Raw genomic sequence first — 71,674 nt, 5'->3', positions numbered from 1 at the left:
AAAAAGAAAAAAGAAAAAATAACAAAAATACAAAATAAAAATAGTTTAAAAACACATAAAATATCATTACTTATTTTTCATTAACTTATTTCCCAGACCTCCTCATACCTCCCTTTTTTGTATTCCAATTCAAATTGTTAATTCAGCAAATCCTTATCAATAAATTTAAACCTATTTCTAAACCTTTTTTCCATATTCTCTTAATGCATTACAGCTGGAAACCACTTAATTTCTATCCGACATCATTCTAACATTCATTAATTTTGCAATATTTCTGTAAATAGTCTTTAAATTTCTTCCAATCTTCTTCCGCCGACCCTTCTCCCTGGTCTCGGATTCTGCCAGTCATTTCTGCCAATCCCATATAGTCCATCACCTTCATCTGCCATTCTTCCAGAGTGGGTAGATCTTGTGTCTTCCAATACTTTGCAATGAGTATTCTTGCTGCTGTTGTAGCGTACATAAAAAAAGTTCTGTCCTTCTTTAGCACCAATTGGCCGACAATGCCCAGAAGAAAGGCCTCTGGTTTCTTCAGGAAGGTATATTTAAATACCTTTTTCATTTCGTTATAAATCATTTCCCAGAAAGCCCTAATCCTTGGGCACGTCCACCAAAGGTGAAAGAATGTACCTTCATTTTCTTTACATTTCCAGCATTTATTATCGGGCAAATGATAAATTTTTGCAAGCTTGACTGGGGTCATGTGCCACCTGTAAATCATTTTCATAATATTCTCTCTTAAGGCATTACATGCCATAAACTTAATACCTGTGGTCCATAACTGTTCCCAGTCAGCAAACATAATGTCATGTCCAACGTCTTGTGCCCATTTAATCATAGCAGATTTCACCGTTTCATCCTGAGTGTCCCATTTCAACAGCAAGTTATACATCTTTGACAAAGTCTTAGTTTTAGGTTCTAACAGCTCTGTTTCTAATTTTGATTTTTCCACCTGGAAGCCAATTTTTTTGTCCAAATTATATGCCTCCATTATCTGGTAATAATGAAGCCAATCTCGCACTTTGTTTTTTAGTTTCTCAAAACTCTGCAATTTCAGTCTATCTCCTTCTTGTTCCAAAATTTCCCAATACTTCGTCCATTTGGCCTCCATATTGAGCTTTTTCTGAGCTTTTGCTTCCATTGGTGACAACCACCTTGGGGTTTTATTTTCCAATAAATCCTTGTATCTTATCCAAACATTAAACAATGCTTTCCTGACGATATGATTTTTAAATGCTTTATGTGCTTTAACCTTGTCGTACCACAAATATGCATGCCATCCTAAAACATTGTTAAAACCTTCTAAATCCAATATGTCTTGCAGTGCTTTTTTTTTCTGAGGGAATGCAAGGGCACACATATCCCTAAACATTTTGTGAATCTTTGTATTTTTGTCCATTTACTGTATTTATTTTTCCAGATTTGAACGATAAAATGGTGATTTTCTTGAGTCAAAATGAGAGGATCCCTAAACATTTTTTTAAGAAAAAAAGCACTGGTTGTATGGATAATATTTCATCACTTGTGGCATGGATTTAAGCCTTCTAGACATTCAGATGGGACACACATGGACAAAAGTGTGCAGATTACAGAGGCATACATGCTAGCCCCATTCTCAATGTCGCTGGACCAACAGCCCTTTCTCATTTTGTTCTTCCTGCAAGATGGGTGTATGAGCAACTTCCCAGTGGTCCTGGGTCCCTTGCCTGATTGCAGAGGCCAGAATATGCATCCCATCTTTTCTACAGTCAGGATCCATAACATATTTGAACCCAGTTCTCCCAAGTTAAGGTCAGTATTTATCACAGAGCACTTCCAGGCAATTTTCTGGTGGGATACAATACCAGCAAATGCAGCTTTTGTGGCTTCAGTTGTACAACTGTTGCTCTTGTACAACAAACCCCTCCAAAAATCAGAGTGTTTGCAATATTTATTTATCTACCTTTATCTATTTATTAAATTTGTATACCACCCTCTATCTCGTGGTGGTTCACAGCATAAAAATACAAGATAAAAACACAAAACACATAATATAAACAAAACAGTAACACCCCCTCCGTCAAACACATTAGAAAGGATGTTAGTCAGCCAAAGGCCTGGTTGAAGAGGAACATTTTCGCCTGGTGCCTAAATGTGCCAGGTGTAGGATAACATTTACTTGATGCAGCATTGTGTAACTTCCCCTCAAACAAGTCAGAATGAATGCTTTATAAACAGGTATTAAGTATATGCAAGAAACAGTTTCTAAAGTAGGCCGCTCACAAAAGAAATGAATGTAACATGATACAGCAAGAAGCTTGGTAATCATATTTGGGGTTTTTTTGTGTGTGTGTGTGTGTGTGTAGCAACAACACTAAGCCAACGTAACAAGTTAACTTACTTCAGCAGAAGCTTAGATACAATCCACATGCAAAGCTTAGATAAGATCCACATATGAAGCATATAATTAATTAGGCCACAGCCAAAATAAGGCCATAGACTGAGGCAGGGGAGACACATCATCTGAGCTATGTGTCACCAGATAGTTAACAGGAATAATTTTCAAGGCACTGAAAAAACCAGTTACTGTGCAAAATGTGTCATGGACAGGGGCACTGAAGCAAAGCAGCATACACCAATGTACAGTGGTACCTCAGGTTAAGTACTTAATTCGTTCCAGAGGTCCATACTTGACCTGAAGCACCACTTTAGCTAACGGGGCCTCCTGCTGCTGCCGTGCCGCCGGAGCACGATTTCTGTTCTCACCCTGAAGCAAAGTTCTTAACCTGAAGCACTATTTCTGGGTTAGCGGAGTATGTAACCTGAAGCGTATGTAACCTGAAGCGTATGTAACCTGAGGTACCACTGTACTCTGAAATGTACCAAGCAGCTAACCAATGCCATAAGCCCATTTCCTTCTCCAGAGGTAAGAACAAGCAAAAGCAAGAGGGAAATGGCATTCTTGGAGGTTCAAGAGGTGTTGGTGTACAGGCTTAGATTATGAAAGCGATTCATCCAGAATATCTGTTGACGCAAATCTTATCTAGAATGAAGGGGAGTAGCTGGAGGACGGAGTCTTGAGCAACTCCATTCATTTCAGTGCGGCTTCTTCAGGAGTCTAGATTCTAATCTGCTTTGCAACGTGATCGCCTTGTACAGTTTGATCTGCTTAATATGTTGTTCTTCTAGCGACAGGCAAGTGGCCAGTTGTAGTGATGAAAAACAATTCAAATTAAATTTCCTCAGGAGGCAGCTGGTCAGCTAATTAAATGTGTGAATAACATAATAAAAGGCAAGCATGTCATAAAACAACTGAACAAATGGAAAAAAGCATGTGAAGACGTCAACACATGCCTGCTCCCCTGGACTTCACCATGTGTGGAAGCTTTATTCTGGCTTATTTTGGGGGTTTTCTGTTTTTGTGATTCCCCCCCCCCTCCTGTTTTTGTGATTTATCTTTCAGTTCGGTATTTTTACACTGGTTTTCAATCCATTTTCTTCTTTCTCGACCCCTGCTCCAAATACCCTTTACACATGAAAGCATTTTTTTTCATTCTTTTAATATTTAAAGTGTGAGATTTTTAATGGAATGGTTCTGTCTGCTGAACACTGCAAGCTGTTCTGGGGACTCAAGTCAAAAAGTAGCATATTGTTAATTAATTAAACAAAACACTGCAAGGAAAGCTTAATTTCAATGTTTTTAAAGGAAAGCAGCTGAGAACAAAAACCATCCCAAATCACACCTGAAATTGTGTCCTTAAAGAAGTTAACATTTGAAAATCTGTATCAAATTCAATGAGCTGTATTCAAAAGTAATACGTATACAGTACTCAGATGTAGTAGTCCTTTTTGAGTCAGAGTGAAATGTAGGAATCAATTCTGAGATTTTGATGTTTGGTTTTAATACCAGTATTTGACTTTTAAATGGATATTTGAATTTCAATACAAAAATTGTTACAATGAAAAAAAATGGGCAAATAATCTATGGCTACATACAAGTAATTAGGACATAATTTACTTCAGTGGAAGAGCCTTTCACTTCCCTCACTGATGAACCTCAAATCAATAATCCCATGGTACCATCATCAAAGCTGCCTTTAAAGTTGCAAATCTATTTTGTTAACAGAGAAATCTGAGGGCTCCCTTGGACAAAAAAGCAAGGACACCAGCCAGGAATACCAGAGCAAAACAGCAGCCATTAGGCTTGAAGGCTTGGTCTTTATTGAAGGCTATCGCGACAGAACTCCCACCTGCCACCAGGTGAAACAAAATGGAAGCCCCATACAAAAGAGAACCCAAACTTTTATTAGCTGCTAATCCCCATGTTGCGGGATGTGGGTGGCGCTGCTGGTTAAACCACAGAGCCTAGGACTTGCTGATCGGAAGGTCGGTGGTTCAAATCCCCGCGACGGGGTGAGCTCCTGTTGTTCGGTCCCTGCTCCTGCCAACCGAGCAGTTTGAAGGCACGTCAAAGTGCAAGTAGATAAATAGGTACCGCTCCGGCGGGAAGGTAAACGGCGTTTCTGTGTGCTGCTCTGGTTCACCAGAAATGGCTTAGTGATGCTGGCCACATGACCCGGAAGCTGTATGCCGGCTCCCTCGGCCAATAAAGCGAGATGAGCGCCGCAACCCCAGAGTCGGTCACGACTGGACCTAATGGTCAGGGGTCCCTTTACCTTTACCTTTAATCCCCATGTTACACCCCCCCAAACTACATCATGGTTTCATCATGGTTACATCATGAAAGGGGAGGTCTAGAGGCAGTAATCTGAGCATGCTGGACCCTGCCCCATGCCTCCCCTTGCCCTCTACCAAGCACCTATCAAGTGTAACAAAAGAGATATTTACATTTCCCTGTTTCCCTGCCAAGCTGTTGTTGTTTAGTCATTTAGTTGTGTCCCACTCTTCGTGACCCCATGAACCAACCACACCCTTTTGTCTTCATCTGGGTTTCTTATTTCTGGAATGGCTACCTGTCTGGCAATCAGGTATCAGGATGCCAGGGATAATCACTCAGGCAGAGGGGCTGCTGAGTAGCTGAGCTCACATGTCTATATGAATTTCTGAAGTTTTCCCAGTGAGCCAGTGCAGAGATACAGTTATCAGTGAATTATTACATTTGGTATTGTGCAGCAGAAGCCCTTTGAATAGATAGGAAGAAACTGTGATGAAGTGTTTTGTGGGGACAAATCACAAAAGTCACAAAAGTGTTTGTGCTGATTTTGGTAGTGGGCTGCATGTGCATGATATCTGCTGGAGGGGCAACACCCCCCCAACCTATACATAACATCCTGTAATAATTTCAGCACAAGAAATTGTGCATGACAACAACTCATTACTGCAAATTCAGCCAGAATTATGCTGACCAATTGAAGTGCTATTTCAAACCAAACAACTTACCTAGGCTCTGCATATAATGCAGCCAATTTCTGGAGACCACAGTGGGGAGAAAGTGCTCTAGTGTTTGGGTCCTGCTTCTGGGTTTTCCATAGGCATCTGGTTGGCTGCTGTGTTAGAACAGGATGCTGAATTAGATGGGCCATTGGCCTGATCCAGTAGGCTATTTTTATGGTATTGTTATAGTCAGTGTCAGCTCCAGGTTTGGGAGGATCCTTGTGCAACACCCCCTTCATGCCCCCCACCAGTGAGTCTACTTCCTCAGTGTGGCTGATCTAAGGAGCTCTTGCCTGTGGGCTCCCTAATGAGGTGCAGGTTCTCTGCACATTCCCACCTATGCTAACCCTCAATCCCAGCCCTGAATGGGTCAAAGAGAGTGTGCATTTGTGCACATTGCCTTTTGTTCACCAGAAGACCAAACTGAGGCACTCTCAGCATAAATACTGAATGTACAGCTGTGTACTGCAAGGGCCCACACTTATTTTTCTTTGGCATGTTGACCACCTTATATTTGTTACTTTCTATATATTGTGTATACACGCCGCCAGGCTGTACAACAGATCCTAACATGTACACACACCACTCTTCCCTCCATCTTTGCCCTGCCATTCAAGATTTCTCAGTTTAAGGCAGAGTCTGTTTTGTAATAAAGTGCTGTAGAAATATTAAGCCACACACCCCTTGCAGTTGCACACACTAATGAACATTAGCACATGTACCTTTGAGATGAAACGCTTAGCCTGCAGCCTAACTCAACTCAGCTCCTGCTACAACAGCCATGAGAAGTGTCTAAAATCCTCTGAGAAATATCTGGGTGTGTATTTTAAGCACAACAGCCTACCAGCCTGCTTCAGGGAGGCATGTGACTGGAAAAAACAGGTGATGCTTATCAGCACTGCCATCTCACACCTCTGCTGCTCCTTATGGGATCAAAGCTCTGAGAACTTCAGCAAGGAAGTTTTTAATGGGGCTACGGCTCATCCAGCCAGACCCCAATAGCTTCTAATATTACAGGCGTCCCCCCCACACACACACTATGCAAGGGTTACATTTGTGGGGCCCGTGTGCATAAATGAAATTGCATAAAGTGGGGAACACCCTCTAAACACCCTTTAAATGTCCTCTCTGCTGCTCTCTCTTCAAACTGTACCAAAAATACTGTGTCCAAAAATATCCACAACTAGACTTGATGCTCTGGGGCTGGCAAGAGACTGGAGGACGTGGAGGAAAGTGGCAGCGGCTGCGCTACCCCACACACCGGCTGTTAGGCGGGGACACTGCACCTACAGCCTCTTCAGGGCTCCCTCTGCCCTCACTGACGTCGTATTCGGGCTCCGGGGAGAGTCTCCTCACAAGCCACAAGGACTCTCCAGCTCTCTCTCACCATTTCCGGATTTGAATTGAATTCATGAATTATTCCCCAGCGCCACGCATATACGCTGTCGCGCACAAGTTGATTGCGCATGAGCTGGGGAACACCTGTAGTTAAAATGCTAACGCTTTTACTTATCCCCATATTCTGCTATATAAGAGGTTTGGGTGGCTTCCAGCATATATAAAAACATAATACAACCATAAACCTTAAAAAGCTTCCCTATACAGGGCTGCCTTCAGATGTTTCCTAAATGTGATATAATTACTCATTTCCCTAACATCTGATGGGAGGACAGTCCACAGGTTGGGAGCCACTACTAAGATATATGAATATATAGGTATTGTAGCTTTGGATAGGATAAGATGGGATAGTAAAGCAATCCAAGTAAATCAGGGTCACCTTAGAGTTCTGATGTCATAATGTTTGTTATAAATCTCTAAACATAGTATCATGGATACACATAACTGAGAAGCCTGTCTGAGCTTTTATTTTTTTCAGGAGGCATTTGAGGTTGGCTGTTTGCTTGTTATTGTTACCTCTGGAAAGTGCTGCTGTTGGTGGTGTTATGCCTCTTTATTACCTGCTCTTTCTGCTCTCTAAAGAAAAAAAAAGTTTCTCTGGATATATCGAGTTGGCCTCAAGTGACAAGGGAGACTGACACAAATACCGTTCTCTCGTACTGTACTTGCGATTTCTCTCCAGACAAGCAACATAATTGGTCTACTGTTTTTATCGATTGTTGCTCGGCAAGGCTGCCTTTCTTAGAAACAGACTTCAAGTAGACTTCAAACATGAACACCTTTATTTAAGTACAGTCCAGCTTATTCCTCACTCTCCAGGCCTGCAGTGGTTTCTGCCTTCCCTTCACCTCTACAGGCATTTCCAGGAGGGAGCAGGTGGCGCTGTGGTCTAAACCATTGAGCCTCTTCGGCTTGCTGATCGAAAGGTTGGCAGTTCGAATCACCGCAACAGGGTGAGCTCCCGTTGCTCTGTCCCAACTCCTGCTAACCTAACAGTTCGAAAGCACACCAGTGCAAGTAGATAAATAGGTACCGCTGCAGCAGGAAGGTGTTTCCGTGTGCTCTGGCTTCCGTCACAGTGTCCCGTTGCGCCAGTAGTGGTTTGGTCATGCTGGCCACATGACCCAGAAACCTGTTTGTGAACAAATGCTGGCTCCCTCGGTCTGAAAGCGAGATGAGCGCCACAACCCCAGAGTCACCTTTGACTGGACTTAAACGTCCAGGGGTCCTTTACTTTTTACCTTTTACAGGCACTTCCCTCCTCAAGTGATTTTCTTTGACCCCATAATTAACTATATATACACCTTTCATCAATAGAAGTGTGATACTGGCAAGTGAGGGTGGGGTGGGTAGAGCATGCTCCACCCCATCCCTCAGCTATCTAGAGAGAAAATGTCTTCCACTTATGTATATGAACATACCTGGTAGTACAAGGGTGGACCCTCTGTTTTTATCTCATGATGTTTGAGTACATCTATATTGTATTGTTTTAAATTTTGTAAGGTGTCTTGGGGGATTCTGCCCCAAAGGCAAGATACAAAATTTTAGATATAAATTAGTTAACATTAAAAATAAATAAATAAAGGGTATAAGCACCCTTGTTCAGAGCTTGTGTACCTCTGAAGCCCAGATGCTCAGCACAAACAACATGGGAGGGCTGTGGCCTTCATGCCCTGCTTATGGACATTTAGCTGCCACTGTTGGAAACAGAATACTGGGTTTTGATGAACCTTTGGTCTGACCCAATAGGCTTCCGATGTTCACATTTCCCAGGCAAGAACCTGGCACTGTGTGATGTTTTGTCCCAGCTCACGTATATGTGGCAGATTTTCCAGTTACTTCATTCGGTCTGTGGGTTAAAAGTAACATTACAGATGTGAGGAAGTGTAGCTTTAATACTGGGTTGCATCTTGTTGGTAGTTTGTGGGTTGTATCCTATTATTTGTTTTTAAGCTGTTACTGAACTGTACCATTAGGGAGGATTGGGTAAAAATATAATCCTGTTATTTATTTATTTTTTAGAGGGCTGTTTGCCCCAATTATGTATCAACGTTGATTATATGCCTTCAAATGGATTTGTGAAAAGCAACCAAATTAAGTTGTTGAATCATCTATGTCCACTAGGTCAGTTCAATGTCAAATGAGAAAATGAGAATACTGCTATATGAAGTGAATAAACTTCTATTTGGAACATAGGAATCTGCTTGTTACTGAGCCAAACCATTGTTCCATCTTGCTCAGTACTGTCTACTCAGTGACAGTGGTTCTCTGGGCTTTCAGATAGGAGATTCCAATCTCCTACCTGGTGACTTGAAACGTGGACCATTTGCATGCAGAGCATGTGCTATACTCCTGAGCTACAGCACTTATACCATTTGGCTATAGTCCTTAGACATATTCAAGTCAGGCTATATAGTCTATACAGTATCTATGTTGGGTTGCATTTGAGGAAAGGAAAGGGCACAGTAAGGCCTGTTCATGCCATCCTGAACACAAGGAACAACCAATAAGAATCTGTTACCACTGGATTTGGGTTTTAGGGGCTGTCACTGTTTTTGTTTATAAAGACAAACTTGATATTTGCAAGATGTTTTGGACTACAACTGCCATAAATCCCAGCGAGCACAGCTACCGCTTTTCTATGGCTCATCACAATTTTGTTCATAGAAATCCCAGTTAATAACCAGGGGAGAGACAGTGTGTGTGTGTGTGTGTGTTTAGTGCTTTCACCTGCCATGCTTTACCATCCTTTTCCCAGGGGCCTTCATAATGAAAGAGCTGCCAGAAAAACTGTGATGGGAATTTTGGCCTTTAGAATCAAGTTATAAAAGCTGAGCACTGATAGGCATTGCCATCGGCTTTGGGTCCACTTGGCATATTCTTAATTGTCTTATTGGTAAGTTTTATGCTTTCAGTTTTCTTTGGACATATTTTATTTTATTTTATTTATTTGTTTATTTGTTTATTTATTTATTTTAAGGGTTTTTAAACAAATTTTAACATATTCAAGAAACTCAAATTACATTTTGCATATTCAATATACCCCCCCACACACAACTTCCCACAACTTCACTTTCTGGTTTAGAGTGTATTATTTTTGTTCTGCATATAGTTTTGCATCCCTTCTATGATAAATTTATTTATTAATCTGTACTTAGTCTCTTAGTCCTTATTTGTTTTTACTATTTGTCCATTGTAAGTGTATTACACAAATCCTGCAAGTGAGTTCATTTCAATGTATTGTTTCTGTATATATATATCTTAAAAGGTTCCCAATCCTTTCTGAAGTCATTATTGTCTTTATCTTTAATTCTCTCAGTTAGCTTCGCCATATGTCTTTGAACATATTTTAAATCAGTTGCTACTTATTACTAGTGATGTTGTGATGCTTTATGAAATTGCACTACTGTATTTATTTTCTGTAAATGTCTTTGAACACGAATACAAAATGTGATATGTACAAATTGATCAATGACTAGCAATTCAGCGTGCTTTCCCTCATTTTTCTGGGCATCATTTGGCTGCTAAGCAATATTTTTAAAATATTTTAAAAATCAATAATAACATCATCTGCTATTCTTCCATAGTTCCATGCCTGGCTAAGTTACATGGCAGCTGAACATATTACAGCAGGGGTAGGCAACCTAAGGCCCGTGGGCTGGATGCGGCCCAATCGCCTTCTCAATCCAGCCCACGGACAGTCCGGAAATCAGCGTATTTTTACATGAGTAGAATGTGTCCTTTTATTTAAAATGCATCTCTGGGTTATTTTGGGGCCTGCCTGGTGTTTTTACCATAGCTGTCAACTTTCAGATTTGAAAATAAGGGATCAGCAGCCTCAAAAATAAGGGATCGGCAGCCTCACCTGTCCCGGGGACAGCCTACGGGATATCTAACAATCCAGGATAGCAGCGGGAAGCGGCACTGGAATAAGGGAATTTCCCGCAAAAAAAAGGGAAGGTTGACAGCTATGGTTTTTACACGAGTAGAATGTGTGCTTTTATTTAAAATACATCTCTGGGTTAATTGTGGGGCATAGGAATTCATTCATTCCCCCCCCCCAAAAAAAATAGTCCGGCCCACCACATGGTCTGAGGAATGGTGGACAGGCCCACGGCTGAAAAAGGTTGCTGACCCCTGCATTACAGTTTCCTCACTGTATTTTTAATCTTTCGTTGGAAGCTGCCCAGAGTGGCTGGGGAAACCCAGCCAGATGGGTGGGGTATAAATAATAAAAATATTATTAATATTATTAATATCATCACTGTATTGTCAGAGATATCTTTAGAGTTTAAGTTGTCACTATATCTTTAATAATTATTCCTAAAGTCAATTGTTTGGTATCCAGAAAGAAATCAAAGAGTTAAGCTGGCTGGTCATGACATTCACAAGCCCACGGAAAACAAGCAACTTGCTCCAATGTAGTGTTGGACTGAACTGAAGCCTTCTATTCCTCTGGGGAAGGGGTGGCTACTGGTTTGGGAGGCAAGGCCACACTGACCCATGGAGGGGCCCATGACAAAGTGGGTGTGGCCAAAGTGTGGAAGTGGGCATGGCTGGGTTTTTCACTGTATTAAGGGTACACTTTAGGGTTTAGTGGGGGAGTCACAAAAACCTTTTGGCATCACAGAACCACAGCAGTGGACCCCATGGGAGTGGTCAGATACGATATATACAACCCTGTGTAGAGGACCTGCATCATTATTTATTGCAGTGCCCATTATATATAGACCCAAGAGACCGATTTATAAAACCCGTTTACGAATGGAACACATTTGAATAGGGTGGAAAGGGTGAAATGGCTGCTGAGCGACACCGACGACTTTGTTACTTATAAAGTAGCACTCTATGCGCTGGCAGCTAAGAAGATCAGGAGGAAGGAACTAGACAAAACAGCGGTCAACTGCAATGGGGATTCGGATATTTAATTTGGCACATCTTACCTGAGATTCTTCTGCTATTCTGTTCCATTTAATGCAACAAATAATTTTAGTAGCCGTGAACCGTGGTTTTATTGTATATCTGTGCCGGATGATTTTTATGGTTATTGTTTTGTTTGTTTGTTTGATTGTTTGTTTTTGTTCTCCTTCTGAATGATGCCATGGCTAGTGCGATAAAAAGTTTAATTGGAATTGGAATAACGTTTATGTAGAGACGGGTGGTTCTTAAGGCGGTGCAGGCTCATGGACTACTGATTTAAGAGACTTCAGCGGGGTCCATTGGCTCCAGTGTCTCTGACTGATAAGTTCCACCTCAGGTCTGATCACGATGCTGGATGAGGGTCTGCACTCAGCATCTCTGTCTGCAATGCCATTGGCCCAACTGAACTGATTGGTCCCAGGTGGTTGCTCAGGGTGGTGACATACGTATACGCATTATATTTTACAACACTAATGTTTATTCCCATAAGTCAGATTAATGAACTCCATAAAATAGCCTCAATGACAGCAGCGGTATGCCATTTAACTTTTACAGAGGCAATAAAGACAACACCCTTAAACCTCATAGGCATCACCTTTCTCCAAGATTATTGGCACTACTTGCAAAGGCATTTTGCTGGGTGGTGATATAAGAGAGAGATTTTTAAAAGGCACTATCCTGTCAAAGTTAAGCAGTTTTTAAGACCAACAAATACTCAACACAGGGTACTTATAAGTGAACATGTATAAAACTGAGCTGCTTATTCAGAGGGATTCATTCCCCCGAAAAATGTGTTTAGAATTGTAGCTGAACTGCTCAACTGCTGTTAGACCGTGCCCTATATTTCTGTGCAAAGTCAGCTTCCATTTCAGTGGAGGGGTGGGAGGAGACAGGCAATTTTAGGAGAAACCACTTTAATGATAAGAACAGAAGATGCAACAAAGATCCTCCCAACAAAATATAGGCTAATCTAGTGTGTGCACTAAGGTCTCCTATTTCATAATTCTGTTGTACTCAAATTACATCAGGGCTGGAGCTAGAGCCAACGTAGATAAAAGCATAACTGTTAAGTCCATGGCTGAGAATCTAGGACATGGTTTAGTTACTCTCACAAGTCTCTTAAACAAGGTTAGCTTGTTTTTTTATTGTTCATCCCTTCAGCAGTCTGCTTACACTCATGACCCTTTATTTCTGAGTACCAAAACTAGTATTTTTATGCATGAAACAAGTACAATGAAACCTATTATTAGACCAATTTGGTTAGAATCCACCAGCTTTTGATCACTGAAGTTCATTAAGTAGAAAATAGAAGGCTTGGCCTAGGGTCTGTTTCTTTATGAATAAGAGTTCTGTGTATCTGAAGCTTGAACGCATTAATTAATAGCATTATATCCAATGAAATAAAGCATTGGGTCTTTTCTTTTCTTTTTACCCTGCCTGCTGTTGCCTGGTATGTTATTAATGTTTCTTTCTTGCTGATGACATACTATATCAGATTTTCTAAGTGGTCTACAAAGTGAGCTGTTTGGCATCTTATACTGTTTGGCTGAGGATGTAGAGATGCACATAATAAAACTATTGTACTGTACTCAACAATATTTACTGTAGTGTACTGTATCTTTACTCCAGGAATTCAGTTAAAGAGCCATTCATCTTTAAAATGTTATCAGTTTTGCTTATGTCCTCTAAGTCGATTTAACTCTGTAAGATATGCATCACAACTACATTTCAATTTTTTGCTAGCTATTCTTTTGTTATTGGTGGTGGCCTGTTTCTCCATTTTTGTGCCACTAGCATGTGAGCAGCAACCATTAAATTCCATATTAACACCTTATGCTTGATTTGTTTCCCCAAATTCCCTAATAAAATTGTCATAGAAACATAGGGTTGGGTGGGACCACGAGGGTCATCTAGTCCAACCCCCTGCAATGCAGGAATATTTTGCCCACTTTCCCCCACAATTTTTTTGATTAATGGATATGTCCACCACTTATGCTTCATGACTGCCCTTAGGATATATAGATTGCCATGTTGGTCCATGATGGGGGGGTTGGGGAGGCCAAATATTGCAGTATAGCAACACCTTTATTAGAACCCACCAAAAGGTCATGAGCAAGCTTTTGAGTTCTCCGGAACTCCACATCAGCCTGGATTTTAAACAAAACAAGGAGTAGGGGAGAAAAAGCTGGACACGATATTCTCGCTCCAAAATCTGCAGTTTGTGTAACAGTCTTAAAATGGAATTCAAGAAGAGCTGTGCAGAAATAATTAGATTAGGCGTACAAAGAGCATGACACATTCCAGGATGCACCCAAGGCTACTTGGGATAAGTAAGCAATAATGGCCACTTCCACATTTTTAAAAAAACAGAACACCACACCAAGTAGTTACCCAGTTTTGTCTCTAGATAACTACAAATCTATTAACAGTGCAATCCTAACCATGTCTATTCAAAAGTCATATTGAATTCAGTCAGGCTTACGCAAAGTAACTACCGGCATACCTGTAGGGACATCTCCATCCCCAACGTTCAGCCTGAACATTGAGGTCCAGCTCTGAGGGCCTTCTGGTAGTTCCTTCACGGCGAGAAGTGAAGTTACAGGGAACCAGGCAAAGGGCCCTTTTGGTAGTGGTACCCGCCCAGTCAAATGCCCTCCTGCCAGATGTCAAAGAGATAAACAACTATATGACTTTCCGAAGACATCTGAAGGCAGCCCTGTATCGAGAAGCTTTTAATGTTTGATGTTTTGCTGTGTTTTTATGATGTTAGAAGCCACCCAGAGTGACGGGGGCAACCCAGCCAGCTGGGCGGGATATAAGTATTAAAATCATTATTATTATTATTATCATCAACAACATCAAATCGAGTTAGGAATGCCGCTTCTTCTACTAGATGTTATTTTGCCTGTTACAAACTGCAACCTGCGACTTTTCCCTCCAACCCCGTCCCCAGTTTTGTTTTAATAACAAACATGTTGAAGAACTCAAAAGGTTTGCTTATTACTTTGTGATTTTTTGCTTCATTCTAATGAAGTGTTACCATATTGCGGCTTTTGGAAATTGTTGTGTTATTTATTCGTTTCTTCTGTTTCTACCCTGCCTTGTTGCCAAAACCTCTGGGTGGCTTACCACAGTATAACAAGCCAGAGAATTAAACACGAAAAGCTGAAGCATAAAAACAAAAACAATACAAGCATGTGTAATGTGCTTGTTTACATCACTGAGGTTGAAAAAGGCTTGTGTGGAATTACAGTCAAGGAATATGGAAACCAGGACTCTCCCATGCTTCCTGGGTCCCCTGAACCATCGCATTTTCATTGCTCAGATGTGTTTTGGCTAAGTTTTGTAACTTGGATCTGCTGACTCACAGTGCTGAGATCACAGGGAAATTTCACACGCAAAGACCAGGAAATAAGTCCCACATCCTTTCCAGTTACTTCCCTGCCTACTTTCTCTTACTGGAGGGAAGCAGGCTTCATCTTAGCCATACTCATACTGTCTACTCGTTTGAACAGAAGAGAGCTTGGAGCAGGGACCTGACCACTCAAATAATATAAAGCACTGAGTGCAGATGTTCCCATATATAGAATACTGTAATGAAATTAGTTTCTCTCCTGGCTTGAGGATGCTGTGCTTTTGACCCTTAAGATTGCCTGTTCCACTGATCCAGAGACAACCAGTTTATTTGTTGCTGTTGCTGTTTTAAACCTCTTCTTGGGCTTCTGCTTTTGCAATACTTCGCAGCGAGAAGCAGCACAAGTATCTTCAATCAGAGTTTGCTCACTTTTCATTTCTGTTTAACTCCCCACTTCCCCAAAGGCATGAGGTAACAACATTTTGAGGGGAACACAACATGTTTTCCAATTAAATAAATTAAATGGATCTCCTCCTTCAGCTTTGTTTGTTAAATCCAGCACAAGTAGAAAAGGTATTTAGGCTTTGTCCTTTCATGTTTATCTAGAGAAGAGTTCCCCAACTGACACACACAGCTCCTCTCTAAGATGTGCCCTTGATGTTTGAACCTGGTGTACAGACGCACTTGGCTGACATTTAAAGGCCATGCCTGAAGAAATTAGAAAAGGCAGGCCTCTGAGATATACAGAGCCCAAGCCATTAAGGGATTTATTCACCAATACAAGCACTCTGAATTGTTATCAGACAGTAAAGGAGCCAATACATATGCTTAAGCACTGGAGCAAGATGCTCTTCACAGCTCATCCCTCTCAGTAAACAAGCTTTCGCAGTATAACAATGAAGATTTCAGCAGCCTTCAAGGACTGCTCCATTTACAGCATCAGACCAACTCTGGAATGGGCAAAGCCACAATTAAGGAGAATGTTCCCTATAAATTGATGCAGAGTGCCTTTCCTTCTCCACTGAACTGAAGCTCAGTTAAGCAAAATCTGTCCTTGGTTTTCCACGCATCTGATAATATCCAATTCAGTGGGCAAGATTGGATTGATTCCTGGGGGAATTAATCGGTACACAGTATAATCAAAATACAGGTCAAATGCAAGTGTGGATGTGCCCATAGCACACAATTCCCACAACTTTGGCCCTGATATTAGAGAGCAGGACTTTCAGGCTAGAGAAGGTGGGAGCTTCCCAACATTGCTCTACATGCTGGGCCAAGCTTGACTCAAGCAGCCACCATGCCTAACAGGAGTCCCTGGCCTGTTCCTGAAAGGCACAGAAAGGGCTTCTCTACACTTACCTTTCCCTGCTCTTTCCAGGCACTGCCCCTGCTTTAAAACTCTGCGTCCGAGGATCCTTTTCACCCCTCCAAAGCTTTGCTTGTGAAAACCTGTTCTTTAAAGCTGAATCGGAGCAAACAGCAATCTCTGGAAAACCCAACTTCGCCACTGACATTTGAGCTGATTGAGTACTAAAGAGCAGGTTTTTGCAGGGAAAGAGGTTAAAGTGCCTGTAAAGAGTGGGGTAAAAGGTTGTTGTTGTTGTTTAGTCGTTTAGTGGAGTCCGACTCTTCGTGACCCCATGAACCAGAGCATGCCAGGCACTCCTGTCTTCCACTGCCTCCCGCAGTTTGGTTAAAGGGGTAAAAGGTAAGTATGGATAAATACTAGCACAACAATCACAGGTGGAGTTGGTGTGTGTTTGTGTGTGTCCTTAGGGGTTGCTTTTATCTCTCTTAAGGAAAAACACTCTCCACATATAACTGGGTCATAAACTAGAAGCTGAAGGCGGGTGGGAGAGATGGTCCTTTCGAGTTGTGCGATTCTATGCAATTAAAACAAGGCACTTCTCCGCAGCCGTAGCCGGGAGACGTAGAGCCGTCTCGACTTTCTCCCTCCCCGCAAATAAACCCGGGAAAGGAACAGACGAGCGCGACGAGGATTTAAGCGGCTGAGGGACAGACTACGCCCCCTCGCGAGGAGGGCGAGTTGCCAATCCCGGCGCATGCGCGGCGGCAGGGCTCTTGTGGAGCGGCGGCGGCGGGAGGGGGGGGTTGCCGCGGGAGAGGCGTCTTCGGGTGCGCGTGCGCGGTGGTGCCCCTTTGCTTTCGACTATATAGGCGGCGGCGGCCGGAGCTGGGTTGACACTGAGCGGAAAGAGCTGGAAGGCGAGGGTTGGAGGGACGCTAATTGACGGGTAAGGGACCGTGGGGGGGGGGACGGATAGGATGGCGGCGGGGGGCGCGTGAGGGAAGGAGGCCCGGTTTCCTTCGAAAGCGGCGCTTAGCCCTCGCTTGCTCGTGTCCGAGGCGGCGGCGGCCCAGCCGGCACTTCTTCGCTCCTGACCTTGTCCGGCCTCGGATGGACGGAGCTGTCCGGGGCGGGGAAGCGGGTGGCCGCTCGGGGCGCCCTTGGCCGCCGAGTCTGGGCGAGATGCGGAGGGGCTTCTCCTCCCCCTACAAAGCTGCCCCTGGGCGAAAGGGGCCGGGAGGGAGATCTTCGTCCCCAGGAGGGGAGAGGGAAAGCGGGGGGTGGTGGTCCTCCTCCTCTTCTTCCTCCTCACCCCGATCCCTCTGTGCCCCTCGCTTCGTTTCCACCGTGCGCCAAAGGGAGACACGGCCCTCCTTCACTAGCAAGCTTGCGATCGGCCACAGAGGAGTCTTCACTTCGGTCCCCCGCAAAAGAATCCGAGAGGAGGAGGAAGAAGTGGCCGGGTTGGGGCGATCTCGTTCAGCCCTCGGGGATGGAGCCTCCCTAGATCTGCCCGTGTCAGTTGTCTTAGGAGACTTGGATGGGGGTTTCCGACAAGTTCCGCGTCCTCTCCACAAACGTCCCTCACTCACACCAATAAATTTTCCTGGTTTTTAAACGCCTTGCAAACAGAAGTGTTGGCGGGGTGGGGCGAGGTCTTGCAGGTTGGCGAGTTTATTGTGGCATATTCTTAGGTGGGCTAAAGCTCGCTTCACTGAACCCATGAAATATTGCCTGTCCAAATACTGGCATCTAGCGTTATCTGTCATTTGGGGCAAGCACTCAAGGCTGGCTGTAGTCCACAATGTGCTATGCCGCAATAAGTCTTTGTAAGTTTTAACATGCTGCAAGACTCTTTGCGCGAAACGTTGCAACAGATCCGTAGGCTACCCTTCTGGAACTGGTGAGTCAAGATTCCTTGGACTGCCTATCCTCCCAGTTTTTCTTTCCTCCTTTTGTCAGTCAAGGGGTCATATGTGAAATTATCCACTGCTGAATTACTATGCCAGTGGTTCCGGTATTTTGGCCTGTAGCTCAATGCATGTGCAGCTATTTAATCTTTGGTGGCGCTATGTTTTTGTTTTCTGTTGTTTGCTTTTGCTTAAAGGTTGCTTCATGCATTGTAAACATCTTGAACTGGAGGGCTGTCTTTGTAGGACTGAACCTGCAACTGTGTGTGTAGATCGTAATATGTTAACAATCTTGTGTGCATCTAAAAGCTGCAAACACATCCAAAAGTCAGTAACCTATGTATGCTGGTCATCTATATGTTTGTCATATGTGAAGTGACCCCAGTAGTTCTTGAAGTCTTGTATACAGACTGTCTTTCTTGCATCTTTGTATGAGGTTAATCTACATTGTTTTGTTATTTTCAGCAAGACTTTTGAAAACTCTTGAAAAATGGAAGCTGTTGTTCGCCGCTGCCCATTCCTGTCAAGGGTATCCCAGGCTTTCCTGCAAAAGGCTGGCAAATCCCTTCTTTTCTATGCCCAAAACTGCCCTAAAATGATGGAAGTTGTGACTAAGCCTGCTTCACGTGCCCTGAGTACTTCATCTGCTCACTGTCAGCAAACTGAAGAAACCACTTCCACTAGTGAGAGTAAGGCTCAACTTTGCGATTTTGCTATTTAATACTGCATAACTTGAAACTTTCTTGAAATGTTGTCATTACTAAATTGAAATACAGCAGTGAGCATACTTCTGAAATCCAATGGAGTTGCAATACCATTGGCCTGATCTTATTCATCCACAAGAGTTTTTGCAAAATACTGATAGTTAAACCTCCTAGAATTGCCTGCTTGTTTGTTCAGCAATTTATTTTATTCTACAGTACTCTGAAACTTAGGGTGAGATCTAGTAATGGCAGCCTGTGAGTGCAACAGCCATACAATTGGGGAAGGTGGGGGGACATTCTTAATGTAGTGCAATGGCCAAATCCAGTGAGTGGGCAGCTTAGGGCAATAGAAATGTCAAACAGAATTAACCTGTGATATCCTGTTTTATACTGTTATACTACTTCTGCATGAGTAGCAAAGAGCTTGCACAACAGTGCCAACTCTCCTTGATATGGGATCTTGCCCATAGTGATTATAATAGAAGTGATGCATTACATTTTAAAATTAACTTTTTATTGGCAGTATGTTTGGAAATGGTTTATTATTTCAAGGCAATATGATGTTAGCCAAGTTCACTTTTGAGAAAGTGGTAGGCTGACTGAACTTTGAACGTCCTTTTCCCAGTTACAGAGGCCAAAGTATATTGTAACTCGCTCTCTGTACAATCTAAGAACAAGGGTGAAGAACAGTATAAAAATTATTGCATACGGTGGATGACACTGATGAAGCTTTTGCAGGGCAACCTTCCAGGGCCCACATGCCAGCAGTAGGGGGGGCAGAGACAGAACTGGGCAAAGCAACAAATGGAAATGTTACCTTTGAACAGTACCCTAGTTTCCACACACACACACACACACACACACACACACACACACACACTGTCTAGGCAAGCAAAAGGCATTATCAAAGTTCACATTCCAGCCATGCAGTAGTGTATGAAGTGGGACCAGTGAGGAGAATGGCTAGTGTGGCTGGTCACGGGGTGTGGTTTGCAAAGAGATTCAGGGGCCAGATAGGCTTGCGAGGCTGCATTTGCCCCTGAGCCTCAGGTTCCTCATTCCTGATTTAGGGCCATCTTAAATGGCAAATGGCCTGGCACCACAGTTTTGCCTTTTTTGAACTTTGCTTTTGTTGCTTAAAATATCTTTAATCACAGGCTTTTTACATGCTGTTGAAATATGTTTTCATCACTACATCAGGAAGTACTAACTAAAGGCAAGAGCCTGGCAGGAGAAACTACAGGAAGCAAGAACTTAGGAAATACTAACTCTACAAATCTATGTTTTTCATTAGAAGAAAATCCCACTTAATTAAATGAGGTGTACAACCCTTCAAAGTGTGCATAGGACTGCAGTCTAAGGCTTTTATCCTATATACTGTAACTTAGAAGTAAATCCCATGGATTCAGTTGGATTTCCTTTTAAGTAAATGTACATAAGAGTGTGCTGCTGGTTCTCTTGAACACTTGTCAGTTAAAACTATATGTTACACACTGTTATTGTGAGGCATAGCCCTGATTTTTAAAATGATTCTACAAAAGCAGACTTCTCATTAATAAAAGAAAACTGTTGTGTGTTCAAATATACTGTATGTCAAAACTAATAATGGGACTGATGTAACGATTCATCCATTTCTTCTTTGCACAATACTGGTCCGTTTTTAGTGTTCCCCTCTGAGTATAGTGTTCCCCTTTAGTTTTAGTGTTCCCCTTTAGTTTTCTGAGTATAGTTTGATATGTTGCTGGGCAGGGGGGAGAGTGTAGTATTTCCACTCTCTGAGTATTTTTTTAGTTTGGTTAGTTAAACAGCACTTCTGAATGAAAATGTTTTCAATCCTTACAGGATTATCTGGATAATATTTAAGGTATTACACATAAAATATATTTTAAGACACATACAACTAGCACCCCTATCAAAATGAGTACCTCAGATACCTTTGTTGCATACTAAACACTTTATTCTTTTATTCAAGAGGCCAAAAATTCACCAGATGTGGCCCAACGAAACATAAGCAGATCCCCACTTCCATTGAGCCACCCACCTGCCGCTAGCCAGAGTGCTAGCCAAGCCACTGTGACTAAATGCCCATTCTTGGCAGCTCAGATGAACGAAGGGAACAGCAGTGTTTTCCGCAAAGCTAGCCTGGAACTCCAGGAGGATGTGGAAGAAATGCAAGCAGTAAGAAAAGGTATCACCTCTTTGGAGGTTTAATGAAATTTGGTTCTAATTGTGCTAGGTAGATTTTAAAGAGAGGAGACAAAACTGAACAAAGTTTAGTCCAAGTTTCTCAAGCTGTTTAAATTGTGTAGCTCTTACAGAACCCACAAGTTGCACATCCATTGGCTTGGGTTTTTCTATCTGCTTTATTTACAGTTAGTTGTTGGTGTAATAATAATGATCATAGTTCTGAAACCTGTCTGAGCCAAAGATCTCTCTTTCTAATGGTGGTGTTTCCTGTAAGTACAGTTATGAAATAGAGGAAAACACTTTGGGACAGTTAATTCACATGCTGCTTTAAATGCACTGTAAAATAACAGACTTTCACTTGCCTCTGCTCTGAAAGCATGGCTACTTTTAGGGAAACACTAATTGATTCTCAGTGACTTGGACTTTGAATAGGCCACAATACAAGGAAGAAAGCAAGTGGACACCAGTGTAGTGCTAAGCAGTTGTTCATGTATAACTATAAACTTTCGTTGTCTAGTTAACCAGAGTAGATTCATGCAGCTGTGTTTTATTGGTTGGATTTTTTGGGGGAAATGTGGGATAGTCCTGAGTTTGAAAATAACTAACACACATAAAACTGGGAAGATACCTATCATGAAATGAATGGTAGAGGGCTGAGAAACAGTTATCCCCTATGTGAATCTCCAGCACTGCCATGACTTATTCTGAAGAAAAAAAGTACTCGTAATCAATAAATATACTACTTCATTCAGTTACAGTAACATTTTTTTAAAAAAACAACTGCATTGTTTATACATGAAATTTAATTTGAGCTGTCCAATCACTAATTTTCTTATGGCACCTTGCTATGTAGAATTTGCCAAAACACCAGAAAGTACTGTTGCGGTAAACACTAAGATGGATGGGGGAAATCCAAATGATGGCTTGTTGAAGAAATTCCAAGATATGATGTTGAAACAGAGACCAGAAAGGGTGTCTCATCTGCTTCAGGAGAACTTACCGAAATGTGAGGCACAGTCTTGTTTAACTTGATGGAAATCAAAAGCTTGTATAAACTTGGTTGGTTGTTCTAGCTGCTGACATCTGCTAATGCCTTCCTCTTCTAGCTGTTTCTACTTTCCAGTATGATCAGTTCTTTGAGAAAAAAATTGATGAGAAAAGAAAAGATCATACATACCGTGTATTCAAAACTGTGAACCGAAGAGCCCAGGTTTTTCCCATGGCAGATGACTATTCAGAATCCCATAGCAGCAAGAAAGAGGTGTCTGTCTGGTGCAGCAATGATTATCTTGGGATGAGTCGTCATCCTAGAGTTTGTGGAGCTGTCATGTAAGTGTTTTTTAATTGACAGTAAAATGTTGGCTAATTACATTGTGTCTTTTAGAGGCCTACCCATCACCATTGTTGGTTACAAGCAAATTATTAAGTTATAGGTCCTCTTTGGTTATTAGGGGACCTTTTGTCACTGTCTTTTCTTTGTAATGAGCCACCTACCTGTATCATATTTCCACATGACACCAAGCTGGTTTTAAAAGATTAAATGGAGTTCCACTGTATTTCTTAATACAGAATGCTTCTCCTCTAATTACCACAAGTAGTTTGCTTATAATGAAGAATGTTTTTAAAAAATCTCAAGCTGGTAACCTGAGATTCCCCCCAAAATTATCCTAGTTTGTGCTTGGCTTTATCACTCAGGCCAACTATTTAAAACTCCCCCACATGAATGGGAATGGAACTTATTTGCGAATGTGAGATTGCATCAAGTTGTGTTTAATGACCCTGTTGGAACCTTCCTCACAGGGAAACACTGAAACAGCATGGTGCGGGAGCAGGAGGCACCAGGAATATATCAGGAACCAGTAAATTCCATGTTGATCTTGAGAAAGAATTGGCTGATCTCCATGGAAAAGATGCTGCTCTGTTGTTCTCTTCTTGCTTTGTAGCAAATGATTCAACACTCTTCACACTAGCCAAAATGTTGCCAGGTAAATCTAACATGAATATGCTATTCTACTGTACCTTGAAGGAATTGCTAAACAATAAATATTCCGTGGTACATTCATTTCAAATACTGTAAAACACCAAATTGCACCAAGATTGCCCCAGATTAATTCAATACAAACACTTAAACTAGCTTGGAATTGAACGTGGCTAGCAGTTTTATCAATCCAGCCAGGTTAAGTGTATGTTAATGGTTTTTGCCACCTCATGGAAATTGTATCAAAAGCTTTGAACTGAAAAAAACTAAACTAGATGTGTGAAGACAAAATGCAAGTACAGTGCGAGCGCATAGCGTGTAGGGTTTTGTTCCAAGGATTCCTTGTATACATGAAAATTGCTTATACTGAAACCCTTGGAGCTGCCCCAGTGGCTAGCAGGTGAGGAGGAGAGAGAATCCCCCATACTCCCATAGCCTGTGCACTGGGCAGGCTTTGCCTCCCAAGTAAAAGCAGAAAACTTAGAAGTTCTTTTTACGCCAGGTAGCCCCAAGTGGACCCAGTGCAAAAAGACCTTGCTGGGCACATCCCGCCTGGCACACTGGTTCTGGGAGGCTAGGGATGCTCATGGGAGATCTTGCAGGAACTTGGATGGCCCCACAAGATCGCGTGCAAAAATCCCAAAGCTGGTGCACTGAGCACGCATTTCCCCCCCGCAGGCAAGACAGGGAGCTTAAAAGCTCTTTACGCACTGGGTAACCCCAAGCAGACCCAGCAAAAACGTAACTTTTAACCTCTCCACTAGGCTTGGATTTAACTTGCGCAGTTTCAGCCAGCTTGTTGAAACATGCTCAAGTTAAATGGGTATAAGATGCGGCTGTATGGTAGCTGAATTTGAAGGTACCACTTTTGTTTTTTGTTTCTTTACATATTTTTCCTATGTTCTGGGTATCTAATGACACTTCCTACATAATGTGTGGCCACAGCAGTACCAAGGCAACACTGGATCATTCCTGCCCTGCTCACTCACCAGATTTCCTGCTTAAAAGACTACCTTGTTCAATGATGTTGCTTTCCTTCCAGAATCATAGAATGGGGTTCTCCTGGATTTGAGCAATAGCTGCCAGGAAAATTCCAAGAACAGAACTTGAAAATTAAGGTGACTTGCAAAAGGCAGGACCAGCAGGGTATTATCTGGGTTCAAGGTTTGAACCCACCGCCTCCTTTCCCCAGATACAGTAGATTGTTTGACAGGTTCCCACAAGAATCTTATTGCTCTAGGTTTCTTTACATTCAGGTTGGGATAATCTGATCTCTCTCTAGCTGGATTAGTGAGTTGTCCTAATCCTATCCAGTTACAGATGATCAAGCTGCAATGTAGTATTTGATTGGCCTTCTCTCTCTCTCTCTTTCCCTCCTCAGGTTGTGAAATCTACTCGGATGCAGGAAACCACGCTTCTATGATTCAGGGGATTCGAAACAGCAGAGTGCCAAAGCACATTTTTCGCCATAACGATGTTGGCCATCTCCGAGAACTGTTGAAAAAATCAGATCCATCTACTCCCAAAATTGTTGCATTTGAAACTGTTCACTCAATGGATGGTATGCTTGCTGTATTATGCTCCAGGTCCTGAAAACTGGGAAGACATGGGTTCTGAAATGCAAGAACTTGATATATTACTATTATCTTGTTTTAGGTGCAGTCTGCCCATTGGAAGAGCTTTGTGATGTGGCTCATGAACACGGGGCAATCACCTTTGTAGATGAAGTACATGCCGTTGGGCTGTATGGAACTCACGGTGGAGGCATTGGAGACAGAGATGGGGTCATGAACAAAATGGATATCATCTCTGGAACACTGGGTATGTGCACACTGGTGCTGTTCATTCTAATTTTGAGTAAGAGTGACTAAGAATGAGTCATAAAACAGAATGATTATACCCTTGTAATTCCATTTGCAAGGATAATTTGTATTTGTGGTAGATCCTCCATTCCTGCATTAAATCAGTGTATGTGAAAATGTTAGTTGTTTTACAGAGTCCTCCTATCCTTACCTTGAACTTAACTCTGTAAAGTAGAACGTTCTTAATCCTGAAACCTGACATGGGAGTTGTGTAAGGAGATTTGGTAGGAACAGAAGTAGTAAATCTATGTCTTAGCAACAAGTTTTACCAGTTAAGGCTATTGCTTATTGCAATTTCAAAAGCTGCAATAAAAACAATGTACCAGTGGAAGCACTTTACATTCATAAATTTTAAGGAACTATGAACTGGCAGTTGGTGTTACATAACAACTGCAAAGTTGTACCCACCCCAGAGTGCTTGCTCTTATTATGCAAGTGAAATATATGAGTACCTCCCTTTGGAGGTATTGGTTTACACAAGGTATGCTTTCTCTGTAGATAGTAAGAAACTGTGAAAATGCTGTTAACACAAAGTAGCAAAACTAGTAGAGAGGACGGAATATTGTGCTAATCTTTCCTAATTTTTTGGTCCTAGAAGCCCTCTTGGTGGGCCAGTTAGAAAACTGCTCCTGCCCCTGAAACCTGGTTGACAGTTGTTTTTAAGCGTCACCATGTGATGTCAAAATGTACTGATTCCCCAAAGATGGCTTCATGTCTGCCTTTTCAGATGTGGTCAGGGGTTTTCTTTATGCACTTTCCCTGTATACATGTGTTTGTGTGTGCACACCTTTAAGCAGCTTATTTAAAACTGGGGTGGTAGTTCTGTATTGAACATACCACCTTTCTCTGTTGTATGAAGACTTAAAACAGCTCTCTTCTGTAGAAGAGGGATCAAAATACTGCATTGCTTGTTAAACATCTGCTTTTTACCAAAATTAGTGGTTTGGTATCAAAAGAACTGTACGCCAAGGATAAAATAACCTTTTGCTTGTTTTTCCTGCAGGCAAAGCTTTTGGCTGTGTAGGGGGTTACGTGGCCAGTACAAGTTCTCTGATAGACACTGTCCGTTCCTATGCTGCTGGCTTTATTTTTACAACGTCCCTGCCCCCCATGCTCTTAGCTGGCGCTCTCGAGTCTGTGAGAATCCTCAAAAGTGCAGAGGGGCAAGTCCTTCGCCGCCAACATCAACGCAATGTTAAACTCATGAGACAGATGCTGATGGATACTGGCTTCCCTGTAGTGCACTGTCCCAGTCACATCATTCCTATCAGGGTAACTATTTAAGGACTTAATCCAGTACATAAAAACCCCATTGTTCTTTTATGTCCCACAGAAATTTCATAATTAAGTCTGTATGCATTTACATTCTTCATCTTGTTGAACTCTGTATAACATGGCATCTTCCCCAATTCCCCAAGAGGCATCTTAATGGTTATGACTTCAGCAATTTCCCCCACACACTGTTTCAGTTTAAATTTATGCATAAAACACAGATTGAGAGAGTAGGAGATTGATGGCAACCTGCATTTCTTTGCTTTCCTGCCCAGGACCCACAGAATACAGCAATCTGACATTGATTAGGGAAGAGATTGGTATGAAGCCCACATAGTCTGTGGAAGGAACCCAGGATGGAGATACCCTGAGGTCTCCCTGGCAAGAGAAGTGGCACAGGAGTATATCACTGGCCTTCTTGGACCACACACATGTGCTTCGTTCTCCCTGCCTTTTCCGCTTCCACCCCACCCCAAAGCACTTGCCTCCTAGTTTTAGCTTGTATCTTACTGGTTAATAGTTCATGCAACTGGCAGTGTCTAAGTACAGGTCTTTGTAACTATAACTTTTGGAGTCTGGTCATGGGAACACCTAGTTGGTCCTTGGTGATGCAAATAATGTATTTTTACAGTCTTGGAAACGTGTCTAGAAATAATCTTTCTGCCTCAGGTTTCAGATGCTGCTAAAAATACTGAGATCTGTGACAAAATGATGAGCCAGCATAGCATCTACGTCCAAGCGATAAACTACCCCACTGTGCCACGTGGGGAAGAGCTGCTACGTATTGCCCCTACCCCACATCATACACCACAAATGATGAACTATTTTATTGGTGAGTGAACAAAGACATAAAAGCACAGCAACATTTCCTAACACTTTTCTGACTATAGTGCTAAAGAACTATTTGGGCACTTATTGCTTGCACAATTCCAATCGTGTGTGGCAGAGAGTAGGGCTGCCATATCCACAACACCCCTTATTCTCATTAAGGTTGAAGGCTGAAACTAGGAGCCCGCTCTACACTCAGACTCCCCCATGTGACTTTGAACCCTGATCATGCATGAGGAGTCTTTTAAGTGGCCCTGCTGTACCCCCGCATGTAACTGGAATCCCCTAAGTAATTAATGCTCAAATAGGGTTGCCCCTATAGAAAAAATGTGCTTTGTCCCTAAGGTTGAACTGTCATAAGCACGAGAAGCAGGGTGGGTGACTGCAAGTACCACTTCCTAAAATGTAAATAAACTTACATTGTACAATATATAAAACTGAATTTGAGACCAGTAAGGCTTTTTTGTGATCAAGTTAGATTGTTCTCCAAAAGTTTCTGTATCAAGGAAGCACTGTGCTGGCTTAGTTCCACTTGTTTGTACAGCTTGATATTTCTTTAATAATTATGTCAAATGATAAGGCTAAACATGGTACATCATCAGATCCTCACCCTAGCTGAGTCCTTGCCTATTAAATTGCATGAGTCTCCAACAGGCAAACTGCATCTGCGCTATGTGCAGCTTTCTTGCTTCTTTAAAGAAAGCCATGAGTACATGTAGACTCCATAGCACTATGCCAGTAACACAGTACTGGGTTAGTGCCAGTAAATCTGCTATCTCTGTCCTAACACACACAAGCTTACTGAATAGTTGTTGGCATCCATCTGTCTCAAGAGACAATGGAGTTCACCTCTGGGGGTGAAGTCAAACTGAAGTGACCTCTTCATGGTGCAAGCCTGGGCAGTGTGTATGGAGGTCCTGGACTTCCCAGATGACAAAACCCCCTCTTGGCCTCACTGATGTGATCCAAAGGAAAGTTGAGCAATACGTTTGGCACCAGCCGGGCTGCAGGAGTTGCTGGAAGGAACCGTACAAGGCTCCATCGAACCGTTTTAGAGACTCCACGTCAGATTTGTGTAGGGTTTTGGAGGCTTCCTCCAAAAGGGAATATTGTCTAGCAGGTAACGCAAGAATTGAGATTGTCTCTCCTAGTAAACCTGTAACAGGCAAAGGGCCATGAAACCTTTGAACATAACGGGGTCATTAGTGTTTTAAAATTCAAGGCTACTCTGTTAAAGAAAGCTAATAAGGATGAACCTTGTATTAGTTGTTCTGTGTCTTTATGCTACAGATTAGCCAGAGTGTTTGCTTTGTCTCTGCAATTACCAATAAGCCTGTTTCCTTCTTCCCTTGCAGAGAATCTGTTAGCTACTTGGAAGGAAGTTGGCCTGGAGCTGAAGCCACACTCCTCTGCTGAATGCAACTTCTGCAGGCGACCCCTTCACTTTGAAGTAATGAGTGAAAGGGAAAGATCCTACTTCAGTGGAATGAGCAAACTTGTGTCAGCGACTGCATAAAGCAAACTATAGTCCTATCTATGTCTAGTTGTCTAGTGTTCAAATGTTCACTGTAGCCTCTTTCCTGCATATGACATGCATTTTATTCCGTAGCTTAAGAACAGAATTCCTGAAAATAAATTTTCAGATGGTGTATACTAGTTCTGTATTTTATGGTAGTGTTTTCTTTTCCCATCCTCCAATTATAATCATTGCAGATATAACAGATAGCATGTTCAGATAGCAGTAGAAACAAGCTGGGGTCCTGTTAATGAATAACTCATCTAGTCTTTCAGTTGTGCTAACAAATTGCCTTAACAGACTAGGCTAGATGTTACTAAGCTGGCGAGGTTCTGAACCTGGGTATTCTTTCTGCTTGTGCCAGGCCCTCTAATACCAAGAAATCTAAAAGCCAATAGGAAAGAGATGTTATCCTTTATGTAGGTTTAAGAATTTTTGGGGTGTTGGGGAATCAGTAGGTTGCATACTTGTTCTCCAGTGCCATGCATCTACCTAAAATGAAAGACTTGAACCAGTAATTGCTCAGGAAGAAATGCAGATGGGGGGGAAGTACCGTAAATGCAGAAAGAAATAGCACACGTGTAATATCACTTGGGGTAGAGAGGAAATTTTATCACAGCTAGTGGAGTTTGTCCCCAGACTGTTTTCAAGTCCCAGAACTCCAAAAATGGATTTGGGGAAGGAATAATGTATAGACACCCAGGAGTAGAGGGGATATGATGAAGCCGCTTTCCATGCACAAAGCAAGGTTTTCCTGCAGCTTTTAGTAATTTTATATCTAGTACTTCAGCCTCCCCCAAACAGATGTTGTCTCAGCTGGGGAAAAAATGCTAGATTTTACATAGGTGTGCACATACCAGCATCTATATAAAAGTGAGGATTTTGGGGTTGTCAAATGCATGAATTGAGTGAACCATAAATTCTGTGAGGCCTTTCCTCAAAGTGTAAGAGAGACAGTGGGATAAGTTAGAGAAACTTAGATGATTGTGTGTTCTCTCTCTCTCTCTCTCTCTCTCTCTCACACACACACACACACACACACACACCATAGGTATGATTATTTACCAAAAAAAGTTTCCAAAGTAATCGGACCTTGAGAAAGGAGTAGGGGAGAAGTGCAACTCCACATACCATGTTCAGAATGACTGTTCACTTCCTGTTTCAAATAAAGGCAATGGTCTCTAGTGGACTGAGAGAAGCAAATAGCACTCTCAAATTACTGGAGGTAAGAGTTATGAACACACAAATCCCTTTCAAGCCAATAGAGACATAGCTAAGGATTTGGTATGTTTGAATAACTAAAAATTGCATAACAGTAGTTGAAAAGGAATTAGTAAAGGGTGTGTCAAATCTATTTAGTAGGAAAAAGCATTCCAGCCACACATTGTCTACTTGTATGCTGATAATTACGCATATATTTGACCCCGTGCTCAAGGGTTGGGGGTGGAATCAGTGGGGACATGCAGGTGGAGCTGGCACCCACAGCCCCCTCCTCTCTCTGCCCCCACCTTTATTCCCCCAGGTGTTCTTTTGAGAACCTGGATAAGATTATAGTCAGACTATAAACCCTATTATCCATTGCTTGGCTAATTTCCCAGCTCTATGACTGCTTCAACAGCTCAAGTTTTCAAACGTACTTACCATCAAGAGTCATTCATTATCTGCATTCCCAAATCAAATTCCTAAGTGGAGGGTGGATAGTGGTTAGCAACTATTAGGACTCATATTCCTCCCCGCCCCCCGCACATATTTGAATTCAAGTCAAAAAAGATGCTAGCAGCTGTTTTCTAAAACCTGGGCGGATTGGTCTGAATCCAATAAACCAGATGTTATTTTAACCTTTTGTGTTTTGCCTTGGAAAAAGGAAAATCCTGTGAGAAATTAAGCTTCTGTGTTCTGAGGGAAGATGATCACATTTCTAATGCCAACTTTCCAGTGAGCTCAGAACTAAGCATTGTTTGAGCTTTATAGTGATCCTGTGAGGCAGCTTGTCTGAGGGCCATTGTGCCCTCCAGTCACGAAATGTGAGTGATAAATAGCAGGCCAAAGGACACCTGTGCTCCTTTCTTGCATTCAGTTTTCTCTGTGCTTACGAAATACAATTTGGCAATATGTCTGACCCCAGATATCAATGGTGAAAGGCCAGCGACAGCCCTGCCATTAGTGAGGCAGCCCGTTTGGGGTGTCATGAAAGGCCTGCGCATTAGTAGTGATTTAATGTATTGCTTTATTCTTACTTCCTAGGCGAGATGCTTGTGGGATTTTTCTAATTCAAGCATCAAAGTAACTTGGTCAGCTTTGGGTACTATGCACCTTGCTTGGGGGAAAAGGGGCAACCATTTGCCGTCCCATCTCGGGCAGAAAAATGTCTCGGGCCAGCCCTGTTAAAGGCACTCCTGAATCCAGTTTGGAAACCATGCTGATTTCAAGCATGTGGTCTTGTCTATGGCATAGAGAGGACCCGCTTCAGCTGTGTTGCTCTGCAGCTCAGTACACTAAAGGCAAAAAAGACCACATCAACAAGGCCCCAGAGTAGGTTTGTGTGCAGTATCTTATATTTCAGAGTACTGCAAACACTGGTCCCTATTGGTTTATTGGAGGTGGTAGAGAAACAGAACAATGTTTTGGCCTGACCACTGAGGGTTCTGCATAGGACCCCTAAGAATACTATTCTGGCAAACGCTGAACTTAGGAAACCAGGTAATACCCACCCCGGGGGCACACGCCCGAGTGTATGTATTGACAGCATGAGCCATATTTTCCTGTTAACAAAAGGAACTACAGTCTCAACTAAACCTTCTGCCAGTGTCAAGCTTCGTGGGAAGAGGGGAATTGAGGGAGCGTGTTTTGCAGACCTGCAACTTCCTTTGTGGAAATATTTCTTCAGTCCTGCACTCTTTAAACTTCTCTTCTGATGAAAAAGAAAAGAGCATGTAAAACAGTTTAGATTTCTGTTCGCTATATAATCAGGCGGATGAAGGTAGAAATTAGAAGCCTGGTTTTTTGCCCTGCTGTTGCTTTCCTAACATGTGGTGCTCTGCATTGGAAATTGATAGGTTCCAGAACACAAATCACTTGTCGTTTCTCATTACTAGATAAGGCACTGAAACCTACATTATTGCAGATTACAATGGAATCTGCATCTCACAGCTGCAATAATAATAATAATAATAATAATAATAATAATAATAATAATAATATTTTTTGTTTGTGTGTTCTTGTTCAGAACAGTCAAACAAAGATGGGAAGGGTAGATGACAACTCTGACCCCATTGCCACTCTTGCCCTCCCTCATATTTCTGTCATAGTAGCACCAGAAGCTGCTTCTCTTCAGGAGAGGGCCTGGAATCTGGACAGCTGCCATGGTCTTCAACAGGGCTGGCCCAAGGCATCCTCCACATTTCAGATATCAAAGCCAACCAGACTGTCACATGAGTCTTACTTCAACACTGGCAATGGGCAGCATCCTCCACTGCCCAGCAGTCTCACTTAGGGGCAGATCATGTGGCACAGGGTTCCTCCACTCCTCAGCATCTGCTGCCATCTCACTCTGCCTAATAGTAGAGCCGGCCCTGCTCTTCATGGATTTCTCATTTTCTTTTTTCTTCTTTTTATAAAATATTTATTAAGCTTTTTTCAAAGAAAGACATAAATTTGCAAAATAGAAAAAATAAAAACAAAGAATTACAATGTTAAAGAAAAAACATAAAGAATATAAAAGAGCTGAAAAAATACAAATAGAAAATACATATAAAAAAGACAAAATAGCTGAAAAGAAAAAAGAATTTAAAAAGCAAATCCGGTTTTCAATATTTATAGACTCATTTGCTTATTTTCTTGACTTCCTCACACCTCCCCTTTTTGTATTCCCATTTATATAATCGATTCAGCAAATCCTTACCTTCTTTCATGGATTTCTCATTTTCTCCTCAGGCGGCACTGACTGCCCACATATCAAGTGATCCTCTCACTCCTAAACTGCTTTAAAAGCGTGAAGAGTCTCACTCCTTTCTGGTCTCTTCACCCACCCAACCCACATTTTCTCTCAAAAATATTTTGTTTTTCTCCTTCCACTCCGCTTCTGCTTCAGCATGGACAGAGGACAGAAACTGCCCACACTCCACCCCTAGATGACAACTGAGGAGAAAAGAAAGGGGAAGGAAGCACCTGCTCTCTCACACTCTGCTGCTGCTGCTACTAGGGGGCTGTTCCGGGGAGGGCTGCATGAGCCCAAAACTTTCTGTTATCCCTTGGTTGGGCAACACCACCAATAAAATAATAAAATCAGAAATGCATCACATTGGCCAGCCTAGCGTATTCTCCCGCGTACGATCTTGATTGATTCAGGGCTGACCCTATCATTAGATCAAATGGCACAGCCATCTCAGGCAGAAGATGCTGAGCAACTTAGAGCAGAATGGGATGTTATGTGCCAGCTAGTTTGCTGAACTCAGGTATGATGGAGGTGCTGCCCATAACCTGTGCCAGAGTAACATTCAGCTGCAGTCTTGTCGACTTCTATACATGGAATAAGGAGAGAATCTTGCCTTTTGCCTCAGGCAGCATAATGTCTTAGGCCAGCCTTCCTTGGGCTTCTTGTTACCATGCAATGATGTACATTTAGAAGTTGAAGGCTGCAAGAAGGGGCTACAGCCCTCCTCAGAATTGGTTGGGAGGTGGCTGAGCACCCCCAGGAATAATCAGGGAAGGAAGACTGTTGTTGAAATCAGGGTTTAAGTGATGCTCTGTAATGTTATTTTAGTTGTACTCCAATCAGTTACAAGGAACATGATGCCATTCTTTCCTTCTGCCAATCAGCCCTTTCAAATTGACTCAGAATATTAGTTAGCCATTTATTTGATTTATAACCCCTACTGTCCCAGGGACAAGTGACGTGTTTATAATTTTTTGAAGGTAGTGATGAAACCATCCCCATTTCAACCAGAGGGGTTCAACAATCCCTCTTCCCAGGCAGCTCTGGAAAATGTAGTTGTGTGAGGGGAATCGTGTGTGAGGTCTCCTAACAACTCTCAACACTCCGAACAAACTACAGCTCCCAGAATTCTTTGAGGGAAACCATGACTGTTCAAAGTGGTATCATAAGGCTTTAAATGTCTGGTGTAAATGTGGCCCTAAGTTAGTCATGCTTATTAACCATGTGGGTGCATTGAGGAAGACTGCAATGTAAGAAGTGAGCTTCTCTCTTCATTACAGATTTGAAATGTGCAAATGTTTGGAATATTGTTACACTGATGAGGCTGTATCTGCAAGTCACTTATCTGATATACAAAACACACACACACACAAATAAATAAATGAATAAAATAAACAACTGTGTTTACGCGAGAGCCTGGATGTTATGCATAGCTGCCTCGAGCTACAGATGTATTATTTTTGACAAAGGTATGATGAACTGGGAACAAAATTTGCAATCTGAAAGGGGGTCCCCAGGATCTGTGTCCCCCTCATAATTTGTCACTCCATTTCATAAATGAAAATACCCCTAGTGGTCATTGAGATAGCTTGATTCATCAAGAAACCACTCTTCTATTTTGCTGCTTCTTTTCTTCACAGCTTTTGCCAAAATAAAAAATACTTTTAAAGTTCACAAAACTTAAAAGCACAAGCATCATGCGTAACGCATACAATTTCTACAGAACGTTGTTAAAAAAACAAGAACCGACAATGTTATTCTCTCTTGCACATTGAGCAAATACTGTACCCCAACAAAATATATTAGAAAAAATGAACTGCAGTGTAACAACCACAGTAGCACACTTTTGCAGCCTTTCCCCCAACACATCAAGCCATTTCCACACATAAGGGCATCACTTTATTTGGCACACATGTTCCGTCATTTGACATACATTTCAGGTGAAGAGGACACTGCCCCAGCAACCTCAGTCTGCCCTTTGCCAATCTCACCTGCCAGTCTTCTTACTTAAAACCCATCCTTGGGGGGAGGGGGAGCACTGGCTGTGTGCTTTCTCATTCTCCTTAATCTCAGTCCTCCTGTCCTTGTAGAACTCAGCAAGGAAGATGAGAGAGAAAGGTAGAATTAGTTGGCTCTGCCTCTCAATGACTCTGGCTCCACCTACTGTTGGTTTCTCTGCCTTGCACCCTACTAGTCCCAATGGGCTGCAGCCGAACAAATACAGCTGTCTTTTGACTATAAGTCACCTGGCTGCAGTTGTTTCATCAGAGGGATGAGAAGGAAAGCAAGACTATTCAGAAAGTCATTTTTCTGTTCTTTATGCATTTGGACACCTCTTAAGACATCATAACCAGATTCTGTGTGATAGTTCCTGAGCTCAAGAAACAGGTTTTCATCTAATTTTGGGTACAATTGGACACTACAGTGGTACCTCAGGTTACGTACACTTCAGGTTACATGCGCTTCAGGTTACAGACTCCGCTAACCCAGAAATAGTACCTCAGGTTAAGAACTTTGCTTCAAGATGAGAACAGAAATCGCATGGTGGCAGCGCGGCGGCAGCAGGAGGCCCCACTAGCTAAAGTGGTGCTTCAGGTTAAGAACAGTTTCAGGTTTAAAATGGACCTCCAGAATGAATTACGTACGTAACCAGAGGTACCACTGTATTGTGAATCAAGATACTGGACTGAAACTTTCTAAACTGCACTGATTTTGTTGTTTCTTAGAATACCTAAGCAATGCTGGGCATAAGGCTGCTCATTGCTTATAAAACAATACTGGAGTAAGCTGTTCCACAAAGCACCTTGTTAGTTATTTCCCCCAAATTGTCTATTAATTCTCAACAAGGCAAATACTAAGTGCTTAAGGGAAGGGTTGCCCAAATTCCCGAGGCATAAGCGCTTTGGAGAAACTCCCTAAACTGAAGGTCTAAACCTCCCTGTGGGTCAGCCCTTGTGGGAAACTGATAACAAGGTACGCTGTCCTTGCATTCCTTTGCCTTTGTCTATTTCTTTGTCTCTACAAAGAAAAAAGAAATGTTTTCTTGCAAAACATAGGATTATTATTCATTTTAGTAAACTATGGAGAAGCATAATTGCCCTTTTACTCATGGCTGAGGAAATCTTAATAATTTGCATAGCAATTGTGTTGCCATGGCTACACCAGAGTTTCCTGCAGCCAGCCTGTGTAAAGTGGGGAAAGGCAGAGCACATTCCTAAGCTTCCGTTTCCACACTCCTGATATGCAGAGAGGCCTAAGGTTCATTACAGCCTTATTAAAGCAGAGTGGCACAGTGGCTGAAGTGCTGAGATGTGGATGCGGGGGGGGGGGGGGGACGGGGGACTAAGGCTCAAATTTCTGCTCAGCTGTTGAGGCAGAGCAGGTGGCTTGGGCAAGTTACTACCACTCAATATAAGCCACCTCACAGGGTCCATTGTGAGGATAAAATACTTCTCACAGCTTTCGTGAGAGAGAATGGAGTATAACTATACCAAGCAAATAACCAATGCTCCTAAATTGTGTTTTTGCGACAATTTATTTCTGATAAAATGATCTGGCCCACAAGAGCCTTAAACCGACAATGTGGACTATGGCATGTGCAAGCTTCTGCCATAATAAATTTGTTAGCCTTTAAGGTGCACCAAGACCTAGTTGTTGCTGTTATTTTTGCTACCACAGGCTAACATGTGGCTACCCTTCTGGAAACTGTCAAGGTAAAGGTAAAGGGATCCCTGACCGTTAGGTCCAGTCGTGGACGACTCTGGGGTTGCACGCTCATCTCGCTTTACTGGCCGAGGGAGCCGGCATACAGCTTCCGGGTCATGTGGCCAGCATGACTAAGCCGCTTCTGGTGAACTAGAGCAGTGCACGGAAACGCCGTTTACCTTCCCGTCGGAGCAGTACCTATTTATCTACTTGCACTTCATGCTTTCAAACTGCTAGGTTAACAGGAGCTGGGACCGAGCAACAGGAGCTCACCCCGTCGCGGGGATTCGAACCGTCGACCTTCTGATCGGCAAGCCCTAGGCTCTGTGGTTCAACCCACAGTGCCACCTGCATCCCTGCATGCCAAAGTTCACATTTACCGTAAGATGACTGTCCTGAAAAAAGGGCAACTGTCTTCAGAGCAGTCCTGTCAAAAGTAACTGACCCCGATATAAAATTACAGTATAACGAAATGTTCCATAATTTATAAAGGGCTGTGACATGACACGTCAGCAGGTGGCGCTGCAGAATCACAATATTTAGGACTCTCAAGTCAAGACCATTGATACTTTTCATTTTGAGCAGCTGAAACAAAAGTCCTTGCAGGAGCCTTTGAACTGCTCTAATATTAACCCAGTACTGTCCCTCTACTGTAACTGGTGTTTGCTTCCTGGGGGCTCAGGAAGGGAATCTTTCCCAGTGCTGCTTCTCTTCATTGGATGTGCTATGGGTTGAACCTAGGACCTTGTGAATGAAAAGCTTACACTCTGTCACTGAGCTATGATTCAACAATTGCTTTCATTCATGTTCTTTCTGATACTTCACATTGGTTCAGGTGTGCCTGGGTGTGCGTGGCTCCCCACCCCATTTTCTAGTATGGGGTTGTTCCATGGATTCAAACCCCTGGATTCAGGTAAAACACAGGTTGCTCCATCAAGCTAGAATTCCCCCTGCCTCTTCTGTTCTCCTGGTGTCTTAGGAGGGTGCCAAATGCCCTATGGTGGGTGCAACTGCTACCGGTTGCTGTGGCTGAGTGGCCAGTAAGCGGTTTGGCAGTGTCTGCAATGTGGGCCCGAGTCTCAGGGACTCCATCTCTTTTACCCCTGAGTTGACCTTTCCCTCCAGAGAAGCAAAAGGTGAGGGTTGCCCCCCTCTCAATTCCCCTGGTGGGGCTGAACACCCCATCTTCTGTTTCCCAGACCCGTACCATGCAATGAGTCATGGTGGGGTGTGTCAGGATACCCAGATTGTCACAACACTGTGGGCTGCTTCTGCATCCATGTGTCATGGCTGTAGTGTTGCTGCGCTGATTCCTGGTGAGTTGGCTATGGAGCAGTTTCTTAAATTCAGTTTTGAAGCTTTCAGTGCACAACTTTCCTGGCAGGCAGCCCCATTTATTTTAGGAAGCAACCACCTCCGGCAAAAGCCACTGAGGCACCTGCAATTGCCGCCTTATTTTTCCCTTGATCTTCTTCTGTGACTGCCTCCCTCCCTTTCCCCATGTCCCACCCTCGAGTTCACGAGCCTTTTCCTGCTTACTCAGAGGTGAGTCACAGGTGAAGACATCGCTGAGCTGCTCCCAGAAGCACCAACTTCTGACGACTCCCGGGCGTGAGCGGGCAGGGTTCGCGGCCAGGTGAGGCGGTGGGCGGGGCCGGTGCTGGGTGGGCGGGGCCAGCAGGTGAGGGGCGGTCCTGTGCCCTCGTCCCCCAGGTAAGCGGCGCCGGGGGATCCGGCGGGACTCAGGCAGCGGTCCAGCCCTGGATGCCTGGACGGGGAGAGATGAGGACGCGGCAAAGGTATGTTTGCGTCGCGGCGTCTGCTGGGTTGGGAAGCCTAAGCCGGTCCTTCCTATCTGTTGAGAGCGGAAACCTCCCCGCTCCCTTCCTCTCTCGAGTTTCTCAGTGACTCCTTTGTTTGCAAAGACTTCGGGCATTACAAATACCAGCGTCCTCTTGGGAGCTGAGTTCAAATCCAGGGGGTTGCTGTTCTACCTGTTGAAATGGGTCTCGGTGGGCTTCGAGCGTTGCTTCGTGGTGGGTCAACTTTTTGGAGACCTCTTCCTCTTCCTCCGCCTGCATTTCCACTTCCTTCCTGCCTTCTCCGGGGCTGCTTTTCCTAAGGAGCCCCTTCTCCCCGCGCCCCGGGTCTTTCCCTTCCTGGTGTGTAGATCCAGGTGTGTATGTCCGCTAGCGCCGCGCCCTTTGACATTTGCATCTCTTAGCCCGAGAGCAGCAACTCCCTTATCGCCTCTCAAGATCGCGGCGACTGAAAGGGGCTGGGGTGAGGGGCGGGAGAGAGAGACGGAGACACGAATGAAGCCCACCCCTCAGTTTGCTTCTGGAATCAACTGGCAAAATCAACCGGGGGGGGGGCATCGCAGCAACCTGTTGAGTCTCTGCCCTGCCCAGCAACTCCACCCTAGGTATTTATTTCATTATCTGTGCTTGATAGTTGGAGAGATTGCCATTCTATAGAGAAAAAATTCACCCCATCTCTTCTGAATATTGATGGTTCCCCTGACCACAGCACCTGAACCTTGGTGTGTGTGTGTTTAAGTCTTGTTTTAGTGAAGACACCCTAAAGCTGTTGGGTAGGCTTTGTATGCTAGATGAATTTCAAACATGTACTGGTTGCCTGTGCATCATGTACCCATTACCGAAATGACCAAGCCTACTCAATAATGTCCTGATTCAGTCAAGCAAAGATGGCCCTTGATGTCCCTTCCAACTCTGCAATTCAGTGATTCTAAGATGGGGTTTGCAGGTACCTTCTCTCATCTGGGCATTGGGCAGACCAGACCTCCTTAGCTTCAGCAAAATCGTGACCTCATGTGCCTTGAGCACAGATACCTTGGGGGAAACTTGGATATGTAATACCCATTTCCCTCTCCAGAGTTCCTTCTGTGCCAATCCTTACATGCTGTCCTTGTTCAAGTGTCCTCTCTTAAAATACTTCTGTGGAGATTGCCACATACGTGAGCAAATACTCAAGGAGGAGGGGTGGGGGAAAACCTCCCTAAAAGCCCGGCATTTCTTTTCCTTCATTATGCAACCCCCAGGACTGAAGATGATCTGCCAATCAGATTTTTATTTGCAGTTTACAAAGGGTTTGCAGCAGCTGTGTGGAGCTTGCTGTGTAGAAGATGCTGTTCATCAGCTGAACAATTTGTGGTGGCTTTTGCCATCACTGAGTGCAGGGCATGGAGTGGAACGGTTTGTCTGCCCCAAAACACCATGTACACAGAGAGTGCCCTTTTCAGTGAAGTGCCCAAAGCTGATCGACATGTGACATCCACAGGTATCTTGAGCTCATGCACCTGGCCTGGACGTCACCAGGAGCTGCCTGAAAAATGCTACTGCTCTAAGCACAAGGTTCTTATGTGCACTAAGGATTATGGACTGTGGAGTTCATGGAGTGTGCTGGACCAGCTTAGACAAAAGTTCCACTTGATCTCTCAGGCATGGTGATAGCTAAAGTCAGCTTCTGTTGGATATAAACTTGCTTGTTTGACTTCTCCCCATGATGATCAAAAACCCTTTCCTATCAACATAAGCAGACCTGCCAACATTCTCTCTAGCTCTTTGGGAAATGGGCTGAAACACAAGTTTTACTGGCTAAAAAAGCATTCACTCTAATCTTAGGTATTTAGTGCTAGTAGCATTGCCTGGTAGTATACTATAATCAACTGAAAATGGTGAATATAACTGTAATGGTTATGAATGTAGATGGTTATGAACAGAAATGGTCCTGCCAAATTGAGCCTTGTTTCCATTTTAGTGCATTATTGTCAACTGGCAGCAGCTCTCCAGGGTGTTAAAGCAGAAAGGTGGTTTTGTCCTCAACATTCACCCAAATTTCTAGCCAAACTACAGACAGACGCAGGCGCCGCATGTGAGCTTCATGGCTGAGCGGGGATTCAAACCCTAGTCGCCGAGGTCCTAGCCATGACACCACACTGGCCGCATTTGTGGCCATAGTCTAAGTATTAAACTACAAGTGATGGCAGCAGATCATGTACAGACCCCTTTTACTCTGATTCCCCTCCTCAATTTGGGGCAATTTAACCACAGCTGTAGAAGCGGCCCTGCAAACATGCCCCCTTTCTTCCTCTCCCCATATAAACTCTGTGATTGGGGGAAATCCATGTTTTAAACACATGAATCTATTGCTGCCATGTGTACTTTGAGCCTTAACTGCTCTTTTGATCCATAAATACTCCTTAGTGCAGGAATGCAAACATTCACAGGCATTTTACAATATACAGTATATATAACGTTATAGTCCTTTAACAACCTCGCTAAGCCAGGTTAATGCAAGCAATTTTATCATGAATGAGAACAGGCTTACAATCTGGGTGTGCATCTGTTACTTTTCTTGTATTGGTTTAAGAGAGGAAACAAGTTGACTGTTAGATTTGTCTCCCACAAATTGCTGTACCTGTTCTATTCTGTGAGTAATGAACACATCATTGTTTATGTTTTAAAAGAAGCCTGAAATGATAAAAATATTTACAACCCGAGTAAGAAATTAGTATTTTGGGATATGATCAAGGAAAAACCTGGTACCTTTTGAGCTCCTGCTGAAAAAATGTTTTGTGCAGTCTTCTGAAATGTAATCGGCCATCTGCCAGATGAGACCCAGACCTGGAAACTGCTAGATAACAGCGAGGCAGGCTGATTGAGCGGAGTGTTTCAACATTTGAGCTTATGAATCCAGCTGTTTAAATCATTGCAGGATTTGTTTAGCTATGAACATGAAATTATGATGTCAGTTTGCTAATCCAGAGTGAGTGCTCTTTCCTGATGCATAACCTAAATATATCTGCATGAATTCATTTTCTGGAGAAGTAGGCATGCTTAGGAGAGCTTGATATTTAAGGGAAGATCGGTTAGCAGTACCGCCTCAAGCTGGAGAATATTATTTGGAGATTAGTGTCAGCTGCTACCAAGGGCAAAACTAAACTGACTGTAGCAGCATTGTAGTCTTTGCTACATGGGTGGAAATCTACAGCAAATGAATGCTAGGCAGCTATTCCAGACTGAAACCAATTTGACCTGAAATCCAACTGAAATCTGCTGTTGTCATATCTGCTCAGAGTTGCCTCCCCGTTCTGTCCTTTGCCCGGATCCTTTAATGTTCAACGGATTCTATACCGCCTTTTATGGTTTGTTTACTTCCACGCATGTCAAAAGTGCCTTGCAGTGCAATTAGAGATGTCAAAACAGTTCAGAGAATGGGGTTCATTATCGTGGTCTCCTGTGGATGGCTGCCTCTGCAACGAAGCCAAAAGAGGAGGAAGAAAGAAAAGGAGCTGTTGTACAGTACAAGCGCAGCCCATTAATTCCTCCGTGATGGTGCTAGCCAACTGAAATGTGGCCATTTTTCTTAATAGGAAATTTTGAATTGGATGCAGGACACAAAGCTACCTCTTTTAGCTGCTCTTTATATGTGGGATGCTTCACTAGAACCTAGTTGTGATGGAAAAGTTCACTGCAACTAGGGAGTTCTGCATGCGTTCCTTCGCACGTATCCACATTTTCACCTACAGTTGTTAGCCAGCTCAAGTGTTTGGCAAAGCCTTGGGCTGCTTTTCCCCTATCAACTCACAACAGGTTCTCGGGGCTGGATAGGCCAGTCCTAAGCCTGTATACACAGCAGGAAGTTGTAATGAGTTCAGTGGGACGAAGTTTCTAGTAAGCATATGGTTAGGATTGCAACTTGACTCTATTGGGCAAGGACAAGGAGAAAAACAGGCTAGCTTGGGCTTGTTTATGGATTAGGGTGAAACTTTCCACTTTCTACTAATCTTGCCTTTCTAAGATAAATTAGAGCCAAACTAGACACGCCACATAGCTCGCCCTTTTACAGTTGGTTTTACAAAATAAATAGCAAGTGTGTTTCCTCTCATTGTGAATGGCAGGTGTAGTTTGTGTGTGTGTGTGTGAGAGAGAGAGAGAGAGAGAGAATCTATTGGATCCCATGAATCTTTGATGTGGATGGTTATCCCATTTCTGCAAGGAGGAGTTGCCAACATGTGACAAAACCTCAACAGGAAATGGTCTAACCCTGACAGCAGACTTATTTCGGCTCGCACTATATGCAGATCCTTTCTCCCACACCTTGAGGCAAAGACAAAATAGAGGATTCTACGCATTGGGCCAGTAACAAATGAGAGGGCCCTATGGTTGTCATGGATGCCATGAAGTCTCAAGTCTGCCCATCTAAGGTAGCCTTGGAGTGAATGTTGAAGACCCACAAGACAAATGTCTTACAGTTCTCCAATATCACAACTGTTACTTGCTAGTACTCTACCAGTTATGTTTAGTCAATGCTTGTTGATGTATATTTTGATACATCAGTGTCGGTGGCTGGTAGGCAGGAGGAAAGGCTTTGCAGAGAACCTTGTATATATAGTAAAGGATAAACGCATCTCTCTCTCTGTCTCTCCTTTGAAAATTGCACATAGAAAGCTTTGGGCTTCTGGTGTTGTTTACTTATTCTCTGGGCCATTTCAAAATAATTTTTTTACCAGGGTGTCCACTGTCCACCTACAATGAAGCCATGTTAGATTGATAGTCAACAGATGTAGGTTCACTCACACTCTGAGGCTGGCAATACAAGGAGTGGAAGCAAGCAGCAGAGCATCATTCAGGGTCTTTTTGAGCTTTTACTGCAGGAAGCAACTGAGCAAGGGGAAGGTTTCTGGGCACTGCACCAGTGGCAGCCTTAGAACGCACCTGTGCAGACAGCACCAGTTTCTCCGAGGCACAGAAGTCAGCCAGGAATAGTTGCATAGAGAAGAGCTCTCACTTTCAAGTCTCTTCCTACTCCCACCCCACTAAGAACAACTGTGGAGGATTTGGATGAGGGGAAGTGCAGCATGTTTCCAATGTCCCCACCAGTTCTCATAAAATCATAACACTTCTTGGTGTGCAGTAGCACCTGGGGCACCTAGCTAATGCCACAGAAACTGTGCCCACAAAGTCACACAGCAAGAAGGTCCAGCGCCGAGGGCCTTCTGGCAGATCCCTCCCTGCGAGAAGTGAGGTCACAGGGAACCAGGCAGAGGGCCTTCTTGGTAGTGGCGTCTGCCCTGTGGAACACCCTCCTATCAGTTGTCAGGGAAAGAAACAACTATCTGACTTTTAGAAGACATCTGAAGGCAGCCCTGTTTAGGGAAGCTGTACACTATTGTGTTTTTAATATTCGGTTGGGAGTCACCCAGAGTGGCTGGGGAAACCCAGCCAGATGGGTGGGGTGGAATTGATAAATTACCATTATTATTATTAATAATAACATTACTACTATTATTATTAGTGAATCCCACCCTTCCAATTAACATTTAAAGGTTCTCCCTAGACCTGAAATTTTAGCAGGTTTCTTATCTAGGGTACCTTTCTCATGTCTGCTGTTTTCAGACTAGTTTTCCTCATAACAAAAAAGGAGACTGATTACTCCTTTTTTTAACCATCCTCAAAACTGTAAACACCATCCTCGCAGGAAAACCATGGCAGTTATTCACCACCTTGGAAGGATTTATGATGCCTGAAAACTCCATCAAATTCTGCCAAAAAAAAGTACAGATGTGATGCTGATAATACCAAGGTTACAAGTTTGACTCCCCAATATGGGACAGCTCCCTCCCTCCCTCCCTCTGTGCATCTGAAGAAGGCCAGCTGAGAAAGGAACATGGGAAACAACCCTCAACCTGGGCAAACCTCAAGTTGTTTTACAATCTCTCCCTGCAATTGTGTGAAGGAGATTCCCCAGGCAGCTGCATTTCTAGACATTTATTAGCTAGCATTCTGTATCACAAAGGGAATCATCAGGCACACAAAGGTAGTGGAGATGTCCTTGGTTGCAATCTATTTGGAGGAAATTATTCCATTCTTCCATTCTGCTTTGCATGACTGTGCTCTCCAGGGTGGCCTCTTTTAAGAGTTACTGGCCACAAGAAAGCCCTGTAGTCCTTCCCTTTGGTCTTTTTATTTGTCAGGAATCTCTAATCTATGGGAGCTCTGCTCCTTTCCTTCCTGAAGAGAACACCAGTTGCTCCTATTTTGCTGTAGCAGGGCCTGCAAAACAGGGAAGGCTAGTCTTGATTTCCCCCCCATTTAAAAATATTTATTTTATTACTTATTCCATAAAATGTATACACCGCTTGACTGTTAAAAAGCAGCAACAACCTCAAAGTGGCTTACAAAAATATAAAACCAGAAAAGTTAGGAATTTTCCCCCAGGACATTAAAACATATAAGAAGTTAAAATACTAAAAGCAGATTAAAATTCACATCAGCATTTCTAAGCATCTGGGTAGGCCTGTCTAAACAGGAATGTTTTTCGCTGTACTCTTGATGCTCCATCATCAGGCTCTAATGATGGAGTTCTTGCTATGTTCTGTTCACTTCCCTTGTTTCCCAGCCTGTGTGTGTGTGTGTAAGACTCTTAACTGAGACATTATTCTGGTATACACTCATAGAATCACAGAATTGGAAAAGACCATGGGGGTCATCTAGTCCAACCCCCTCCAATGCAGAAATCTTTTGCCCAACGTGGGGGCTTGAACCTATGACCTTGAGATGAAGAGTCTAGCTAATGCCACATTCACAAGATCCAACCCTTGTACTCTGCACAATTAATTAAACTGGAAAAAAGAACTATCCCTGATATTGTATATTCTATCAAAAATTGAATTAAAATCTTGATGAACTTTGAGGTCAACCAAATTCCCAAATATTTAATTTTTTTAACTACTTTTATGCTTGTTTGTTGTTGCATCTTATCTACCATTTCTTTATCCATATTTTTAATTAACATTTTTGTCTTTTTTATATTTAATTTAAAACCTGCTACTTGTCCAAATTCTTCAATTTCCTCTAATCCTTTCTTAGCACTGACTAACGGTTCTTCTGTTGTTAGTACCAAGTCATCGGCAAAGGCTTTAACTTTATGTTCCTTTCTTCCGACTGCAATTTTTTTAACTTCTTCTGTTTTCCTTATCCTCATCAGGAGGACTTCGAGTACCGATATGAATAGTAGTGGTGACAATGGACACCCTTCAAGGTCATCAAGTTTTAGGAATAGCTTGTCATGGCTTTGTGTAGAACTATCACACCTGAAACCTGTATTCCAGCGGCAAAGGAAAATGGCTGTGGACAAGCTGACAAAGAGCCATCACTTTTTCTTATTTTCCAAAAGCTGGCTGTTTTTGCTTCTTTTGATCACCACATATTTTCTGATTTCCAGAGATGTCCCCCAACTCATCTAGAGCCCAGCTGGAAGAACTGCATATAATTGTTGCCTTTTGAAATTTGTTAGCCAATCGTTGCCAGAGACAATCAGCTTGATTTTCATTTTGCAGCTATATCCTAGAACCATTAGGCTAGAACCTCCTTTGGCTTTACTGAAACCATAGTTCAAGATGGTGGGTACCTGAATGAGGAGGAATTGCTCAGCTGCCAGCGCTGGGTATGGGACAAATGTTAACATTACAGTTTTCAAGTAGTAACCTGCATGTCAGTGCAAAAATCTATCAAGCGCCAGCTCCTCTCCGCTTGGTACATGTTAATGAAAAAGCTGTAGGGGGTATTCCTGCCGCTGAACAACACATTATATGCGTGCCAAGTTAATCAAAGGGAATTGCTTTTGTTCTGATGAAGCTATAAATAAATAACGAATGCACATCTGGCCAAATTTAAATTAGGAATAGTTTTGGATCAAATATAGTTGAGTGCATTTGCCTGGGACTCCTCTGGGATGTCAAGGATTCAGTTAAGGCTGTTTTTATCACGGAGAGCTGGTGAAACGTAAGAAATCACCTTATACTGTCAGACTGTTGGTCCATTCTAGAGTAAAGGCCAAAGCCCTGAGGTCCACTAATTGGGTGCAAAGCAGTGCATTGAGGAAGGAGAGGAGAATGGCATGACTTGCACTTTGAATTAAGGAGAAGAATGTTCCTGAGCATATGCTCAGGCACGAAATGTGGCCTTAAGAGCAGAGGCGAGCACACAAATTCACACAAAAATCCACTCCTACCCCTCCACCCCAGGTCTGATGTCAGCAACCTAATTGGGGAGTGGTGGGGGGGGGAGGAAGCCATTTTGTTCCTGCTGTTGTGAAACCATCCAGCAACAGCTACCACAAGATGTAGTGATGGCCACCAACTTGGTTTAAAACAAATTCATGGAGGATTAATCAACCACGCATTACAAGTTCCGGTGGTTAAATATTGGCTCCCATTATCACTGTCGATATCCCTCTGAATAATGGGGAATGAGAATGGGAGAGGGGCCTATTGCATTCAGGGCAGGCTTTTTGTATCTGGATGGGTTACTATGAGAACAGAAGGCTGGCCTAGATGGGCCTTTGGTCTGATCCAACAGAGTCCTCCTTACATTCTTACTTGCCAATCCTACTGCAAACCACCCAGTCAATCCCAATCTATGTTCTACCCACCACTGACCAGGGCTGCAACTGAACTTCTTTTCTAGCCTTCCTGCCTGAGACTTGTCAATGGAGTGAACCTGAGACATTCAGCATCCATGACATGTGCCTCTGGCCCTGAACTCCGGCTCCTTTGTAAAGCTAGGCGTACTGAACTCTGGCCCCTTTGTAAAGCTAGCTCCCTGATTCAAATTGCACTACTGCCGCTAATGATGTGCCAAACCTTGGGGAAAGCATGATCCACAATACAGGGATGCTGCAAACCTACCGTATTTTTCGCCCTATAGGACGCACTTTTTCCCCTCCAAAAATGAAGGGGGAATCTGGGTGCGTCCTATGGGGCGAGTGCAGGCTTTCGCTGAAGCTTGGAGAGCGAGAGGGGTCGGTGCGCACCGACCCATCTCATTCTCCAGGCTTCGGGAACACATCTGCAGCCTAGGTAGCCCTGTGGGAGGTCCCACAGGGATGTCTAGGTTGTGGATAGCAGCCTGCTTCCCAGAGCGTCGGGCGCTCTGCTTTCAGGGCGCCCGGTGCTTCGGGAACACATCCGCAGCGTGGGGAGCCCTGCAGGAGTTCCCCACAGGGCTCCCCATGCTGCGGATAGAAGCCTGCCGCCCGGCGGGCAAGGCGCCCTGAATCAGAGCGCCCCTCGCGCTGGGCAGACATCGGCCAGCCCCACAAGCTCGGGGGACAGCAGGGAGGCGCAGCGCCGCCATCCCACTGTTCCTCGACCTGGTTCGGTTTCTCCGACCTGCTTTTTGGGGGGGAAATAAAGGAAAATTTTTTTTCCTTTATTTCCCCCCAAAAAAACTAGGTGCGTCCTATGGGATGAAAAATACGGTACCTTACAGGTAGGTTGGAAGAATAACTGAGCAAATTTATGCAAAGTGTTTAGATTGCTCCAAAACACTAAATATTCTCATAATCCATTAGTTAAATTAATCATACTGTTTGTATAGCAGGTGGTATTTTCCATTGTGTTTTTAAAAGGGGATAGTGGCGCTATTTCCTCCCCACCCCTTTTTTTGGATTCCATTGGAGGAAAAGCAGCAGCAGCCCTGGAGTAGTTCTTGGATTCTTGCAGCTTCAAACTGCCTCTGCTGAACTTGTACTGTACATGCCTTCTCTCCCCCACTCCCGCGTCTTCTGCTGTCAAAAATGTTTTGAAGTCTGTTTTGCTTCACGAGAACCGCGAGCAAATCGGGTACCCAAGGGAAAAAACCAAATAGCTACCGTTTCGATCTTGCTGGATTGTGAAACGAACCACAGCAGGTGGGATGGGACTGTATATGCTTCGGGAAATTGCAATTCCCAACGGTTCATGGGGATTATCATTTAACTCAGCATATTCAAGAGCTGCTTTCGGAGGCAAAGCTTTGGAATGAGCACCGTCCCAGCAGAGCCAAATTATCACCAGCCCTTTAGCCTGAGTCTCGACAGCTGAGGACCAGGGGAAACTGTCTGGTGAAATGAAAGACTTTGGGATTGGCAGCAGCACTTGCTAGCCTCCAGATGTCTGCCTGTCACTCGCCAGTATTTGTGACAGTCAAGCCATCTGCACTGATAACTGTGAGAACTACAGGAAGACAACAGGAATGTAAAATGTTGACAGATCTTGCACGAGATGGGTTCTGTGCCATTTAATTGTTGCATGGGATGGAGTTTTGTAGCAGGCCTGGCTTTTCTGCCATAGTTAAGTTAAGAGAAATTACATCTGTCAAAGTTCTCCTTTGTACACAACTGTTAACAGATACAGGAGCCTTATCATATGTAGAATTGGCAACTTAAAGCGTGCCTCCCCATACATCCGTAGTGAGTCTTCTAACTTGTTAGTATTAATTAGCTGGTTTAAACCAATCAGCCTCACCAACCTAACTGTTTCTGTGTTATAGTCTTGGCCCTAAATTTCTTAATACGGTTCAGGAAAAGAGCTGGCCCAAAGTGCAGATTTTTCTGTCCTTGCGCACTCATTTTAATAACTCTCTTGATTCACCATGTTGCAATCTCTTGTGATTCTTCTGTAGAGCATGACTCCTAGTTTTCTGATCAGAATGACCAAGAAGCCGTTTGGGTCAGGTTTCCCCAATTCTCTCATATGCTAGATATCCTTTGGGACTAGCAAACTGAGCGGGACACATCGCCGAAGTGTTGTTTCAGTTATGCCTACGCCTGGGTCCACACCCACACACTTTTGTCACGCTCACTTTGTTTTGTTACTTGCCGTTCCAGAACAGACCACTTCCTGTTTTTCCTACATCTGCTGGAGTGGCAAGCTTGGGTTTTTAATTAAAGAGTAAATTTGAACAATTGCACGCATATACCAAACCACCGCCGCACAAGGATTTGCAGAGTATATACATGCTTTTGGAGAATAGGCACACCAGGCACACATTAACTGTTTAAGCATAAGGAATTTGCCCCTTTGCATTTCCACTGAAGCATTGCACAAATATTGATGCCTAACGGGGCTGGCCCTACCATTAGGCAGAGGAAAGCGGCAGCCTTGAGCAGCTGATTTGGGTTGTGTCAGGAAAAGCCAGCAAATTGTCAGCTATTTAATTTATTATGACTGCACTTTTACTGCCAAGGAGCTTGAGAGGCACTTGTGGGATTCTCTGCCTCAGGTGCCAAAATAACTTGGCCCCTCTTTGGTGATGTGAACCTTGACCAGTGGGGAGGGGTTTCCATTTGTTGCTTCACCTCAGGCAGCAAAATGTCACGGGCTGGCCCTGATCACTAGCTGAGATATGGACTATCCTTCCTTGTGCCAACATGGCAGATTGTAGAAAAATCAGCCATTCTGGAAACTCACACTGATCTGTGTAACAACCTGTGTAACAAGAGAATATTAAACTGAGGGGGAAAGGGGGGTGGGAGAGACCCAATATTTTAAGGAGATTTAGAGATGCATGCCTATGCTCCACTATTTGGCCTGTCAATCTTTCAGCCTGGTGGTGTTTGTTTCACCAATTTCCTGTGTGTAGCCACTAGGTGAAGCAAGGTAGACTAAAATGCTGTCATAATGTATTCATTCATGCTTTGGGTTGCTTTTTGGGCTGCTGTTATGCCTTGAAGAGAGGCAGCAGAGCAGTTAGGTAGCTTTAGACTCTGGACTGTATTGTCTTCCACTCACCCCCTCTGTAAATAGTATGGTATGGTGTATTGATAAACCACCTTTTAGCCCCAAAGAAATATACAATAAAGGTATAATATGTAAAAGACATAAGTGAAAACCATATAAAATAGCTGTTGTTCTCACTGAGGTTTTTTATGCATTGTATTTTTCTGTATTACTTTGCTATGGTAATGTGTATTACTTCAGAATGTCCTAAGCCAGTCCTACGCTCTGTGTGCTTTATTGGGGGGGGGGCTACTCATTCTGCAGAGTGAGGCCCTGGATTTCTGCCCCAGAGGCTCTTGCCCAATAGGCACCACTGCAGGGGAGGGATGCGCCTTTCTTCCTGTTGTGGTGGAGCAAACGTATTATGATTCGTCATTAATGGAGTATAGCACCATTACATGTGCTGGGAATCTCTGGCAGAGCCGTTTGACCACTCCTCTTCCTCTATGCTGCGCTGTTCTTTCCCTCCATCCAGATGGCACCTGATGCCTCGGGGGACTGGCAATGGGCTAAGGTAGCCTTTAGTCAAGCGCCGTTTCTCTGATCCAGACAGCCAGTTGTGAAATATCTGGCCGTTGTTTCCTGCCAGTTTTGCTTCAGTTGCCTACTTGAAATTCGTTGGAAGGTTTGGGCTTGATTCCCACCCTGCACCATTTGGTCCTCCCAGAAATGCTAAGGCATGGAGGCAGTTTTGAAACTGAGCTAGGGAAAGACATTCCATTTAAGCAGGTCCCAGGGTCAGAAAGCAATATAAAAGTGGGGTTGTAGTTAGTTTTCGGTGCCAGTCTGGGACATTTTGCTCTCTGAAGCAGCGGGGGTCTTCTCCCTCACCCCCACCCCACCAGGGCCAACACTTAAAAATCTATACCTTGGCTTTCTAGAGCAGATTCAGTAGCCTTTCTTGCTCTGCACCTGTGTTTAGGTGTACCTAAGAAGAGCCCTGCTAAGTCAGACAATCGATCTAGTCCTGCATCCCATTTTGCACAATGGCCAGCCAGATACTACTAGGGGTCCCACAAGTAGGGCATGAAGGCGACCTCTCTGGTTACCTAATCCTAACATGTGCAGTAGCTCTGACAGAATCTACCTCCAGAATATTCCTCCTTTTGGGACCATCCTATGAATGATCTACTGTTTCTGGAGAGGGTAGGGACAACCTATAAAAGACTGTCTGACACATTCCCAAGACAACCTCATTGTCGTGCAGTAGCAGAAGAGCAGTGTAAGCTTGTTTGGGCTCATGAATTCTAGACAAAGATTTTCCTTTAAAAAACATACATTCCGATTCTTATCTTAACTGATCCTGGGACTTAAAGTCTCAGACCTGTTGTCAGAGTTGGCCCACATGAGGCAAGGTGAGGCAATCGCCTAGGGTGGCAGGACCCACAGGGACAGCAGATCCTGATGTAGATCTTTATTCCTTTCTCCGTAGTTTCTGATGTAGATTTCCACTCACCCCTTCTTCCCTGGCAGGGTGTGTGTGTATGTGATTATGTAGTTTGCTTCAGGCTCCAGATGCCTTAGGCCAGGCATGTCCAACAGGTAGATCTTGATCAGATCACCAGTAGACCCTTGAATGTCCATTGTAGATCACTGGCTTCCCCAAAGAAGCTCAAAAAGTTTGCCCTGCATGCCTAAGAAACTCTGCTTTTTCTCCTCTCAGAAAAAAGCTCAACAACTTTGACCTGAACCCCTCAAAAGGGGGCGTGGGGTAGATCACTGCCAGTTGGAGTAGATCGCAGTCTCTTGGGAGTTGGCCATCCCTGTAATGCCACCCTCTCCAAAGTTTGCAAGTTAACACGCCGCCTAGCACTCGTGTTCCGAACTGGCAAGCGCAGCCTATTCGGTTTGGAACTTCGGAGCGACTGTCTCTCTTGGCAGCCCGCTGAGTCCCTTTGCACATCACAGCTGCTTTGGGGCTGTAAAATGCATCGGAGCAAATGAAAACCAGGGAGCTACAAAGGGCAAGGCTGCTGCCGTCTGCTCAGAGAGGCTGTGAAGACAGGACAAAAGTGGCTGCCGCTGCCGCTGCCCGCCCGTCCTTTCTCACGGGGTCGAGCGCCGGCGAGCTTTCTGTTTGACTGAATGAGCACACACGGCACTCGAGCACGAGGTTAGCCTGGAGGAGGTGCTCACAATAAACACAGCTGTCCACAGAGCACACAGACATGGGCTGTACCACTTCAGATGCAGGGGAGAGCAGCCACAGGTAGTTCCCCCTCCCTTCCGGGTCCCTTGGTCTAGGGAACCACCTCCTGGGTGTCTCTGAGCACAAAACTGATGTGCAAATGCATCTGGCAGGGATGCAGGCGAGAGGCACTGAGGCACCCTGAGCAGCCTGAGAAAATAGAGGGCTTGGTCCTAGCCAGAGGGGACCCACTGAGGGAGCTGGCTTAGCAGGTGCCCTCATCTCCCAGGTCTGAGCCTGACTCTTAGGAGGCAGACAGAGCACTGGAGGGGCCAGGAGGAGGTGGCTCGGTCCCATGGCTGCAAAACTCTTCAGGTAGGTGCCCCTCCCCACATGTTTTCTTTTGTTTGGCTGAGCAGTTGTTTTTGTATTGTTCTTTGGGAAAGAGGTGGGAAATCCATTAGGGCTGCGCTGGAAATTCACCTGTCAGAGCTAGCAGCAGCCAGAGCCTCATCTTTAATCCAACCGCTCACATGGACATTGGGGGGTGGGGGAGGTTTGAAGTCATGAATTGCAGAGATGCAAGTTTGCCACAGGCTCTTGAGTCTTCCGAAAGCCTGCCTTTTAAAATCAGAGTGGGTTCCCATTCTCTTCATTCGTAAAAGTGGCTGATGGAATGAAGACACAGAAGGAGCTTGGCGAATTAAAGCTTTCTGCTTCTGATGCAAGCAGCCAGGATATCTGAAGCCTTTGGAAAATTGCTGCTTCCTTGCTTTTAAAGTATCTGTACTTCCCCTCTACTCCTATAGTCTAATGTTGGAACATCCAGGAAAGAGAATCTATGTCTCACTTTCTGATCGCATTCTTTCAGTGGCTTGTCCTACTGCTTATTTAATGGATAATTGTAGTTTGTAGAGCTTCTGGAATTTTGTGACTTCCTTCCCTTTGAAATGCAATTGTTAAATGACTGGGGTAAAATAGCCTGCCTCTTATTTGCCATGAAATGGATAAAAATGAGAGAGAACAATTCTTACGTATACACACACACACATACACACGCCTTACTTGCGTCCCCCTATAAATTTGGTAAACAGCTCCAATTTTTAAAAGCAGTTTTGAATGTTTAAACTGTAGCATTGTTGTGAGTAAATTCCTGTTTTGTAGTGTTAATTTCTCTGCCTTTTACTTCAGAGGGAGACCAGAATCTATGAAAATAAAATACAAACTTCACAGGACCCTCATTTACAGACATGGAGATGCTTAGCATTACCTAAGTGTGCCCCCCCTCACTTTCATGGAATTCAATGCATCCCTTGCTTCAAACATTGATAATTGAATATTTGTTATTTACATTCTTGCAAGCCCAGAAAATGCTGGAAATGTGTGAAGAATAAATAGAATGTGATGGTGGTGAGAGGAGTAAACTCAGAAAGAACGCAAAATGTTTTCAAAGGCATCAAATATATCTTGTTTTTTCTTTATTCTTTGCATTACACCAGTGATCCTGCTCTGTTTGACATGTGTGGTTGCCTGAGTCCTTAACCTTTGCTGGATCATGTCCTAATTTATTCTTTAGCAAGCAATTTCCAAGCACTCATCTGGCAGGCAGGATGCTACCCTAGCACGGGGGGGGGGGAGTGTTTTTGTTTTTCTTACAAAGTTTCTTCACAAAGTTTTCATACCGTTCAGATTTTTGCTATATTCTACACCTGAGAATACTTACTGTTACCTAGTTTTCAGTATGATGCTCTTGTATTTTCAGGCACAAATGCAATATTAATTCTTTTAAAAGGATGGCTGAGGGCAATGTCCGATGAGCTAAGAGCTTTATGGAAAATGGGATCATACGGGAGGCAGTCTTCTGTATCTGTCATAGTCTCTCCAGAAACTCCACCTGGATTTACAGCGTAAAGAATCAATAGCTGCCCCGAGAGCATTGATGCTACCATTCTCTAAAGAGCAACTGATGCTGAACACACACCCTCCTATATATCATTGTATGGGATCCACTTAACGGCCATCAGAACTAAGTGCCTCAACATGAGGCCCCTGAGGGTCAGTGGACCCACACAGAATTGGCAGGAATAGTTAATGGCCATTATGGCAGAGCAATTATTATGACAACCTGTAGGTTTGTGTTGTAACTGTAAACTTGGCCCAGGAAGTTACATTAGCACAAAAGACTGGTTTGCTGCTATGGCACCAGTAATACAACTGCCATTCTATCACAAGGCCTCTTATTTTTCCTCACAATAAATTTTCTCATTAATTTGTTTGAAAGGGGAGAGTTGGCACAGGCCAGGATTTAGGGATGACTTCACTGTAGACTCCTGCAACAATGGTTTTGGCACAGCCCTATGCACGTTTTGTAGAATAGCAATTTTATAATTAACGATGATTGGCATGGGAACTTTTGCCTTGAGATGGAAGTGCGCATGATGCTGAAACTGTCACTTGAAGGCGCATGTTTGTGCAAAACCTTAAAACAGCTGGTGGGGGGGGGGACTCGCCAGGATTGCAGCATGGTGGGCTCTATCCATGACCACCATCTACAGTTCTATGATCCCAGGGAAGGTTCTTCCTCTCCCCCAGGCTGCTGTTACACTGGGAGCAAGTCCTTCTGGCTGCTCTTGTAACTGCACACAGAGAAGGGGCCACGACTCAGTGGTGGAACATCTGCTTTCTGTGCTGAAGGCCTCCGGTTCAGTTCCCATCAACTCCACATAAGACTTGGGACTCAGCTATACAGCTGCAAATAAGTTGATTTGAATATGTTGTAAAGTGCAATATACAAATGTGACACAAGATGGCGACCGTGAGCTATGCCAAATTCAAAGTATTTTTCAAAACGTGTTGTTTTTTTAAAGCATTTTCACAGCATTTTTTAATCTGTGTGTAGGCTCCACCTTGGAAGTACAGTGGTACCTCTGGTTATGTACTTAATTCGTTCCGGAGGTCCGTTCTTAAGCTGAAACTGTTCTTAACCTGAAGCACCACTTTAGCTAATGTGGCCTCCTGCTGTCGCCGCGCTGCCAAAGCCCGATTTCTGTTCTCATCCTGAAGCAAAGTTCTTAACCCGAGGTACTATTTCTGGGTTAGCGGAGTCTGTAACCTGAAGCGTACGTAACCCGGGGTACCACTGTACACAAATAATCTGGCTCTTACAAGACAGGGAAAGTACAACTTTGCATGTGAACCCCCATGGCCCCCTTTTCTGGTTCTTTCACTTTCCTGTAGCAAAGTATTCTCTTTCCCCTGCAATTACATGCCTCTAGCATCATCCATGAGCCATTTCTGCAACAGGAATTGAGTGGTCCAGGAAGAGGTGATGGGCTTGGCAGTGGAGGCATTACCAACCCTTTCCTTTTGGCATGTTTCTGCAGTGGCATTTCAAGCCACGATGCTGTTTTTAACTCATTTATATTGTCATATTATCATTTAAACCTCTGTTGATTTACAAATAAATATCACAACTAGGCAGCAGTGTGGTTATTGCTGGCTCTCTGGAACAAGCACACTAAGATTGGTCTGTGTTAAAATTTTCCCCTAAATTAATCTGGGTTATCAAACAAATGCAATTTTGTCTGCCCTCTCCAATAAAGATCCCAAGAGTAGCATCACAAATCCGTCCCCTCCCCCGAATACCTCTTTACCTGTGTAAGACATCTGAACATGCATATGTATGCATTGGCACACTAGGGAGCACCATGTTATCCTGTTTATCGCTCTGCCACAAAGTTGCCTGGCATCCTTCCAGCAGCCTTCTCAGAACTTAAGTGAGTTGGCATCTACAGTAGCAAGAGCATGAATTATGAGCAGGAAATCTCCTTAAGCTCTGAGCTCACTGGGTGGCCTTAGGCGTGCCCTCCTCTCAGTCTTCGCTTTCAATCTGCGAAATGGGGATAATAATGCCAGCACTTACAGGGGCGCTATAAGGATTACTGAGATACATGAGAAGCACTTTGAACATTTCAGGGGGGGGAACCACTATAATTAAATATTAGTGCATTATTAAATAAAATTGGTGCATGGGATGTGAATCACATACACTACCCCGGTGAGGAGAAGAAACTAGCTGGCAAGTATTTAAATGCTGTTTTCATGGCTTCCCTGGAGTAGATCCCTCTGGTAGATTTACTCACTGTTTAGGAACACTCCTGAGATGTAAATTATGTCTTGGGAGTTAAGTGGGTGAATTGCTATGCCACTGAGACCGAAGGCTAGGTAGTATTTAATTATAGTTTGTTCTCCATCCCCACTGCTTAGAGAGGAGGGGGGAAGTCTTTCTTTTGGGAACAAACTCCCCCCCCCCCGCTCCCTCCCATACAATCTGCTGCACTGAGAGCTTTGACTCTCCAGAAGGAAATCTTAGCTCTGTATCCAGTGTTGCCATTTAATCTTCCCTGGAGGTCTAGTTAGTGCTTCTGAAGCTTGGGTTCAGATAAAAGCAACTTCTCCTTTACAGCTTGGGGGGGGGGAAGCTTATTCTGCTCCTGGGTTGCTCAGTGAAAGTGGTGCTGCTGTCCTTAAACAGAGGGCAGCATGGCACACTACGTTGGCGCTGCTGCGAGCTTGTGATTTTTGTTGATTTCACTGTAGATCCAGGGGCTGGAGAGATGCTGAGTGGCTTATAGGATTTATCTGGGAAATCAAAACCACAGACAGAAGCAGGAAAAAGGAAGGCCCATTTACAGGCACTCTGCTCCCCATGTAAGTTAATTGGTGGTTTGGCTGTTGCTTCCTATTTTCTGGTCATCTTCTCTGAAAAAGCCACTGAACTCCCATTATGATTGCTTTTTTGGCATTTCCCCTTCTAAATATGCAAATACACCTTCAGGGCCTTTTCAGGTCTGGATGAAAGTTCTGATGGAGATTATGGGAAGAATAAATAGGGAGGAGACAGGAAGAGGAAAAGAAGATTTTGATTTTTCCTTCCAGGCACTATGGCATCATCACTTTTCACCCTGCCTTTCCTCCTCCTTTACATGATGATGAGTGGCCACATGGCTAGCTCAGCAGTCAGGCAGGATCTGAATTGGGACCTCCCTGTACAGCAGCGTTACCACCACCACTGCCTTTTATTTTTCTGTGCCACCTGCCCAGCCTCCCTCCCGCCATCCTCGGCCCATGTGCAGAGTTTCAGGCTGGGCACACTCCGCTCGCTCCTACCCACCCAGAGGCCTCTTTCTAGCCTTCATTCTGGTTGATATTCTGTCCCCACACCAGTCCCTCAATAAGCCTCTGATTCCCCGCTCTGGAAAAGCTCACATGGAGGCACTTTGTTCCTCTCCCCTATCTTATCAAATGTTAAAAACTTTCTGGCTTTCATGCTGCTTCTGCCCTGCCATGTTATCCCAAGGTTTTCTGAGAGCTCTGGACATTAGTGGGGTAATGCATTTGACTAAGAAGCGCTTCACCTCCAGGGAAATACTAGGCTCTAATGCAGGTCAGCAATGATTGAAAGCTGTAATCATCAGATGTCTGCTCTGTGGCCTATGCAGAATGAGGTTAATGTGACTACTCAGTTCCTGGTGGAATTGGCCGCACTGAGCTGGGGAGCATGAGAAGGGGAGAACGGGATGCTTGCAGTGGTGGGAGGGGGAAGGGAGCACCCTGAATGTGCCAACAACAAACTGGAGCTTCTGGGGCCTTCGATTCAGAACGTTATTTTATAAACCCAAACGTTGCACCAGGGTTTTGCTTTGTTTTTTGTTTTAAATCAATGGATTAAATTTTAAACTGGGCTAGGGAGCTTGTGGCCCTCTAGGTCGGTTGTTGGACTCAAGCTCCCATCATTCCTGACCACTAGTCATGCTGGCTGGGGCTGATGGGAGCTGGAGTCTTGCTAATGCAGGTTCCCCATCCCTGTTTTAAACAGAGAAAACTGCTAATGACAAAACAGACAAGACTATAGCGACACAGCAAAGCGAGGCCACCATTTACCCTGCACTTGGATAAATAGCACTGGGAGCAGATTTGTGACCCTGGAGCCGGGTGGCCTCTAAGGAGGAGCAGCAGCAGCAGCAGCTCTCCTTCCCTCCCTCATGTATGCTGCAAATTGAATTACTCTGCAAATTAGCTTGAGGGAAACCTCTTGCAGCCTCGGCAATTAACAAAAAGGCAGCTTTCCTTTCAGACCTGATTTGGAGAGAATGGAGCCCTTAAAAAGCCACCACTCTCCCATTGTCCTGAGCTTGCCTACCCAGCCTGCTTTTGACCCCTGACCCTGGGATGTCAGACAAAAACAAGGGAAGGGGCAAGGTTTCATTTGTGCTTTTTGCAGCTGGAGTCTTCAGAGGCTCTGTGATGCTCACAAGCAAAAGGAAGAACTTTCTGACGGCAATTGCTGTTTGACAGTGGAACAGACTCCCACAAAGGGTGGTCAGGCTCTCCTTCCTTGGAGGTTTGCATTCACTGCCTTCCAACTCTACAGTTCTATGATTGTAACGTGGCTGTCAGATGAAAACATCTATGATAAAGAAGGCTTTACATATATAGCACTAGTTAGTGAGGCAGGAGGCAGAGTGGCCAACAGTAGGCTGAGCCAGGGCCAAAGACAGGCAGAGCAAACTAATTCTAATTTTGCCCCATCTTCCTCTGTCTGGGTTCTAAGAGCAAGGAGGTTGCTGGCAGCCAGTGTCAACCATTAGACTGTTTGCAAATAAGGGGGCAGGCAGGCAGGCGGTGGCTAAGCATGGTGGGGCAGTGCCCCACTTGCCCTAATGGATCAGCCTTGGGATGACTGGGGAGCAGTCACACTCTGTGCAGTGTTAGAAACTCAGTTAGTTGCGCCAAATGGCAGCTTAAACTTAGGTTGCGCTTGTCTGTTTGCCAGGGAGTTGTTACAGTTCTACGATTCTGTGATCTCAACTACTTTGCTTGACTGTAGCTTTGCTCTTACAACAGTTCATTTGTCGCAGTATGCAAGAAGGAGAAAGACACACACAGGGGAAATGGAAATAGTATTAACTGTGGGCTAAGGCAGAAGTTTTTAAACTGTGATCTGAGTTCCATTTGGGTGACTTGTGGAAAGGCTGCAATGCAGTCAAATATAGCTGCACTCAGCCCTACACTGACTTTCCTTGATGGGATGATGGAGGACTAAGATGCCCAGCAAAGGGTTCATGGTTCGCACAGAAGAGCAAGGTGCTTGTCTTTTGCTGCACACAAGTTAGCTGGCTTGATGGAGATGTCAATTGCCAACCTGGTGTCCAGAAATCTCCACGTAGATTTCTGCAATTGGGCCTGCAATTGTGGGGGAATTAAACTCCCATTTACAGAGTTATGTGGAAGAGAGCCTGGGGCGTTTGACCCTTTAATCACTTTGCTTTCCCCAAAAACTATCCAAGACATGCTCTTTTAAAGTTGAAACAATGTATAACTTTTACTTAATGTACTTGCAACTTGCAAACTAAAATATACAACGCAGGTAGGTGTTAACTTACATTGCTAATACAGTGGTACCTCGGGTTACATATGTTTCAGGTTACAGACTCCGCTAACCCAGAAATAGTGCTTCAGGTTAAGAACTTTCCTTCAGGATGAGAACAGAAATTGTGCTCCGGCGGCATGGCGGCAGCAGGAGGCCCCATTAGCTAAAGTGGTGCTTCAGATTAAGAACAGTTTCAGGTTAAGAACGGACCTCCAGAATGAATTAAGTACTTAAACTGAGGTACCACTGTACATCTTACATATCTAAGATAAATACTGTTACAGACTAACTCTGAGACAGTCAGCAACACAACAGTTCAGTTGCTCTCACAGGAAAGACTAACTGCCATAACTGTACCAACTGAAATAACTGCCTTGGGGTATGTGACAGTACAGATTTCTATAGCTCTTGTGAGCATTAACCCATTTACTTAGCATTTTGGGTGCTTCCATCCCACAAATTGGACCCGCGGCAGTAGCAAAATTCGCCTGGGGAACTCCGAACATTGCTGCACGGGGAAACTGATTTGTCAGCTGTTAACTGAAGTTTCAGATTGGAATACGGTTGGGTTTGTTTTACAACACCTGGCCAGTAAGCACCATGCTCATGTAACTCTTGATGGGCCTCTTCTGTCTTTCCTGCAGCACTGCATGTGACGCAGCACCCTCGTGCTCAGCTGGGCCACCTGTGTGGGCATCCGCACCCTTGAGGCTGTGCCAGCCCTTCAGCCGCCATGCCCTCGTGCTGCTCCTGCTCTTATTCCCAGACCTGCCTGTGGCATCTCCCAACCTGAAGCCGTCCTTGCCTCCCATTGTCAAAAAGAGCCCCTTTCTGGTGGCCTGGAATGCACCAACCGCCCGGTGCTCGGCTGCCTATGGGGTGCCCCTCCGCTTGGACTCCTACAGCATCCTGGCGAATGCCCGGGAAGCCTTTGTGGGCGACAACGTCACAATCTTCTACTACGACCAGCTGGGCTTTTATCCCTACTACTTGAACACAACGGTGCCGCCCACTGCCGTCAATGGCGGCTGCCCTCAGAACGCCAGCCTGACAAGGCACCTGGAGCAGATGGAGAGCGACCTGGCGGCAGCCATGCCCTCCAGCTCCTTTGCGGGCCTCTCTGTGATAGACTGGGAGAACTGGAGGCCCCAGTGGGTCAGGAACTGGGACAAAAAAAATGTCTATCGGAACATGTCTGTCCAGCTCGTCAGGCAAAAGAATCGCCATTTATCGGACGCCCAGGCCGAAGTGCAGGCTAAGTGGGAATTTGAGACGGCCGCCCAGGAATTCATGTCTAAGACCCTGCAGCTGGCCCGCTCTCTCCGCCCCCAGGGCTGGTGGGGCTACTACCTCTTCCCAGAGTGCTACAACTACCACTATTTGGATAGTTTTGAGAACTTCACAGGGCACTGCCCTCCGCTGGAAGTGCAGCGCAACAACGAGCTTATCTGGCTCTGGGAGAACAGCAAAGCCCTCTACCCTTCCATCTATATAGAGGAGGCGCTGAGGACCTCTCCGCAAGGGAAGAAGTTTGTGTGGGCCAAAGTGGGGGAAGCCCTGAGAGTGGCGGAGCTGCCTTCTGTTCAACATTCCCTCCCTGTCTTTGTGTATGCCAGGCCGTTCTACACCTACACGCTGAAGGAGTTGTCTCAGGTGAGATACTTACTATCTTCCCCACCTTGCTCCTAAACTGCAGAGTGTGTGTGGGTGTGTTTGTGTGTAGTGTCCATGCTTTGAGGCCCAGTAGATTTACTGCTCAGCGAGGTTGCTAACACGTCTGAGTCTTAGTTACAGCTCTTGATCAATGGTAGCCAGTGAAGGAAGGAGACTTGTGGAAAAGAGATAAGGTGCTAGTTGATTTCTGAGTTTATCTCAGGACTGTGTGAGTTGCCACCAACTTCACTCCTGGCCATGGTGATGCAACCAAATAGAGGGTGAGAGGGCTATTGGAAGAGACCTATTTTGTTTGGATTAAAGCACAATATTTATTGCAAACATTTCAATACCCTCTTCATCTAAAGTGACTCCACGATGAATGGCATCCTTTTTTGTAATGTAACTATTACAAGTGGTTGGAAGAGATGACACTTCCAATATTCACACACACACACACACACACACACACACACACACACACAAAACCACACACACCACATTCTTCCTTCACAATGTGAACATCCCTTCTCAACATACGCTATTAAATCTGATACACATGGCACTAATGTTGAACATTTAATACCTGCACTCAGATTTCACACCACTTTACTGGCCATGCTTGCCATGGTTTTTTCCCCCTCCAACTACGTGCCAGTTAAGTGTGTCTGCATGAGCATTTCTCAAATATTTTGGGCCCTGTGGCAGGAGTAGAGATCCATTAGGAATCTTGATTTTCTATGGTGGTGTAATACTCAGTCATAAAAATGTTTAAAGTGTGTGTGTGTGTGTGTGTGTGTGTGTGTGCGCGTGCGCACTGTGTTGGGAAATGTTATTCCATCTCTCTTCAGGACTGGAAATTTTACTGTTTCACAAAAAACCGCTTCTGTTGCACAGAAAGCGAAATGGATTAGGTTTATGGTTTGACAATAAACTTACTCCTACTCATGCTCCATGAACACACACACACACACACACACACACACACACACACACACACACACCAGTCTTCCCTTACACTGTGCAGTGTCATTTGCATCAAGTGAGACTGATATTCCTGTCTAGCCATTTGAGCATCAGCAGTGGCCATATTGGGCTGTATACAGTGGTGCCATTCTACTCATGCAACAGGCTTCTGTTTGCTCAATCGAACTTCCTTCTCCTTTCCTCTGCAGCCCCCATGCGCCCTCAAAATCCACCCAGAGGACCTTCCAGAGCATTTGGGGGGGCACATGCAGGGAGAGGATAGGATGTCCTATTGTGTTGAGCAGAGTCCCATTATTGCAGCACTGGACACAACACAATCCACAGCTTGGGTGTTTGTTCTGGACTACAGCAGGAATAGAGGATATCCAAACTGCGAGCGAATGTCAGATTCCTGATGGTCTTTGCTTTTAATTCAAAAGGAGATGGGATCTGGAAATTGCCAGCAACTCGCTTATCCATGGGGGCAGTACCAAAGAGAAGGGCAGCAGTGGAGTGTGGTGCCCTTGCTAAAGCTTTAATGAACAGCTGGGAATTGCTACCAATACTCTTGGCCCTTCTTTCCCAGCCCTTGCTGCCTGTACTGACCACTTCTGAAAAACATGCATTAGAGGGCTTGATTGCATACAAGTGGTGTGTGAATTGCCTGTAAGTTTGTAGCCCTCATGGTTGAACAAAGAGAAATACTGGTAAATGTCTTGAAGCAAGATGGCTAACCTGGACCTGGACCCTCCAGATCTTATTGGATTACCACTCTCATTGTACCGACCACGGCCATGCAGGCTGGAGTTGAAGTCCAACAATATCTAGAAGGCTTTGTCCCAAAGCTTCAGAACGAGAAGTCAAACCCAGATTCGTAACTGTGTTTATTCAATTGAGCATCATGATTTATAAACTCATGTAGAAGCTTCCTTTCTTTATAAGCCAACTGACTCAGATCTTTGTATGTATGGGGAACAGTTCTATGAGAAACGTTATACCAAATATATTCTGGTGCCCGACATCCACTAGAAATGGCTTAGGTATTTACCGTAAACTTGCAAATTATTGTGTGCTGGTTTCTGTTGTTCTAGACAGACTTGGTGTACACCATTGGGCAGGCTGCAGCCATGGGGGCTCACGGCATTGTACTCTGGGGAGACGCAGAGTATTCTCGCAACCGGGTAATTTTAACAGCAGCCCTTGAGGCTGCTTTTCTTACTCATTCTTTTCTTTCATCTCTCTTGTTTATTGTTTAGCATCAGGTTGATAGGCAAAGGGAGAAAGCTGAGGTTCTACTTTGTATACTGGCTACTTAAAAGACTAGCAGAGAGTACCATGGGGTATTTAAAATGTTCTAACTTCACACACTGCTGCTTGCTCTTCTGTATATGCACACCTGCAGATACACAAATTCCTTGCGTGTAAAAAAAAAATGTCAGGGAGAAGGTTTCTAGACTAGTCTTTTCGTTGACATCCTAGCTCCTGATATGCAAGGGGTATTTAAAAAACAACAGCCCTTTCCCTACAGTCTGAAATGCTGCACCCCCGATACAGATTTGCCACTGTCATCAGAACTTTTAGCCTAGGCATTGGTATGCAGCCAGTGTTCAGGTGCTATATTTAAGTTACAGAATGAACTACAAAACCTCTCCTGTCACAGACCCTCCCATGTTATGCTAAGGGAATAATTTTAAGGCAGAATCAACCCCTTTGTGAGGATTTTGTGGCCTCGGTCCTGTATACCTGAAGGAGTGTTGCGCCCCCCCGCATTGTTCAGCCTGGACACTGAGATCCAGCACTGAAGGCCTTCTGGCGGTTCCCTCATTGCCAGAAGTGAGGTTACAGGGAACCAGGCAGAGGCCTTCTCAGTAGTGGCGCCCGCCCTGTGGAACGCCCTCCCATCAGATGTCAAGGAAATAAGCAACTATCCTACTTTTAAAAGACATATGAAGGCAGCCCTGTTTAGGGAAGTTTTTAATATTTAATGCTGTGTTGTTTTTAATATTCAGTTGGAAGCCGCCCAGAGTGGCTGGGGAAACTCAGCCAGATGGGCGGGGTATAAATAATAAATTATTATTTTTATTTTATTTTATTTTTCAATTCCACGGTACCCCAGCCTCAATTAGGACATTTTAAGCGCTAGTCAAATAGGAATAAACAAGTCCCCAATACAATTAAATTCCAGTATTTTCTAATAGATTTATTTAGTTTTGCATCACAGACTTTCTGGCATTTGTAGCTATTAACTCTTGTAATAACTGTTTGCCTCACAGACCAACTGCTTAAAGATTCAGGACTACCTGAACAGCACCTTAGGCCCTTATATTGTCAACGTGACCATGGCGACCAAACTTTGCAGCCAGAAGATCTGCAACAGCCACGGCCGCTGCATTCGCCGATGGATGGACTCAGACAGCTATTTGCACCTCAGCCCTGACACCTTCCAGATCCAAACAGTAGCAGAGGGCAACCAAACCCGAATGCTGGTGAGGGGGCAATTGAGACGTTGGCAGGAGGACAAAATGAGAGAAGAGTTTGTGTGTCACTGTTACCAGGGCTGGAATGGAGAGCGCTGCTCTGCCCGGGGGCGGGGCTTCTGGCTGCGGACAAGTGATTGGTTAATTCTTGGGGTGCTCCTGTCCACACTGTGGGGGTGTTGTTTGTGAGCCATTTGGACCAGTTGTGATACATGTGGATTTTTTGTGTGAAGCCCACAGGGGTGAAGTGAATCCCACGACCCTCTGAATAGTGGTGAGAAGGGAAGACCAAGACAAGCATGGTGTTTGGTGACAAAGGTGTTGTGAAGTGATCTGTGGCTCCCACTGATGTTCCTTCTCCTTGTTGTGTTCATCTGGAAAAGTGAGCACATATGGATTTTACCCTCCAACAACTTCCATGACCTATGCAGGATTCTATTCTTCCAACACACTGAAGATTTTCTTTTAAAGTTTTGTAACTCTCTTCACCAGCATAGCTGCAGCTTTAATATTCAGCGGTGCATATTTTCCTAAACTGTGACAAGAACAGTAGTTTTCTAATTGTTTTTTTTTAAAGCAAAAGTTAATTCAGTCAGGATCTGATATTTATAACAGTTAAATAATGGCACAGTCACCTTTAACAGAACTGTACTGTATTTAAGCAGATTATTTATACAGAAGAAACATTTCCTACTTGAACCAGATAGGAGTCCTCCAAATGTGATTGGTAACTGTTTAACTGATGTGTGTCTGTCTGTCTGTTTGTATACGTCAAGCTACCTCTCTTATTAAGCGGGGGCAAGATGAAAAAAACTTTCTAAATTAAATATTTTTCATGTGACACAGATTGACCTAGCATTTCAATATTGTCACCTACTGAAAGCCATAACCACCAAGATCAGTGGCTCTCAGACGTCCCCCTTACCACAAACTCATGGACCGTGTAAAAATAGGGTGCATGGAGGTTCTTGACAGAACATCTTTGTTTTCCAACTGCGATGGATGTGCCTGCTTTTCTGAGCGAAGTTCTGTAGTCTCAGGTATCATGTCTGTCAGCTGTAACCTCAGGTCAAAAGCCTTAATCTCAGTCGCCACAAAGAATAAATCAATTGCAGAGCCAAATACAGATACTCTAAACTGTTTGACAACCTGAATGGAGTTTGTGGAGCACCAGATGAGAAACTATGATCTAGACTGGGGTGGGCCACCTGCAGACCTAGCCTAATTCCAAAGGCCTTCTGCAAGAGAACCAGGTTAGACTCCTGGTAACAGCAATCTACTTCTCTGGCAGCCAGCTGAGCAGGGAGAAAGGGTGGAAGAAAAGAAGTGGTTCTTCTCCCCTGCTGGCTTCAGCCCTGCCCACAGCTGCCCTGCTTCCCTGAACAATTACCTGTAAGAAAATGCAGCCCTCAATAGCAAATGTTCCCCATCTTTCCTGTAGGGATAGGGATCGTGTAGTCCAGAAACATTTGCAGGGCCACAGCTCTCATGATCCATGATCATTCACCATGCTGGCTGGGGCTGATGAGAATTGTAGCTCATCAACATCTGTAGCAGAGTATTCAGGAGCTGCTGCCACCGCCATCGCAATCTCTGTGCATGGTGTTGACTCAAATCTAGAGAACAGGCACATAGCTCTAATGTTGCAGGAGAAGCACAGACGCAGCTCCCTTCAGCAGGTCCTCTCCTGGTTTTATCAATTCTCCCCCTGCCCAGGCCCAGCCATTTTTGTCTGTGCTATGCAGCAGGGATGGGAGCAGGAACAAAACAAAGGGTCATGAAAAGGAGGAGTGAGTGGAAGGATCTTTGCTGCCACCACCTTATCCTTTGGTCCTGGGCTGCTGCTACATATAGGAAAAGAGGCAGGGGGTGGGCAATAAGATGTTCCCCCAAGCATCAGCTGCAAGATTGATCTAGATCAGATAGTGGAACCTTGTGGCCCTCCAGATGATTAAAAGCTGCAACTTAGATTTACACAATATTTAATCATCCATTTAAGCCATGATGGGAGAATAGTAACACATGAAAGATGGCCTGGGAAATGCTGAGATAGCAAGCATTCACGTTTGTCCCATCGCTACCGCTTCAATTTATGTTATTTTTGGTTGGTTATACGCCATGTAATTTCCAGTCTTCATTCAGACAACGTTGAAGTAGCTCCTCCACCTGCCTTAACAAGTCAAACTTTTCTGTCCTATGCTTATGAGATCAAAAAACAAAGGATTAGAGAGGAGGTCCAATCCTAGCTTCCCCTTTTAACAGGCATGGGGAGGGGAGGGGCTTACCACACCTTTTGATCACAATCGCCAGGGAAAGTCAGGTGTTTATTTTCCAACACAAGGCCAAAAGGTATGTTCATTTCCTTGCTGGCACTGATATACAAACATCATCAAATGAATTATTCTTTCACTTCCTGGATTTTGCAAGATTACATTGGCAAAATCTGGGAAAGGGGGGGGCATTACAAGGCTGGCATTCTGGGACATGATGGTTTGCGAGTGTAAAACCTGGTCAGAATACAGAAGTTGTGTTTATCCCTGCATTAGAAGACAGCAGACTCCCCACCCATGCCCCTAGAGAGCATCTGTCCCCTGTAATCATGAAAAATGGTTCCAGGGCCTTATAACCAATTTATGTAATCTAAGGGGCAACATTATTTTCCATGAGATGGAATTACAATTTGTTATCTTTGCTGTCTTGTGGATAAAGTCTTCAAGCAACTAGGTCATTACCTACAAGACCCAAAAAGACTGAGAACGGAAGGTTTTGCTAAATACCAATAGGATCAAGATGCAAACATCTGGTGTGTGTGTTGCTTAAAAAAAACCCCAGGCAACATACCTGTGTCTTCAAAGTTTGAAGTCCATTCATTTGCAAAGCCACCTTACCTCCTTCCAGTGCTCCAGCTGAAGTGATTGATATTCAGAGTTACCATCAAAAGCAAGCTAAGCAGCACCAAAATCTACCCAGTAAGCAATGATTGCTATCTCCTTTTAAGCACAGAGAGACCCCAGGAGAGAGACTGAGAAAGGGTGGCAATCCCAAGTGGAAAACAGAAGCTTCCATAGCTGTGTTGACAGGCAGGAATTCAGCATGTTTCACATTCCCCATCCTTGGCAAAAACTATTTAATGCCTGGTTATCACACAGCTGCTGAAGGCATGGAGGCTCTCATGAAAAGAAGGTGGCACCCCCAGTTATAGCCAGAATACAACCAAGGCATGCAGCATCCATGAAAACAAGAGTCTGAATCAATGGGCAGGAAGACTTGACTGTGCACAAGCCAGCACTTGCTGTTTTCTGGAACTGGCAATCACATTCCTTTGGCTCTGGCCCTCCCACAGAGTTGCAGCGAAGTTAACGATTATACACTGCTGGTTAAGTTTAGAGCAATTAGGGTGATCTTACATGCTGCCTACAGACAGTATCTCCCTTTTTATGAGGGGTCTGCATTCCTGCCTTTGCTCCGACTTGTCCCTTGCACATTCCAGAGACACAAACTTGTATTCTTGTTGTCAAGCTGGCTACAGCAAACGCTTAAGGAAAAGGATTGACTAAATTAGTACAGTGACCTTTACCTAGAAACTGAACGCATGATAATTGGCTGGGGTTGATTCATAATTTACACACCTGCTTGCTACGCACACACTGGGGTTTGCAAGGCTGAACACCAGAAGGGGTGATGGGGAGACATCCATTTCCAAACACACAACTAGGCAAGTGGTTGGGAGTGCCAGCCTATTGGCACACAATCATGTTCTGTTCCCCCAACCGATGGGAGATGCACACTGCTGCTTCACCATAGGAAATACCAGCAGATACACATGGTTGAAATGTAATGAAGGTAAAGGGACCCCTGACCATTAGGTCCAGTCGTGACTGACTCTGGGGTTGCGGCGCTCATCTTGCTTTATTGGCCGAGGGAGCCGGCGTACAGCTTCCGGGTCATGTGGCCAGCATGACTAAGCCGCTTCTGGCGAACCAGAGCAGCAAACGGAAACGCCGTTTACCTTCCCGCCGGAGCGGTACCTATTTATCTACTTGCACTTTGACGTGCTTTCGAACTGCTAGGTTGGCAGGAGCAGGGACTGAGAAATGGGAGCTCACCCCGTCACGGGGATTCGAACCGCCAACCTTCTGATCGGCAAGTCCTAGGCTCTGCGGTTTAACCCACAGCGCCACCCGCCGTAATAGGTGAGCGGAAATGTTAGCTTGAAAATTAATGCCCCTGGAGATAAATCACACTTTTTTTTTTTACAAGAGTGAAAGAGAATTTTTTTACAACCAATATGAAAGACAACAAGAGTGCATTTTCCAATCTAGAAAACAGGCCACTATGCCACACATAATAGTTTACAGGAAGATTAAGTAGGTAGGTAAAAGTGCGGGGGGAGGGGTATTGCATGAATTGAGCCCTCAAAGACCCATGGCCAAACTGGTGTGGTAAGAATGTGGGCTGAAAATAAGCTGGGTTGAGTTGCAGTCCTAGCAAAGCAGTTGGTGGGTAGCTTTGCTATGAGGAGACCTTGCCACTCAAGCCAAATTTCCTATGACCTCACCTGCCAGACTTGCTATCATGTGCAGAACATGTGAACTTCTGTGTCTTCCTCCTAGTGTCCCCCTCACTCACCTCAATGTAGCAGAAACCCACATCCTATCACACCTATGATGAAGTAGACTGTGGTCTACAGGTGCCTAAAACTAGTTAGCCACAAGCTGTTCTTAGTGCTGAGAATAAAGAGATTCAGAATGAAACGACTCTCATACAGGAACAAGAATAGGATCCATAACCGTGTCCCATTATGTGCATGGCAGCTCTGGCTTGATTCTGGGAACATGAACAGGATTAATATTATGTATTTAATTATACCTCACTCCCCACACACCCCAAATGGGACTCAGGGCAGCTTATAGATAAAAACAATAATTGCTAAAAAACAGGGGGGGAAATGATCATTAAAAAACAATTAAACATTAATAGAATTAAAACCCGATAGATAGATATAATTGGTTTTAAACATACGAATAATCACAACAAAAAGAACACAACACCTGCCCTTTCATTAAAAGTAGTCAATTCCGCAAAACCTGTTGGAACAAGGTCTTCCATTTGCTAGCAGAAAGACTGCTAAGAGAGCCAGTCTACCTGCTCCAGAGTCTGGGAGCAGCCACCCAGATTACATGGGTGAATGCCTCTTTCTACTCACTTAGGAACTTACCCTACTTATTACAAAATTCACAGCAAATAGAACTACTCGTCCTCAAGATCTCTCAGAGCAGGAATACTCACCAAAATGTCAAGTTTCAGCTATTGTTAAGTACACTTGGGGTCAAGTGTGTACATTCTATTTCACAGGAATATTCTTCCTCCTCATGCTCTTGCAAAACACCTACTCTAACTTGGGCAAGTTGCTCTCAGCCTTGAGCGCATGCTGATGATGAACAACTTTTCTATGCAGTAAATCAAAGGGATATTTTGTGATTTTCCTGAGCAGCTGCGAAATAACAAAGAAACAGATCTCACATTTCTCCGCTTGCCGTACACTCTGCTGTGCTGGAACCAGCCAAGAAGGCAGAAAAACATCCGCAACATTCTCAAGTCAGTAAACTGAGCAGCGACAGATTTTGGGAGATGGGCTGCTAGAAGCAAGTGGAGCACCATCTCCCTTTGGTGCATGGAAATGGCCACCGGAAGTACCACCTCAGGACCACCAATGACTGAGTCTCTGCCAGGTTGCGGTCTTTGCATAGTGAACTTTCAAGTAGCCAACACAGGGCTGACAGCTGCCTCAACCTACTAAAGAAATACACAAAAACCAACTGTTTTAAAAATACTTTTTATTTTTTAGAAAATACAGCATTCAGTACAGTGTGCCCTGCCTCCCCCATAATCTACAAATCCACATCATCACCCAGTCCAATCAGGAATGTGCATTTCCTAAGTTTCTCCAAACCTCTGGTGCTCATGTTAAGATTCTGCGTGTTGTTAGTGTGAATAAGGTAGTGGTAGTTTCTGGCCTGCTCGTCTCACTGTGGCAAGTTACAGTCAAGTGACGGCTGTGAAGAACTCATCATTTTTACCACGCTGTCCATTGGCCCTGCCTTTCAGCCACTACAGCTAAGCACCTGCTAGAGCAGTGTGTGCATTAAACCTATCGCAGCCTCCACTGAGCATGTGCAGGAATACTCTACCGTTCTTCAGTAGTAGCATAGTCTCAATGCTCTATGGGCTCCTGCCACTTTGGGGCCCTTCAAAACATTGGCCCTGTGCTTCCATATAGCGCCAAAACGATTCAAGTCAAAACAAGTTCCAAATGAGAGTACAGCAACTACCTAGGCCACCATAATGATGCAATATTAGTGGGCCCACTAAAATAAACTGAAACATTTTAAAAGGGGAGAAACCATGTCTTCTGTTTCTCTGACTTGACTCCTAGATGGCAAAATTATGATGTTATCTTGACTCATTGATTCTGATCCAGCCTAAAAAATTTGGAGACTGTTTTAGGGGTGGGAAATGATTTCCGCAGGCAGAGATACCTGAGGATAGCCACGGGAGGAAGGATATCCCATGCTCTGAGTAACATTCCTCTCCAGCTTAGAAGCGTTCCAGTGCTGGGGTGTTTCCTCCAAAACAGGTAAGGTGTGTGTGGGGGGGAGCTTTCTATTGTGCAGATTGGGTGGATACTTGTGAAGGATGGGGTGCAGAAACGCTGGATATTTATGGGATTGTCACATAATTGTGATCTTCATCCAGCATGGCTGATTTTGAAAGTCTTTTCTTCACCTCGGAAACAAGGGTTACTCCTCCATAAAAGAGAGAAGCTCCAGATATTTAGATCGCATAGTGGAGTAACCACAGGCACCAGTTATGTTCATGGGTCAGTGGGTAGGCGGTGGGAGACACAATGATTCTGTAACTAGTCTCTCTGAAATCCTGGGATTTGGCCTTTAGTGTTAGTGGAGAGGAGAAAATGAGACAAGAAGGGGAGTATTGAGATGTAGGCTACCAATTCTCTCTTTTTCCTTCATGGAAGTTCTGATAGGTCCTTAAATTATAATTGATCATGCACTTGAGGCTACTGATTGGGCCATCACCATTACATGGTAATGTTCTGAATTAATACAGCAAAAGAATAGATTCAGACCAATCTCATGGAGTCCAAATATCACACAAGGCCAAGCTAGGTCTTGGTTGCTT

The 71,674-nt window shown here is 44.1% G+C and overlaps 2 protein-coding genes across 3 annotated transcripts; both read left to right on the top strand.

The window, feature by feature from the left end:
• The first annotated feature begins 17,173 nt into the window (after window positions 1–17,173).
• Window positions 17,174–28,752, top strand: ALAS1 (5'-aminolevulinate synthase 1). The gene is made up of 11 exons (XM_053377542.1): window positions 17,174–17,301; window positions 18,731–18,954; window positions 20,942–21,157; window positions 22,010–22,162; window positions 22,263–22,485; window positions 22,957–23,141; window positions 24,516–24,695; window positions 24,791–24,955; window positions 26,000–26,268; window positions 26,938–27,100; window positions 28,452–28,752. The coding sequence occupies exons 2-11, from the start codon at window positions 18,756–18,758 to the stop codon at window positions 28,610–28,612; spliced, it is 1,914 nt and encodes a 637-aa protein (XP_053233517.1). The 5' UTR covers window positions 17,174–17,301; window positions 18,731–18,755; the 3' UTR covers window positions 28,613–28,752.
• Window positions 28,753–37,984: 9,232 nt separating this feature from the next.
• Window positions 37,985–65,321, top strand: LOC128408201 (hyaluronidase-4-like). Of its 2 annotated transcripts, none has more exons than XM_053377540.1 (4): window positions 37,985–38,050; window positions 60,023–61,031; window positions 63,089–63,178; window positions 64,271–65,321. In XM_053377540.1, exons 1-4 carry the CDS (start codon window positions 38,016–38,018, stop codon window positions 64,661–64,663), a joined length of 1,527 nt encoding a protein of 508 aa, XP_053233515.1. In that variant the 5' UTR covers window positions 37,985–38,015; the 3' UTR covers window positions 64,664–65,321. The 2 variants fall into 2 exon arrangements, with proteins under 2 accessions (XP_053233515.1, XP_053233516.1); XM_053377541.1 differs by lacking the exon at window positions 37,985–38,050 and adding an exon at window positions 52,143–52,321.
• The last annotated feature ends 6,353 nt before the right edge of the window (window positions 65,322–71,674 follow it).

Source organism: Podarcis raffonei, chromosome 2 (genome assembly GCF_027172205.1).
Source record: "Podarcis raffonei isolate rPodRaf1 chromosome 2, rPodRaf1.pri, whole genome shotgun sequence".
In the NCBI taxonomy this organism is placed as follows: domain Eukaryota; kingdom Metazoa; phylum Chordata; class Lepidosauria; order Squamata; family Lacertidae; genus Podarcis; species Podarcis raffonei.
The sequence above is the reverse complement of the archived record's forward strand: the minus strand, read 5'-3'. Positions and strand labels throughout refer to the sequence as shown.

Excerpts from the sequence above, each read along its gene's own strand:
- ALAS1 (XM_053377542.1), top strand. The coding sequence starts at position 18,756 with ATGGAAGCTGTTGTTCGCCGCTGCCCATTCCTGTCAAGGGTATCCCAG. Across the intron at positions 22,486-22,956 it reads AGAGTTTGTGGAGCTGTCAT|GGAAACACTGAAACAGCATG; the intron begins GTAAGTGTTTTT and ends CCTTCCTCACAG. Across the intron at positions 23,142-24,515 it reads ACTAGCCAAAATGTTGCCAG|GTTGTGAAATCTACTCGGAT; the intron begins GTAAATCTAACA and ends TTCCCTCCTCAG.
- LOC128408201 (XM_053377540.1), top strand. The coding sequence starts at position 38,016 with ATGCCTGGACGGGGAGAGATGAGGACGCGGCAAAG. Across the intron at positions 61,032-63,088 it reads CGCTGAAGGAGTTGTCTCAG|ACAGACTTGGTGTACACCAT; the intron begins GTGAGATACTTA and ends CTGTTGTTCTAG. Across the intron at positions 63,179-64,270 it reads CAGAGTATTCTCGCAACCGG|ACCAACTGCTTAAAGATTCA; the intron begins GTAATTTTAACA and ends TTTGCCTCACAG.